This window comes from Patiria miniata, unplaced genomic scaffold (genome assembly GCF_015706575.1).
Source record: "Patiria miniata isolate m_02_andy unplaced genomic scaffold, ASM1570657v1 HiC_scaffold_15, whole genome shotgun sequence".
Classification (NCBI taxonomy): domain Eukaryota; kingdom Metazoa; phylum Echinodermata; class Asteroidea; order Valvatida; family Asterinidae; genus Patiria; species Patiria miniata.
In genome coordinates this window covers 181,105-235,652 of record NW_024037053.1, presented here as the reverse complement: position 1 = coordinate 235,652, position 54,548 = coordinate 181,105, and the positions used below count along the sequence as shown (strand labels likewise).

At 41.1% G+C, this 54,548-nt stretch overlaps 5 protein-coding genes and 1 pseudogene across 5 annotated transcripts; all 6 read right to left on the bottom strand.

Annotated features, from left to right (window-relative positions):
* Nucleotides 1-1,745: 1,745 nt before the first annotated feature.
* Nucleotides 1,746-10,401, bottom strand: LOC119722297 (dehydrogenase/reductase SDR family member on chromosome X-like). The gene is made up of 9 exons (XM_038192339.1): nucleotides 8,862-10,401; nucleotides 7,778-7,879; nucleotides 7,204-7,289; nucleotides 6,289-6,348; nucleotides 5,267-5,435; nucleotides 4,924-5,147; nucleotides 3,499-3,649; nucleotides 3,117-3,243; nucleotides 1,746-2,716 (listed from the first exon to the last, which is right to left on the bottom strand). The coding sequence occupies exons 2-9, from the start codon at nucleotides 7,851-7,853 to the stop codon at nucleotides 2,170-2,172; spliced, it is 1,440 nt and encodes a 479-aa protein (XP_038048267.1). The 5' UTR covers nucleotides 7,854-7,879; nucleotides 8,862-10,401; the 3' UTR covers nucleotides 1,746-2,169.
* Nucleotides 10,402-10,420: 19 nt separating this feature from the next.
* On the bottom strand, nucleotides 10,421-20,322 carry LOC119722296 (dehydrogenase/reductase SDR family member on chromosome X-like). The gene is made up of 10 exons (XM_038192338.1): nucleotides 19,682-20,322; nucleotides 18,598-18,699; nucleotides 18,033-18,108; nucleotides 16,547-16,556; nucleotides 15,635-15,694; nucleotides 14,613-14,781; nucleotides 14,270-14,493; nucleotides 12,845-12,995; nucleotides 12,463-12,589; nucleotides 10,421-12,062 (listed from the first exon to the last, which is right to left on the bottom strand). The coding sequence occupies exons 2-10, from the start codon at nucleotides 18,671-18,673 to the stop codon at nucleotides 11,516-11,518; spliced, it is 1,440 nt and encodes a 479-aa protein (XP_038048266.1). The 5' UTR covers nucleotides 18,674-18,699; nucleotides 19,682-20,322; the 3' UTR covers nucleotides 10,421-11,515.
* A 1,455-nt stretch (nucleotides 20,323-21,777) lies between these two features.
* LOC119722293 (dehydrogenase/reductase SDR family member on chromosome X-like) lies at nucleotides 21,778-27,907 on the bottom strand. Its single transcript, XM_038192336.1, has 9 exons — nucleotides 27,810-27,907; nucleotides 27,032-27,133; nucleotides 26,653-26,738; nucleotides 26,149-26,208; nucleotides 25,094-25,283; nucleotides 24,751-24,974; nucleotides 23,735-23,885; nucleotides 23,353-23,479; nucleotides 21,778-22,952 (listed from the first exon to the last, which is right to left on the bottom strand). Exons 2-9 carry the CDS (start codon nucleotides 27,105-27,107, stop codon nucleotides 22,406-22,408), a joined length of 1,461 nt encoding a protein of 486 aa, XP_038048264.1. The 5' UTR covers nucleotides 27,108-27,133; nucleotides 27,810-27,907; the 3' UTR covers nucleotides 21,778-22,405.
* Nucleotides 27,908-29,908: 2,001 nt separating this feature from the next.
* LOC119722294 (dehydrogenase/reductase SDR family member on chromosome X-like) lies at nucleotides 29,909-37,122 on the bottom strand. The gene is made up of 9 exons (XM_038192337.1): nucleotides 36,929-37,122; nucleotides 36,175-36,276; nucleotides 35,795-35,880; nucleotides 34,660-34,719; nucleotides 33,648-33,831; nucleotides 33,307-33,530; nucleotides 32,732-32,882; nucleotides 32,432-32,558; nucleotides 29,909-32,009 (listed from the first exon to the last, which is right to left on the bottom strand). Exons 2-9 carry the CDS (start codon nucleotides 36,248-36,250, stop codon nucleotides 31,604-31,606), a joined length of 1,314 nt encoding a protein of 437 aa, XP_038048265.1. The 5' UTR covers nucleotides 36,251-36,276; nucleotides 36,929-37,122; the 3' UTR covers nucleotides 29,909-31,603.
* Nucleotides 37,123-40,075: 2,953 nt separating this feature from the next.
* On the bottom strand, nucleotides 40,076-45,740 carry LOC119722292 (dehydrogenase/reductase SDR family member on chromosome X-like). The gene is made up of 8 exons (XM_038192335.1): nucleotides 45,644-45,740; nucleotides 45,263-45,348; nucleotides 44,136-44,195; nucleotides 43,119-43,308; nucleotides 42,778-43,001; nucleotides 42,201-42,351; nucleotides 41,901-42,027; nucleotides 40,076-41,478 (listed from the first exon to the last, which is right to left on the bottom strand). The coding sequence occupies exons 1-8, from the start codon at nucleotides 45,717-45,719 to the stop codon at nucleotides 40,932-40,934; spliced, it is 1,461 nt and encodes a 486-aa protein (XP_038048263.1). The 5' UTR covers nucleotides 45,720-45,740; the 3' UTR covers nucleotides 40,076-40,931.
* A 3,880-nt stretch (nucleotides 45,741-49,620) lies between these two features.
* LOC119722291 overlaps nucleotides 49,621-54,548 on the bottom strand; it is an 8,068-nt pseudogene continuing 3,140 nt past the window's right edge.

Sequence of the window (54,548 nt, the reverse complement as noted above, 5' to 3'; positions counted from 1 at the left end):
CGCATGAACTGCAATATATACGTAGTGTGCAAGTTATAACCACTTGTCTAAAGCCAGCACTTGAACGTCTGGAAGACTGTCCAAGAGTAAGACAAAGATTGTCTGGCAGAACCACTCTCTCCACCTCTCTGTAAAGATCGGCGGGGCGGGTCTAAGCTCACGTACGTCCCCAGGCTGCTTAAATAGAAAAATCATGCTGAAAAAAGTAGCACATGCATACTTCCCACCATCACTGGTGGGCGACCTCTCAAAGTGCCGGCTCCGAGGCTTCGCACGCGCCATGTCAAGAGTTGGTTTTAGACCATGCCGCCGCTACAAAAAGTTCGTTTATTTTGAAATTGTATTTTTGAAATGTTGCGTTTTTAAACCAGCCGCTGAAAACTTTTAATGTAATGTTGCATTTTCACCTTAAAAAAAAAAATTAACATCGGCAGATTTTGCATGTCATGTGGAATAAACTAGCTTTTGCCTTGCTACGAATGAACAATTTGGTCCATTTTTAAAAAATAATATGCAACACCTGAAAAATGCGACATGCCTAGGACATATAGGATGGATACGTCTGTTCCGTGTTCTTTTTATGGCGTAACTGCATCTTAGGAATACTGAAAAGATGAAATAATTTTCATCAAATGCAATGCTTTAGAAAATTCAAATCCAACAAAGTCAATTACAAAAGAAACAATAATTACCAAAGAATTTTAAGCAACTAAATCTAGATATAAGTACATGCCTGTAGTTTGTAACGGTTTACAATGTCATATATTTACTTACTTATAGTGTCCTTATAGTGAGCTGTCCAACTATATGTACATGTAATTGCCTTTTTTAAGGATAACGTATTTCGAATTGAATTGAATAAAATTGAACTGAACTAATATAGGAATACATGTATCCAACATGCCCAAAACCCAAATACAAAAATATACTTTTCGAGTTGATTAAATGGTCAATATGAAATTACAAGGCATGTATGAAAACCATCATCAATGAATCAACTACTTTACAATAATTAGATTAAGTAAACAACACCCAAATTTCATCAAAATCTTACAAAAGAAACCAGTAAGGCAAGGCTAATTAATAAGTAAGGGACTTTAACACAATATCAATGATTCCAGTCGTCCGAAGTAAATACAATGTATCTTGAGAATTGTGAACTAACAAGTATGGGCGTCGCCAGGATTTTTTTCTAGAGACATCATCTCCAGATATCATCCAGTAGTCTTGCCAAACCTCAACACCGATGAGCTTCAAATTCACCAAGTTGCTTACTGGCACAGTTCCCCTACTAAAACTTTATTGAAAATCATGTGAACAATGATAACATTGTGATATTTAGCCCAGCAAACAAAAAACAGGGAAAACAAGGTGTCCGTAAATTCGGGGCTGAAAAGAAGGTGATGGGATGCCTAACGGTGGGACTTGAACAAGTTCAAGGAAATTCCCAAAATTATTGGTAAGAAAGCATTCTGACATTGACACAATTATTGGAAGCAACACTTATCTTTTTTTTGTGAATTTTGAGTTATTGAAGTAAGGATGTGTAAGTACAATCACTAAAATAAACTTTAAAAAAAATATATATATATACCCAAATATGGGAACAAATATATTACAGGAGAGGTATTAACGATTTATGCAAATTAGGCATATTTCCACCACTTCGATTTTTAAGACTGTTACTACACCATTCTAGGGACCTTACATAAGTGCAATGTGATGAAAAAAAAAATCTGTTGCAATTTGTGTGAGGTTCACTTCAAAAATAAAGTATTTTGCCTGGACTATCTACAAGTCTAGATCTCATCACGTACTATGACCAAATAGTCTCTCTGGCAGTTTCTGCCAAGGTTTAATCTTTCTTCGATACCTTGTGGTCTTTAATATACACCTAAACCTTGTGAATTTGAATATTATTTAGATTTCACCAAATTTTCAGTTCATCACAAATCTCTTTAATGGAGTCCACTTTGATAATTTTTGGCCAAGTTTGGTCGGTACACCTTCTTGAACTTCTGCACCTCATCTCCTGCAGATTTCCCCATTATCTGCCTTCGGTTCTCCTGATGTCTGGTCAATTACAGAAGCTGGCTGAGCTGAAGGTTCCCTCTCTGGTTGTTCTACACCTGCTTATTATCTGAAGATGCTGCAGTTCTCAGCTGCTAATTACTTATTTTCTGCATTATCTGTCACGCCCCTTTCCTCTGAAACCTGCCCACTGGGTTTTTCCTCTGCCTTAACCCTTTCAGTGGGTAATTCTGCAGCTGCAGATGGTAATTCTCTTTTCGGCTGCTCTTCTGTCTGCTCCTGTTTGGAGGATGCCTTGGGTTCGTTGTCTTCATCTTTGAGTGTGTCTTCAGGTATCTTTTCTTCTAAATTAGCCCCATATGGTTCCTGCGATGCCTTGACTTTTTCAGAGGGTACCTCTGTAGCTCCAGATGAAGACTCTATCTCTGGTTGCTCCTCATCCTGCTTCCTCTCCAAAGATGCCTCTCCTCCTTTGGATTTGTTTCCCATCTCTTTGTCATCTGAACTCCCTTCTTTCTTCCCTGAATCATCAGCAATCTTCTCTTCGACTGTCCTTGTGTCCTTGGGAATGGTCAGCAGATCTGGCCTCGCTGATGGGAAGGCTTCTTTGAGCACACCATCAGAGATGAACTGGTTGAGACATCCAAGACTGTAACCCCAAAGGTCCTCCTGTTTTTTGCCATCCCTAAAGTAGAAAATTAAACCCAAGGACCCTTGAGTCTAAAATCAAAGGACCCTTATTAAAATATGATTCATTAGCTGGAAATCAAAGGTCTCTTCAGTAAAAGTCAAAACCTCACCATAGGACCCGGTCAGAGGGCTGGCCCTTCAGAAATTAAAAGATCATTGAATCAATGGACATAATAAAAATCAAGTTCGATAAAAAACAAATAAAGGGAGCCTCGAGTCAGAATCATCACAGGACCCCAGCGTCCAAATTCACATGCAGCAAATTTAGAACTACTTAAGAATCGAACTTGATATTTTCACATTTCTTCTGAAATTTTTTTCTAAAAAACATCTAAGTTTTTCCAATTTTCTAAATGTGTGTGATCAGTTAAGTGTGCATTTTCTCAAAGCCTTACCAACAGAAGGTTGCAGGGTTAGCAGGTCGACAATTCTTCATGAACACTGCAGTTTTCCCACGAAGGCTTGGATCAACACAGGCCACGACACTTGTAGCAGCCCCCTGTTTCGGAGTACGCATCATACCTTTGGGCAAACACAAAGCATTCAATCACTTCAATCTTCAGAAAGTTTGAAATGCAACTTACAAAGTTAAATTTTAGTCTTTGCACCCTTGTTATAATTATGAAAGTCTCTACTAATTGGACCTGAAATTGAAACAGTACAGTATGAAGATCAGTGGATGATTGCCAAATACATGTCAAATGACCTACAAAAAGTTTATGCACGGCCAGGCAATGATAATATTAAATGTTCAAATGCACCAAGAAGTGTACTCACCAAATTTTTTATAAGCTCCAACGAAAAAGCTCATCAGTTTCAAATCACTGAAGTTATTCATAATATTCGTGTCCACAAGTCCAGGATCAATAGAGAAAGTGCTCACTTCGGTCCCTTCCAGTCTCCGAGCAAGAAAGTGTGCTGCCATGACCTTTTCAGGATATAACAAATCCAGAAATAAAATTCTCTGCCGACCTTGGATGAGGAACGAGCAGCCCAATACAGACTTAATGCATGATCAAGAGATTGCATTTTGTGACCATTTTTTTCTGAGCCCCATGGGACACACTGAATGTGTGTACTGCATCACGCGCATAAAACTGCCAAAAATCTCCCTCAACTATCCAAATAGCGCTAACTTGTCAAGGACACGTGCCTGCAACCTGCAGAGTTGTAATGAGTCACTGATTTTTGTGACTCGAGTCGAATCAAGTCGTTTTAAAGAAGTGACTTGAGTCGAGTCGAGTCATTAGGTCAAAAGGTCGAGTCGAGTCAAATATTTAGCTCGAGTCAATTCGAGTCACAATTATTTAAACACTATATATACCAAATTTATAAAAGGAGGCTATAAGTTTAGCCAGCGTTCGAATCCAAGAGCTTTATAAGAAATCACCCAAAACCAATGATGAAACAGCGAATTAGAAAATGTGTTTAAAAATCTGGTTCCTGGATAGTATTTTGTGCGTCCTAGAACCATGAGGTGGGAGTCTGTGACACGTTGTATATTTGTACATGACTGCTATTCGCAAAGTAAAGTGAGCACAAATTTTGCACCGTAAGTCACTGCAAATACTTTTCGCAAAGTTGCGCCTTTATTTTTGGGACTCGAGTCTTATTAGCCTTCGCTTGAGTCGAGTCGAGCCTTCTAATGAGGGACTCGAGTCGAGTCGAGTCATTTGCTCGCAGTGACTCGAGTCGAGTCGAGTCATTTACCCTTAGGGACTCGAATCGACTCGAGTCAACAAAAATTGTGACTCGAGTCGGACTCGAGTCGAGTCATTGACTGGAGTCATTACAACTCTGGCAACCTGGCTGAAAAAATTATACATAGCATTTATCTGAACCAACAAGTTAATCACGGACGACTCATACACGCTCAGACTCTTACTAGGGGTAGACCGAAGGTGGCACGGAAGGGGGATGAACAGTGTTATACATGTATTTGACAGACAGTGTCCTGTTCCATCTGCTTTGAATAGCGCCCCCTGTGGTAAGATGGTAAATAGCCTCCGGCCCCCTCCCACTCTCTCCCATTGCTTTTTAGAGTATAGGTGGCTGCGGGTGACCATCCGGCTACCTTCCAGCACGAGAGTCAGTCGGCAATGTCGTTGTCACATCCCCCATTTCAATATGGTCTGGCGACGTCATGTGTTGACTGGACTAGATCACCGACTTCATTCAATTCCTGAATTAAAAGAATCTCACCATGTAGGCCTTGGATGAGGCGTAGGCTGTAAGCCGACTGAAGGATTTGGGGCCCTGCATGTTGTCCAGGTCTAGTTTCCCACTTTTATGCGCGTCTGATGACAGGAGAACAATGCGGGAGTCGGGGGCACCAGCCCGCAGCAGCGGCATGAGATGCAGCACAATGAGGAGCTGTGACAGGTAGTTGACTTGGAATTGCGACTCGTATTTATCCTCTGTGTATTCTATGAAAGAAATCCAACGAAAGAACCCTTTTGAACACGACAACTAGTGGAGCAAATTGAGACTTTCGATAGCAGTCCTTTCAAGCGCCATGTATAGGTCATGATGCCGGAGTCCTTACCTTGTTTGACAAAGGCAATGCCAGCATTGCAGACCAAGATATTAAGGTACTGCATCCTCTCCTTGGTCTTCTGAATGAAGTCCATGGTGGATTGCAACGAGGCGAGATCCACTATGATGTACTCCACATTCAGTGGCTTGATCTCTTCACTGGTGGATGGAGATGACGCCTGGCCAGCAGCATTCATGGAAAATTGTAATAAGAAAAACATTTGATTTAGGAAAATCAATAGGATTTAATCAGCCACAAATATTTGTAGGCCTACTGGCCCTTCCAAACTTTCCAACATCAACAGATCATCAGAAACTACAACCTCCGCTTCCACAAAAAGCCACTAACAAGTGAAGTCAGTCTCGTGTTAATTAACACATGGCTCATTTGGCCCATTTTTGTCTCTGGTTCCTTGGTATGAAAAAGATTGATATAAAAAACTTCATTCTGCAACATAATTATGAAATATCAGAAACAACTTAATAGTCCAGATAAGCAGCAAGATTCTTCACAGCCTATAGAAAAAGGAAGGTCTCATGGACATTAAATCGAGGCTCGGATGATCTTCCATTTAGGAAGTGACTGACAGCACACTAGCCTCATCACATTCTCAAGGATTATTCAGCCATCAACAAGGATGACCAGTACAAACCCAAACTACCTCGACCAGAGCTCCCTGGGTCACAACAGACAACAGTCCTTCTAACCCTGAAGCAACTCACGTGAGGAACACATTATCCCACTCGATCATTTTTGCAATATCTACATGCAGTTTCCTCTCCATGAATGGTCAGATAAACCCCTTGATGCTAAACGTACCACCCCTTAACAAGCCTACTCATACAAGGAAGTTTGTTGAGAGGTTCACAGAGCGCTTCAACTAGGCAACGCTTCCCTACTGACAGGCACCCCCATGTCGTGACAAAAAACACTTGAAAAAGCCTCCCCACTAAGACTTTTACTTCATATCAGGTAAAACCATTTTGGCCATATCAGACAAATTGTCACCATTCAAAAAAGGTTTAGTTTACCTGCCCATGACTTCTCTGCTGCATTTCATCTCGATGTTCTGTCTGCATTCGCTCGATTGCCTAAATGACCAAAAACCTGAGTCATTAATGCGTCAAAGAAAATCACTTAGAATATACATTGTATACCTAAATGCGGCGTGATCTTCGAGCTCCTAAAAATAATGTGTAACATTTTTTTTAATTGTTTGTGACATAATCTCAGCTGTTTTTCGCTAAGTAATTTATCTTTTAATTACTGTGCTAAGGGGGATTTATGTCGGGGGCTTATTCCACGGAGCTGTAAGCTTGGTAAAGTTGAGGGATTAACCACAGCTCTGAAAAAAATGTGGCCAAAATATTACTAAATATCTACCACCTTACCCAAGGCCGCGTGAATCCTGGCAGGGGATGGGAAGATATCCCCCTTTTTGACTAGGGGGGGGGGGGGGATGGGTCACTGGATCTCCCCCCCCCTCCCCGCCCCAATTTTTGTGGTGAGAACTTGAAAAGCAATGCCGATTTTAATGTCATCTCGTAACTTTCAGATAGTCAAAATGTATTACATCAAGTTCAGAAAATCGGAGAACAAACAGTACAAAAGTTAGGGAATGGAAGATTTTGCGGTGAGGTTAAGGGACGTACGTAAGCTAGCGCACAAGTTTGCATAAGATGTACATTTGTGTAATGAACAGCTCCCCCCCCCCCCCGCCCCCAACCCACTTTTTGAATTTCCCAGCTGGACATTTTAGGACCCATCCAATCCACTCGTCGAAAAGGAGTTACTTCACTGACCTTATACCACGAGGATTCTAGTCAAAAGTGAGTTCCTATATGCCCTATACAGCGTGCCTATACTTGAAAACAGCTATACAAGAATAGCTTCGTGTTGAAGTGGACCACACAGTTTACTGATTTACTCCCCGAAACCACACTCACAGCTTTAGCTTTGTCCTCTGAGCGACTTGTAATGCACACTCTTGCTCCCATCTTCGCAATGGACTTTGCCGTTTCATATCCAATCCCTGCATCAAAGGAATTAATAACTGAGGTATTAAAGAGAAAAGGATAGTCCAAGGACGAACAATATGAAGAAAACATAGTTATATATTACGGTACTCTGAAGGAAGAAACTTATGAAACCAATCCAAAGACTTGAACTCGAGTAAGAAAACAAGATCTTGTATAACATGAATAAGTATCAAAATTTAAGATGACATTTGAGATGAATTATTGAATTAAATAATGATTTGTCATGATTAGTCTCCGAGTAGACCTTTAAAACCCACCATGAAGTTTGGAGGCCTGCTGTATTTTGAATTAAGTCTTTCTCAACTTGAACCATTTTCACGGAGCGTGAGGAATTAAAATTATGTAGGATCCTGGTGGATCATATTGTGTAAGATTCATTTGGTTCGTGCAGGAATTCTGAAAGTTCAGTCGGATTCTGGAAGATATACCCCCTCAAAAAAGTTAAACTTTTGCAAGAATGCTAAAACAGGTTTTTTTTTACCAGTGTTTCCACCTGTGACCATCACCAGCTTCTCCGGGGGAAGCTCCACCGACGGATGTTCTAATTTGTTCCCCATTTTCAACCTTTCAGTCGAACCTAAACCTGTCAGGCCAAAAAGAATGCAAACAATATAATCTGTTCTCGATCGAAAAGTATGTACTGAACTTGGTATTACCAGCTACAGCATGCTTATATTTCAACTTGACTTGTATATATTGCCTGGGGGACGGGAGTGTCTCCTCTGCGTCCTTGGATCGCCCAAGCGTATGCTCCTAATTTGTAACGTCCCTTTTCTCATCAAGATTGATAATGCTAGTAATAAGCTTTAAAAAAATAAGCATTAAGTTTTATGAAGATACGTTAACACAATTATTATCTGTAGGCCTATGGTAGAATATTATGTCAGTCGCATCACCAAGTCCAGCAGAATGTTGTGGACAGTTGCGACACCACGGAGTTGTTTGCACCAAGTCACAGACGATATCTGACGCGTGGCAAAACTATACTTCATGGTGCACCCAACTAATAAATTGGGCACAGGCAATTTATCCCACACAAATTCCAGTGGTGTAATGCTATAGAATATGGCGGAAAGGGGCCTCCGCCCCCACCCCGAACTTTGCAAAAAGGCGCAAAATATTGTTTTGTATTGTGACAAAGTGCCTCGACCCCCTGCACTACATGTACAAATCCCCAAACAATGTCAATTTTCAACACAATATACACATTGCAAAGACATACCTGGACATTAACTGTGCACAAACCCTATATGAGGCTGGTCTGAAAATGTCTAAGTGTTTTTTTCAGTAAATGCTTCAACATTTTCCCTGGATGCATACATGTATTATCACTTTCTGATGGCTGATAGGTCACTGCGGGGAAAATTTAGTGATGGCCATGCAGGAATGGAAATCTATCCTACACATTTCTAATGTAAAAAATCCAGTTAGAAGTTCAAGCGCGCAATCAAACTTTAAGCATATGGCAACCCACATCGAAGCAGTATCCAATTATTGCCCTACCCCTGTCTCGACGACTAATTATTCCTGTCCAATTTAAGGCATGACAATAAACTCACACTCACCATGAACTTCTCAATCCAGATGGGCGTGGTTGAGGCTGGGAATTATTTCTGGCCGGGCTCAGTTGGCCATGTATAATAGTCAATGAATGATAGACGTAGGCCTACGTGTACTAAACTGTCTACACCCACTGCAATCAGTGTACCATCAGTATCTGGCAATGATGATTTATATTGCGATGTCGACTGATCAAAGTTCACTTGAAGTGTTGCCAAAAATGTTGCCTTGTGTTTTATAGCTCCATGCCAGAACGAACTATGTTCATCAACAGTAGATATGGAGCTTCGCGCGCGGTGCAGGGGAGATCTCTAGATCTAGAGAGAGACACATAGCGTGCGGAGTCCATGCAAAGAGAGGAGCCAACATCAAGAACCAAATTTTCGGGTGGGGGAATAAGCGTACTTGTAAAAAAATAATGTAGAATTACATTGAGATTTTAACTACATCGTATTCCTGATTTCAAGTGGCAACATCCACCTACAATAAGACTCGCATGAACTGCAATATATACGTAGTGTGCAAGTTATAACCACTTGTCTAAAGCCAGCACTTGAACGTCTGGAAGACTGTCCAAGAGTAAGACAAAGATTGTCTGGCAGAACCACTCTCTCCACCTCTCTGTAAAGATCGGCGGGGCGGGTCTAAGCTCACGTACGTCCCCAGGCTGCTTAAATAGAAAAATCATGCTGAAAAAAGTAGCACATGCATACTTCCCACCATCACTGGTGGGCGACCTCTCAAAGTGCCGGCTCCGAGGCTTCGCACGCGCCATGTCAAGAGTTGGTTTTAGACCATGCCGCCGCTACAAAAAGTTCGTTTATTTTGAAATTGTATTTTTGAAATGTTGCGTTTTTAAACCAGCCGCTGAAAACTTTTAATGTTATGTTGCATTTTCACCTTTTAAAAAAAAATTAACATCGGCAGATTTTGCATGTCATGTGGAATAAACTAGCTTTTGCCTTGCTACGAATGAACAATTTGGTCCATTTTTAAAAAATAATATGCAACACCTGAAAAATGCGACATACCTAGGATATATAGGATGGATACGTCTGTTCCGTGTTCTTTTTATGGCGTAACTGCATCTTAGGAATACTGAAAAGATGAAATAATTTTCATCAAATGCAATGCTTTAGAAAATTCCAACCCAACAAAGTCAATTACAAAAGAAACAATAATTACCAAAGAATTTTAAGCAACTTAATCTAGATATGAGTACATGTAGTTTGTAATTGTTTACAATTTCATATATTTACTTACTTATAGTGTCCTTATAGTGAGCTGTCCAACTATATGTACATGTAATTGCCTTTTTAAGGATAACGTATTTCGAATTGAATTGAATGAAATTGAACTGAACTAATATAGGAATACATGTATCCAACATGCCCCAAACCCAAATACCAAAATATACTTTTCGAGTTGATTAAATGGTCAATATGAAATTACAAGGCATGTATGAAAACCATCATCAACGAATCAACTACTTTACAATAATTAGATTAAGTAAACAACACTCAAATTTCATCAAAATCTTACAAAAGAAACAAGTAAGGCAAGGTTAATTAATAAGTAAGGGACTTTAAGAAAATATCAATGATTCCAGTCGTCCGAAGTAAATACAATGTATCTTGAGAATTGTAAACTAACAAGTATGGGCGTCTCCAGGATTTTTTTCTAGAGACATCATCTCCAGATATCATCAAGTAGTCTTGCCAAACCTCAACACCGATGAGCTTCAAATTCACCAAGTTGCTTACTGGCACAGTTCCCCTACTAAAACTTTATTGAAAATCATGTGAACAATGATAACATTGTGATATTTAGCCCAGCAAACAAAAAACAGGGAAAACAAGGTGTCCGTAAACTCGGGGCTGAAAAGAAGGTGATGGGATGCCTAACGGTGGGACTTGAACAAGTTCAAGGAAATTCCCAAAATTATTGGTAAAAAAACATTCTGACATTGACACAATTATTGTACGCAACACTAATCTTTTTTGTTGTGAATTTTGTGTTATTGAAGTAAGGATGTGTAAGTACAATCACTAAAATAAACTTTAAAAAAAAATATATATATATACCCAAATATGGGATGAAATATATTACCGGAGAGGTATTAACGATTTATGCAAATTAGGCATATTTCCACCACTTGGATTTTTAAGACTGTTACTACACCATTCTAGGGACCTTACATAAGTGCAATGTGATGAACAAAAAAATCTGTTGCAATTTGTGTGAGGTTCACTTCAAAAATAAAGTATTTTGCCTGGACTATCTACAAGTCTGGATCTCATCACGTACTATGACCAAATAGTCTCTCTGGCAGTTTCTGCCAAGGTTTAATCTTTCTTCGATACCTTGTGGTCTTTAATATACACCTAAACCTTGTGAATTTGAATATTATTTAGATTTCACCAAATTTTCAGTTCATCACAAATCTCTTTAATGGAGTCCACTTTGATAATTTTTGGCCAAGTTTGGTCGGTACACCTTCTTGAACTTCTGCACCTCATCTCCTGCAGATTTCCCCATTATCTGCCTTCGGTTCTCCTGATGTCTGGTCAATTACAGAAGCTGGCTGAGCTGAAGGTTCCCTCTCTGGTTGTTCTACACCTGCTTATTATCTGAAGATGCTGCAGTTCTCAGCTGCTAATTACTTATTTTCTGCATTATCTGTCACGCCCCTTTCCTCTGAAACCTGCCCACTGGGTTTTTCCTCTGCCTTAACCCTTTCAGTGGGTAATTCTGCAGCTGCAGATGGTAATTCTCTTTTCGGCTGCTCTTCTGTCTGCTCCTGTTTGGAGGATGCCTTGGGTTCGTTGTCTTCATCTTTGAGTGTGTCTTCAGGTATCTTTTCTTCTAAATTAGCCCCATATGGTTCCTGCGATGCCTTGACTTTTTCAGAGGGTACCTCTGTAGCTCCAGATGAAGACTCTATCTCTGGTTGCTCCTCATCCTGCTTCCTCTCCAAAGATGCCTCTCCTCCTTTGGATTTGTTTCCCATCTCTTTGTCATCTGAACTCCCTTCTTTCTTCCCTGAATCATCAGCAATCTTCTCTTCGACTGTCCTTGTGTCCTTGGGAATGGTCAGCAGATCTGGCCTCGCTGATGGGAAGGCTTCTTTGAGCACACCATCAGAGATGAACTGGTTGAGACATCCAAGACTGTAACCCCAAAGGTCCTCCTGTTTTTTGCCATCCCTAAAGTAGAAAATTAAACCCAAGGACCCTTGAGTCTAAAATCAAAGGACCCTTATTAAAATATGATTCATTAGCTGGAAATCAAAGGTCTCTTCAGTAAAAGTCAAAACCTCACCATAGGACCCGGTCAGAGGGCTGGCCCTTCAGAAATTAAAAGATCATTGAATCAATGGACATAATAAAAATCAAGTTCGATAAAAAACAAATAAAGGGAGCCTCGAGTCAGAATCATCACAGGACCCCAGCGTCCAAATTCACATGCAGCAAATTTAGAACTACTTAAGAATCGAACTTGATATTTTCACATTTCTTCTGAAATTTTTTTCTAAAAAACATCTAAGTTTTTCCAATTTTCTAAATGTGTGTGATCAGTTAAGTGTGCATTTTCTCAAAGCCTTACCAACAGAAGGTTGCAGGGTTAGCAGGTCGACAATTCTTCATGAACACTGCAGTTTTCCCACGAAGGCTTGGATCAACACAGGCCACGACACTTGTAGCAGCCCCCTGTTTCGGAGTACGCATCATACCTTTGGGCAAACACAAAGCATTCAATCACTTCAATCTTCAGAAAGTTTGAAATGCAACTTACAAAGTTAAATTTTAGTCTTTGCACCCTTGTTATAATTATGAAAGTCTCTACTAATTGGACCTGAAATTGAAACAGTACAGTATGAAGATCAGTGGATGATTGCCAAATACATGTCAAATGACCTACAAAAAGTTTATGCACGGCCAGGCAATGATAATATTAAATGTTCAAATGCACCAAGAAGTGTACTCACCAAATTTTTTATAAGCTCCAACGAAAAAGCTCATCAGTTTCAAATCACTGAAGTTATTCATAATATTCGTGTCCACAAGTCCAGGATCAATAGAGAAAGTGCTCACTTCGGTCCCTTCCAGTCTCCGAGCAAGAAAGTGTGCTGCCATGACCTTTTCAGGATATAACAAATCCAGAAATAAAATTCTCTGCCGACCTTGGATGAGGAACGAGCAGCCCAATACAGACTTAATGCATGATCAAGAGATTGCATTTTGTGACCATTTTTTTCTGAGCCCCATGGGACACACTGAATGTGTGTACTGCATCACGCGCATAAAACTGCCAAAAATCTCCCTCAACTATCCAAATAGCGCTAACTTGTCAAGGACACGTGCCTGCAACCTGCAGAGTTGTAATGAGTCACTGATTTTTGTGACTCGAGTCGAATCAAGTCGTTTTAAAGAAGTGACTTGAGTCGAGTCGAGTCATTAGGTCAAAAGGTCGAGTCGAGTCAAATATTTAGCTCGAGTCAATTCGAGTCACAATTATTTGAACACTATATATACCAAATTTATAAAAGGAGGCTATAAGTTTAGCCAGCGTTCGAATCCAAGAGCTTTATAAGAAATCACCCAAAACCAATGATGAAACAGCGAATTAGAAAATGTGTTTAAAAATCTGGTTCCTGGATAGTATTTTGTGCGTCCTAGAACCATGAGGTGGGAGTCTGTGACACGTTGTATATTTGTACATGACTGCTATTCGCAAAGTAAAGTGAGCACAAATTTTGCACCGTAAGTCACTGCAAATACTTTTCGCAAAGTTGCGCCTTTATTTTTGGGACTCGAGTCTTATTAGCCTTCGCTTGAGTCGAGTCGAGCCTTCTAATGAGGGACTCGAGTCGAGTCGAGTCATTTGCTCGCAGTGACTCGAGTCGAGTCGAGTCATTTACCCTTAGGGACTCGAATCGACTCGAGTCAACAAAAATTGTGACTCGAGTCGGACTCGAGTCGAGTCATTGACTGGAGTCATTACAACTCTGGCAACCTGGCTGAAAAAATTATACATAGCATTTATCTGAACCAACAAGTTAATCACGGACGACTCATACACGCTCAGACTCTTACTAGGGGTAGACCGAAGGTGGCACGGAAGGGGGATGAACAGTGTTATACATGTATTTGACAGACAGTGTCCTGTTCCATCTGCTTTGAATAGCGCCCCCTGTGGTAAGATGGTAAATAGCCTCCGGCCCCCTCCCACTCTCTCCCATTGCTTTTTAGAGTATAGGTGGCTGCGGGTGACCATCCGGCTACCTTCCAGCACGAGAGTCAGTCGGCAATGTCGTTGTCACATCCCCCATTTCAATATGGTCTGGCGACGTCATGTGTTGACTGGACTAGATCACCGACTTCATTCAATTCCTGAATTAAAAGAATCTCACCATGTAGGCCTTGGATGAGGCGTAGGCTGTAAGCCGACTGAAGGATTTGGGGCCCTGCATGTTGTCCAGGTCTAGTTTCCCACTTTTATGCGCGTCTGATGACAGGAGAACAATGCGGGAGTCGGGGGCACCAGCCCGCAGCAGCGGCATGAGATGCAGCACAATGAGGAGCTGTGACAGGTAGTTGACTTGGAATTGCGACTCGTATTTATCCTCTGTGTATTCTATGAAAGAAATCCAACGAAAGAACCCTTTTGAACACGACAACTAGTGGAGCAAATTGAGACTTTCGATAGCAGTCCTTTCAAGCGCCATGTATAGGTCATGATGCCGGAGTCCTTACCTTGTTTGACAAAGGCAATGCCAGCATTGCAGACCAAGATATTAAGGTACTGCATCCTCTCCTTGGTCTTCTGAATGAAGTCCATGGTGGATTGCAACGAGGCGAGATCCACTATGATGTACTCCACATTCAGTGGCTTGATCTCTTCACTGGTGGATGGAGATGACGCCTGGCCAGCAGCATTCATGGAAAATTGTAATAAGAAAAACATTTGATTTAGGAAAATCAATAGGATTTAATCAGCCACAAATATTTGTAGGCCTACTGGCCCTTCCAAACTTTCCAACATCAACAGATCATCAGAAACTACAACCTCCGCTTCCACAAAAAGCCACTAACAAGTGAAGTCAGTCTCGTGTTAATTAACACATGGCTCATTTGGCCCATTTTTGTCTCTGGTTCCTTGGTATGAAAAAGATTGATATAAAAAACTTCATTCTGCAACATAATTATGAAATATCAGAAACAACTTAATAGTCCAGATAAGCAGCAAGATTCTTCACAGCCTATAGAAAAAGGAAGGTCTCATGGACATTAAATCGAGGCTCGGATGATCTTCCATTTAGGAAGTGACTGACAGCACACTAGCCTCATCACATTCTCAAGGATTATTCAGCCATCAACAAGGATGACCAGTACAAACCCAAACTACCTCGACCAGAGCTCCCTGGGTCACAACAGACAACAGTCCTTCTAACCCTGAAGCAACTCACGTGAGGAACACATTATCCCACTCGATCATTTTTGCAATATCTACATGCAGTTTCCTCTCCATGAATGGTCAGATAAACCCCTTGATGCTAAACGTACCACCCCTTAACAAGCCTACTCATACAAGGAAGTTTGTTGAGAGGTTCACAGAGCGCTTCAACTAGGCAACGCTTCCCTACTGACAGGCACCCCCATGTCGTGACAAAAAACACTTGAAAAAGCCTCCCCACTAAGACTTTTACTTCATATCAGGTAAAACCATTTTGGCCATATCAGACAAATTGTCACCATTCAAAAAAGGTTTAGTTTACCTGCCCATGACTTCTCTGCTGCATTTCATCTCGATGTTCTGTCTGCATTCGCTCGATTGCCTAAATGACCAAAAACCTGAGTCATTAATGCGTCAAAGAAAATCACTTAGAATATACATTGTATACCTAAATGCGGCGTGATCTTCGAGCTCCTAAAAATAATGTGTAACATTTTTTTTAATTGTTTGTGACATAATCTCAGCTGTTTTTCGCTAAGTAATTTATCTTTTAATTACTGTGCTAAGGGGGATTTATGTCGGGGGCTTATTCCACGGAGCTGTAAGCTTGGTAAAGTTGAGGGATTAACCACAGCTCTGAAAAAAATGTGGCCAAAATATTACTAAATATCTACCACCTTACCCAAGGCCGCGTGAATCCTGGCAGGGGATGGGAAGATATCCCCCTTTTTGACTAGGGGGGGGGATGGGTCACTGGATCTCCCCCCCCCCCTCCCCGCCCCAATTTTTGTGGTGAGAACTTGAAAAGCAATGCCGATTTTAATGTCATCTCGTAACTTTCAGATAGTCAAAATGTATTACATCAAGTTCAGAAAATCGGAGAACAAACAGTACAAAAGTTAGGGAATGGAAGATTTTGCGGTGAGGTTAAGGGACGTACGTAAGCTAGCGCACAAGTTTGCATAAGATGTACATTTGTGTAATGAACAGCTCCCCCCCCCCCCCGCCCCCAACCCACTTTTTGAATTTCCCAGCTGGACATTTTAGGACCCATCCAATCCACTCGTCGAAAAGGAGTTACTTCACTGACCTTATACCACGAGGATTCTAGTCAAAAGTGAGTTCCTATATGCCCTATACAGCGTGCCTATACTTGAAAACAGCTATACAAGAATAGTTTCGTGTTGAAGTGGACCACACAGTTTACTGATTTACTCCCCGAAACCACACTCACAGCTTTAGCTTTTAGTTCAGTCGGAAAAGGGGGGTATCGTGCACCCTCGGAAATCAATTTCTAATCAACGTTTCTAGGTTAGAAAAAATGCGTAGAAAACGATTTGCTATGTTAAAAAATTCAAAAAATGTCCCACGTATTGTTTTTATGCAAATTAGTGCCGCCATTACCGAAAAATCTATTTGTAACTATATCTCAGCCAATATTGCAGATAACTGAACGAACTAGGTGTCTAAACCCATGTTTTCAAGGTCGGAGATCACAATAAAACTATTCTGGAAGTGACCACATGTGTCTGTGGCATAGGAATATGCAAATTAGTGCCGCAAATACCGGAAAGTCATGTTTTTGGCATATTTCGCCAATATAGCACATAACTACACCAGTAAGGTGTCTAAACCCATGTTTTGAGGGTCAAGTATCATTAGAAGACCATTCACGAAGTACCTATGTGTGTCTTTGGCATGAAAATATGTAAATAATAAAGTGTCGGTTTATCCGCTATTTGATTTTTAGCCAATATCTCGGCCAATATTGCACTTAACTACACAAGTAAGGTGTCTAAACCCATGTTTTGATGGTCAGGTATCATTAGAAACCATTCACGAAGTAACTATGTGTGTCTCTGGCAGGTAAATATGTAAATTCTAAAGTGTCGATTTATCAGAAATTTGATTTTTAGCCAATATCTCGGCCAATATTGCAGCTAATGTTGACAGAAGGGTTTTTGATAAGCAATAATGATCAAAGTTTATTTTAAGCCATCATATTCAAAATCAACTGTAATATTGGCTGAAATTGAATATAATTTGGCGGAAAATCATTTTTTTGATAAACCGGCAATTTAGAATTTACATATTTTCATACCAAAGACACACATAGTTACTTCGTGAATGGTCTTCTAATGATACCTGACCCTCAAAACATGGGTTTAGACACCTTACTTGTGTAGTTAAGTGCAATATTGGCCGAGATATTGGCTAAAAATCAAAGAGCGGATAAACCGACACTTTATTATTTACATATTTTCATGCCAAAGACACACATAGTTACTTCATGAATAGTCTTCTAATGATACTTGACCCTCAAAACATGGATTTAGACACCTTACTGGTGTAGTTATGTGCTATATTGGCCGAGATATGCCAAAAACATGACTTTCCGGTATTAGCGGCACTAATTTGCATATTCCTATGCCACAGACACATGTGGTCACTTCCAGAATAGTTTTATTGTGATCTCTGACCTTGAAAACATGGGTTTAGACACCTAGTTCGTTCAGTTATCTGCAATATTGGCTGAGATATAATTAAAAATAGATTTTTCGGTAATGGCGGCACTAATTTGCATAAAAACAATACGTGGGACATTTTTTGAATTTTTTAACATAGCAAATCGTTTTCTACGCATTTTTTCTTACCTAGAAACGTTGATTAGAAATTGATTTCCGAGGGTGCACGATACCCCCCTTTTCCGACTAAACTATTTGTCCTCTGAGCGACTTGTAATGCACACTCTTGCTCCCATCTTCGCAATGGACTTTGCCGTTTCATATCCAATCCCTGCATCAAAGGAATTAATAACTGAGGTATTAAAGAGAAAAGGATAGTCCAAGGACGAACAATATGAAGAAAACATAGTTATATATTACGGTACTCTGAAGGAAGAAACTTATGAAACCAATCCAAAGACTTGAACTCGAGTAAGAAAACAAGATCTTGTATAACATGAATAAGTATCAAAATTTAAGATGACATTTGAGATGAATTATTGAATTAAATAATGATTTGTCATGATTAGTCTCCGAGTAGACCTTTAAAACCCACCATGAAGTTTTGGAGGCCTGCTGTATTTTGAATTAAGTCTTTCTCAACTTGAACCATTTTCACGGAGCGTGAGGAATTAAAATTATGTAGGATCCTGGTGGATCATATTGTGTAAGATTCATTTGGTTCGTGCAGGAATTCTGAAAGTTCAGTCGGATTCTGGAAGATATACCCCCTCAAAAAAGTTAAACTTTTGCAAGAATGCTAAAACAGGTTTTTTTTTACCAGTGTTTCCACCTGTGACCATCACCAGCTTCTCCGGGGGAAGCTCCACCGACGGATGTTCTAATTTGTTCCCCATTTTCAACCTTTCAGTCGAACCTAAACCTGTCAGGCCAAAAAGAATGCAAACAATATAATCTGTTCTCGATCGAAAAGTATGTACTGAACTTGGTATTACCAGCTACAGCATGCTTATATTTCAACTTGACTTGTATATATTGCCTGGGGGACGGGAGTGTCTCCTCTGCGTCCTTGGATCGCCCAAGCGTATGCTCCTAATTTGTAACGTCCCTTTTCTCATCAAGATTGATAATGCTAGTAATAAGCTTTAAAAAAATAAGCATTAAGTTTTATGAAGATACGTTAACACAATTATTATCTGTAGGCCTATGGTAGAATATTATGTCAGTCGCATCACCAAGTCCAGCAGAATGTTGTGGACAGTTGCGACACCACGGAGTTGTTTGCACCAAGTCACAGACGATATCTGACGCGTGGCAAAACTATACTTCATGGTGCACCCAACTAATAAATTGGGCACAGGCAATTTATCCCACACAAATTCCAGTGGTGTAATGCTATAGAATATGGCGGAAAGGGGCCTCCGCCCCCACCCCGAACTTTGCAAAAAGGCGCAAAATATTGTTTTGTATTGTGACAAAGTGCCTCGACCCCCTGCACTACATGTACAAATCCCCAAACAATGTCAATTTTCAACACAATATACACATTGCAAAGACATACCTGGACATTAACTGTGCACAAACCCTATATGAGGCTGGTCTGAAAATGTCTAAGTGTTTTTTTCAGTAAATGCTTCAACATTTTCCCTGGATGCATACATGTATTATCACTTTCTGATGGCTGATAGGTCACTGCGGGGAAAATTTAGTGATGGCCATGCAGGAATGGAAATCTATCCTACACATTTCTAATGTAAAAAATCCAGTTAGAAGTTCAAGCGCGCAATCAAACTTTAAGCATATGGCAACCCACATGGAAGCAGTATCCAATTATTGCCCTACCCCTGTCTCGACGACTAATTATTCCTGTCCAATTTAAGGCATGACAATAAACTCACACTCACCATGAACTTCTCAATCCAGATGGGCGTGGTTGAGGCTGGGAATTATTTCTGGCCGGGCTCAGTTGGCCATGTATAATAGTCAATGAATGATAGACGTAGGCCTACGTGTACTAAACTGTCTACACCCACTGCAATCAGTGTACCATCAGTATCTGGCAATGATGATTTATATTGCGATGTCGACTGATCAAAGTTCACTTGAAGTGTTGCCAAAAATGTTGCCTTGTGTTTTATAGCTCCATGCCAGAACGAACTATGTTCATCAACAGTAGATATGGAGCTTCGCGCGCGGGTGCAGGGGAGATCTCTAGATCTAGAGAGAGACACATAGCGTGCGGAGTCCATGCAAAGAGAGGAGCCAACATCAAGAACCAAATTTTTGGGTGGGGGAATAAGCGTACTTGTAAAAAAATAATGTAGAATTACATTGAGATTTTAACTACATCGTATTCCTGATTTCAAGTGGCAACATCCACCTACAATAAGACTCGCATGAACTGTAATATATACGTAGTGTGCAAGTTATAACCACTTGTCTAAAGCCAGCACTTGAACGTCTGGAAGACTGTCCAAGAGTAAGACAAAGATTGTCTGGCAGAACCACTCTCTCCACCTCTCTGTAAAGATCGGCGGGGACGGGTCTAAGCTCACGTCCCCAGGCTGCTAAAATAGAAAAAATAATGCAGAAAAAAGTAGCACATGCATACCCCAACCATCACTGGGGGGCGACCACTCAAAGTGCCGGCTCTGAGGCTTCGCACGCGCCATGTCCGGAGTTGGTTTTAGACCATGCCGCCGCTACAAAAAAAACTTCGTTAATTTTGAAATTGCATTTTTGAAATGTCGCGTTTTTAAACCAACCACTGAAAACGTTTAATGTTATGTCGCATTTTCACCTTTAAAAAAAATAATAACATCGGCAGATTTTGCTCATGTGGAATAAACCAGCTCTTGCCTTGCTACGAATGAACAATTTGGTCCATTTTTTTAATAATATGTAACACCCGAAAAATGCGACATACCTAGGACATATTGGATGGATAGGTCTGTTCCGTGTTCTTTTTATGGCGTAACTGCATCTTAGGAATACAATTCTGAAAAGATGAAATAATTTCCATCAAATGCAATGCTTTAGAAAATTCCAATCCAACAAAGTCAATTACAAAAGAAACAATAATTACCAAAGAATTTTAAGCAACTAAATCTAGATATAAGTACATGTAGTTTGTAATTGTTTACAATTTCATATATTTACTTACTTATAGTGTCCTTATAGTGAGCTGTCCAACTATATGTACATGTAATTGCCTTTTTAAGGATAACGTATTTCGAATTGAATTGAATAAAATTGAACTGAACTAATATAGGAATACATGTATCCAACATGCCCAAAACCCAAATACAAAAATATACTTTTCGAGTTGATTAAATGGTCAATATGAAATTACAAGGCATGTATGAAAACCATCATCAACGAATCAACTACTTTACAATAATTAGATTAAGTAAACAACACTCAAATTTCATCAAAATCTTACAAAAGAAACCAGTAAGGCAAGGTTAATTAATAAGTAAGGGACTTTAAGAAAATATCAATGATTCCAGTCGTCCGAAGTAAATACAATGTATCTTGAGAATTGTGAACTAACAAGTATGGGCGTCGCCAGGATTTTTTTCTAGAGACATCATCTCCAGATATCATCAAGTAGTCTTGCCAAACCTCAACACCGATGAGCTTCAAATTCACCAAGTTGCTTACTGGCACAGTTCCCCTACTAAAACTTTATTGAAAATCATGTGAACAATGATAACATTGTGATATTTAGCCCAGCAAACAAAAAAAACCAGGGAAAACAAGGTGTCCGTAAATTCGGGGCTGAAAAGAAGGCGATGGGATGCCTAACGTTGGGACTTGAACAAGTTCAAGGAAATTCCCAAAATTATTGGTAAAAAAACATTCTGACATTGACACAATTATTGTACGCAACACTAATCTTTTGTTGTTGTGAATTTTGTGTTATTGAAGTAAGGATGTGTAAGTACAATCACTAAAATAAACTTAAAAAAAAATATATATTTATATACCCAAATATGGGAACAAATATATTACCGGAGAGGTATTAACGATTTATGCAAATTAGGCATATTTCCACCACTTGGATTTTTAAGACTGTTACTACACCATTCTAGGGACCTTACATAAGTGCAATGTGATGAAAAATAAAATCTGTTGCAATTTGTGTGAGGTTCACTTCAAAATTAAGTATTTTGCCTGGACTATCTACAAGTCTAGATATCATCACGTACTATGACCAAATAGTCTCTCTGGCAGTTTCTGCCAAGGTTTAATCTTTCTTCGATACCTTGTGGTCTTTAATATACACCTAAACCTTGTGAATTTGAATATTATTTAGATTTCACCAAATTTTCAGTTCATCACAAATCTCTTTAATGGAGTCCACTTTGATAATTTTTGGCCAAGTTTGGCCTCTTGTAAATGTTTTTATTAGCTTCAATGATCTGAGCACCTGTCAGCTAGGAGCCAACTGTGATCGGTACACCTTCTTGAACTTCTGCACCTCATCTCCTGCAGATTTCCCCATTATCTGCCTTATGTTCTCCTGATGTCTGGTCAATTTCAGGAGCTGCCTGAGCTGAAGGTTCCCTCTCTGGTTGTTCTACACCTGCTTATTATCTGAAGATGCTGCAGTTCTCAGCTGCTAATTACTTATTTTCTGCATTATCTGTCACGCCCCTTTCCTCTGAAACCTGCCCACTGGGTTTTTCCTCTGCCTTAACCCTTTCAGTGGGTAATTCTGCAGCTGCAGATGGTAATTCTCTTTTCGGCTGCTCTTCTGTCTGCTCCTGTTTGGAGGATGCCTTGGGTTCGTTGTCTTCATCTTTGAGTGTGTCTTCAGGTATCTTTTCTTCTAAATTAGCCCCATATGGTTCCTGCGATGCCTTGACTTTTTTAGAGGGTACCTCTGTAGCTCCAGATGAAGACTCTATCTCTGGTTGCTCCTCATCCTGCTTTCTCTCTAAAGATGCCTTTCCTCCTTTGGATTTGTCTCCCATCTCTTTGTCACCTGAACTCCCTTCTTTCTTCCCTGAATCATCAGCAATCTTCTCTTCGACTGTCCTCGTGTCCTTGGGAATGGTCAGCAGATCAGGCCTCGCTGATGGGAAGGCTTCTTTGAGCACACCATCAGAGATGAACTGGTTGAGACATCCAAGACTGTAATCCCAAAGGTCCTCCTGTTTTTTGCCATCCCTAAAGTAGAAAATTAAACCCAAGGACCCTTGAGTCTAAAATCAAAGGACCCTTATTAAAATATGATTCATTAGCTGGAAATCAAAGGTCTCTTCAGTAAAAGTCAAAACCTCACCATAGGACCCGGTCAGAGGGCTGGCCCTTCAGAAATTTAAAGATCATTGAATCAATGGACATAATAAAAATCAAGTTCGATAAAAAACAAATAAAGGGAGCCTCGAGTCAGAATCATCACAGGACCCCAGCGTCTAAATTCACATGCAGCAAATTTAGAACTACTTAAGAATCGAACTTGATATTTTCACATTTCTTCTGAATTTTTTTTCTAAAAAACATCTAAGTTTTTCCAATTTTCTAAATGTGTGTGATCAGTTAAGTGTGCATTTTCTCAAAGCCTTACCAACAGAAGGTTGCAGGGTTAGCAGGTCGACAATTCTTCATGAACACTGCAGTTTTCCCACGAAGGCTTGGATCAACACAGGCCACGACACTTGTAGCAGCCCCCTGTTTCGGAGTACGCATCATACCTTTGGGCAAACACAAAGCATTCAATCACTTCAATCTTCAGAAAGTTTGAAATGCAACTTACAAAGTTAAATTTTAGTCTTTGCACCCTTGTTATAATTATGAAAGTCTCTACTAATTGGACCTGAAATTGAAACAGTACAGTATGAAGATCAGTGGATAATTGCCAAATACATGTCAAATGACCTATAAAAAGTTTATGCACGGCCAGGCAATGATACTATTAAATGTTCAAATGCACCAAGAAGTGTACTCACCAAATTTGTTATAAGCTCCAACGAAAAAGCTCATCAGTTTCAAATCACTGAAGTTATTCATAATATTCGTGTCCACAAGTCCAGGATCAATAGAGAAAGTGCTCACTTCGGTCCCTTCCAGTCTCCGAGCAAGAAAGTGTGCTGCCATGACCTTTTCAGGATATAACAAATCCAGAAATAAAATTCTCTGCCGACTTTGGATGAGGAACGAGCAGCCCAATACAGACTTAATGCATGATCAAGAGATTGCATTTTGTGACCATTTTTTGTGAGCCCCATGGGACACACTGAATGTGTGTACTGCATCACGCGCATAAATCTGCCAAAAATCTCCCTCAACTCTCCAAATAGCGCTAACTTGTCAAGGACACTTGCCTGCAACCTGCAGAGTTGTAACGAGTCACTGATTTTTGTGACTCAAGTCGAATCAAGTCATTTTAAAGAAGTGACTCGAGTCGAGTCGAGTCATTAGGTCAAAAGGTCGAGTCGAGTCAAATATTTAGCTCGAGTCAATTCGAGTCACAATTATTTGAACACTATATATACCAAATTTATAAAAGGAGGCTATAAGTTTAGCCAGCGTTCGAATCCAAGAGCTTTATAAGAAATCACCCAAAACCAATGATGAAACAGCGAATTAGAAAATGTGTTTAAAAATGTGGTTCCTGGATAGTATTTTGTGCGTCCTAGAACCATGAGGTGGGAGTCTGTGACACGTTGTATACTTGTACATGACTGCTATTCGCAAAGTAAAGTGAGCACAAATTTTGCACCGTAAGTCACTGCAAATACTTTTCGCAAAGTTGCGCCTTTATTTTTGGGACTCGAGTCTTATTAGCCTTCGCTTGAGTCGAGTCGAGCCTTCTAATGAGGGACTCGAGTCGAGTCGAGTCATTTGCTCGCAGTGACTCGAGTCGAGTCGAGTCATTAACCCTTATATAGGGACTCGGCGACGTCATGTGTTGACTGGACTAGATCACCGACTTCATTCAATTCCTGAATTAAAAGAATCTCACCATGTAGGCCTTGGATGAGGCGTAGGCTGTAAGCCGACTGAAGGATTTGCGGCCCTGCATGTTGTCCAGGTCCAGTTTCCCACCTTTATGCGCCTCTGATGACAGGAGAACAATGCGGGAGTCGGGGGCACCAGCCCGCAGCAGCGGCATGAGATGCAGCACAATGAGGAGCTGTGACAGGTAGTTGACTTGGAATTGAGACTCGTATTTATCCTCTGTGTATTCTATGAAAGAAATCCAACGAAAGAACCCTTTTGAACACGACAACTAGTGGAGCAAATTGAGACTTTCGATAGCAGTCCTTTCAAGCGCCATGTATAGGTCATGATGCCGGAGTCCTTACCTTGTTTGACAAAGGCAATGCCAGCATTGCAGACCAAGATATTAAGGTACTGCATCCTCTCCTTGGTCTTCTGAATGAAGTCCATGGTGGATTGCAACGAGGCGAGATCCACTTTGATGTACTCCACATTCAGTGGCTTGATTTCAATTTCTTCACTAGTGGGTTGGGATGACGCCTGGGCAGCAGCATTCTTGGAAAATTTTTGATAAGAAAAAAAAATATTTTAACTGGAAAATTCAATCTGGTTTATTCCATCCATTGTACTGACCCTTCCAAACTTTTCAACATCAACAGATCAAAACTACCAGCTGCTTCCCATAAAAAGTCATGCATTAAACTAGTCTGTCTTGAGCCTAAATGAACATAGTTCATCTGGCCCAATTTTTTCCCTGGCTTTGGTATGAAAACACCAATAATATACTTTACTCATGGTTCAAGAGGGGAAAAGGGAAGAAGTGGCTGTCCTAATAGATACAACATATGAAAAATCAGGGACAACTCAGTTTTTCCAGAGACATGTAGGCAGCAAGTCATAAGAAGCTTGGATGGTCCTCCATTGCCGAAATGAGACAGCAAACTTGCCACATTACATTGCTTCAGTGACTCAAGGACTAATGAGCCATCAACAAGGATCACTGGTACAAACCCAAACCACCTAGAGCTAGACGGGGTCACAACAGACAACAGTCCCTGATCTTCCCCTGAATCGCTTGACATGTGGGGCAAATTATCCCACATGATCATTTGTGTAACATCCAAATCCAGTTGCCAATCCAACAATCAGGTAAACAAGTCCCTTTAGACAGCATACCACTCCCTTCAAGCCTCCAGCAGCTCCAAAAACGGGACGCTTTTAGGAAGTTAAGGTGCAAGCTAGTGTCACAGGGCCCTGGCCAATAGGCAATGCTTCCCCTACACAAATCTGTCAAAAAAAGGCACCTAAGTTTTGTGACCAAAAATTCACTTCGAAAAAGCCCCCACTAGGACTTCCAGTGAAGCAGTTTTGATCATCCAAGTGAGACAAGTTGTTGCAATTCAAGAAAGGTTCCATTTACCTCTGCAGGACTTCTCTTCTGCATTTCGTTCTTATGTTCTTCCTGCATCCGTTCTATAGCCTAAAACATGTAAAAGACCAACAAAATCCCAAACTTGTCATGCGATTTTTTTTTTATTGTTGATATATGATCTGAGCTGCTTGTTGCTGAGTAAGTAGATAAGCTTAGCTTAGTGAGCCTTATTCGTTTTTTGTGTCCCTGAGCCAGATACCTTGCTTCAATCACTTCTGTCTGTATATGAAGGAATACAACCTGGCATACTTTGTGAGGCAGAGCTTTTGGAGGATTTTACAATGCTAACGTATTTGTTAAGCACATAAAGTATTTGCTAACTGAAACATGTCATAAGTTTTTGCTAAGCTCTATGAGATTCAGTCTAAACTTTACCAAAAAGTAACCATCTTTACCATATTCAATTTCAAAAGTGAGCTCCTAACAGTTCCATTTTTGGTTATTGGACCACAAATTCACCGAGTCGGATTCACTCCCTAAAACAACACTCACCGCTTTAGCTTTGTCCTCTGAGCGACACGCGATGCAAACTCTTGCTCCCATCTCAGCTATGGACTTTGCTGTTTCATATCCAATCCCTGCATCAAAAGAAATCAAACTTTCTTCATTACAAAAGAATTCAGGTAGTTTAGAAAGAAAATTGTGCAAGGACAAACAATCTGATTGTTTCTTCCTTCAGAGTACAATAACAACTACAGTATCAGTTTGAAACCAACTGGTGCATTTCACGGAGCTTGAGGAAATAAAGGTCTGTAGGATTCTGGTGAATTGTGTAAGATTCCGGTGGATTATGCAGGATTCTGGAAGTTAAACCCCAAAAGAAAGAGTCGAATTTGCAAGGGATTTAGTGAGAAGACCAACATTTTGTTACCAGTGTTTCCACCTGTGACCATCACCAGCTTCTCCGGGGGAAGCTCCACAGACGGATGTTCTATTGTATTCCCCATCTTCAACCTTTCAGTGCAACCTAAACCTGTCAGGCCAAAAAGGAAGCAAAGAATGTAATCTGTTCTAGATCAAAAATTAGGTACTTACCCCTGTCATAGCTCGACAATCTGTCACTTAAGTGGGACAAAACTATCATATTCATCACCGGCTTCGTGGTGCACTGTACTCAAATAATAAGTTGGGCCCTGGCAGTTTATCCCACACAATTTCGGTGGTGCAACTATGTGGATGATGAGCAAGGGCCCCCCCCCCCAAAAAAAAGGCAACCTTCCCCCCCCCCCACTTAAAAAAAGGCAATAAACAATAGGGCCTAGCTTTATATTGTTTGTAACAATTCACATTGTTGTTCCTTCCATGCAGTAACCCCCCCCCCCCCCTTAATTGTCCTCACATCATGGACCCAAGTCAATTTAAATGTGCCATACACGGGGTCTACCGGCGTTCCCCAATACCTGTTCCCCAATACCTACTACACCATGTATTTGATACACAATTACCAATAACAAGGAGGTCCAATGTAAAAATCAACGTGGAGTGCACTATCTCTGTGGTAGTCTATATACATGTACATGTACATGTACAGAAAACTGCAACCCACATTGAAAACAATTTACATTCATGAATTTTCCAACCCGTCTCGAAATCTTTATCTAAATTCCTGACCAATTTAAGGCATGACACCGACAGCTAAACTCACTCACCATGAACACAAACACCATCCAGATGGGCATGGTTGTGGACTAGAGGCTGGGAATTATGATCAAACTCACGCACGTCACTTGGCCAGGTAGAAAATGGACGTGCACCAAATGCACTAGCTAGTTTAGCAATTTCGGCGCGGCGCTCTATTTCCAGACTCGCGTTGCACTTGCAAAGTTCACTTGAACCGGCGTAGCCAACAATTTTGCATTGTGTTTTACATTCACTATAGAATAAACTCTATTCCTACCTGACCTCCATGATCCGGCTTCGTGTACGATGATTGTCTGGAAATAAGGAAATTGGCTAGTTTTTGATAATCCTCAAGGATATCGTTTGAGGCCTTACACAACCAAAAATGCGTGAAGTGTTGTATGACCTCTACAGGGTGAGTAAAAAAAAAAGCGAAACCCAAATGTCGGGACTATTGTTTTAGTGAAGTTCTGCATGTGTAAGCACTTTCTAAATCTAGGATATGAAAAGCCCAATTCATAAGTTTTCTTTCAATACAAGAATCATTCAATCACTCATAGTCATGGACTTTTCAAGTTATGGAATTTTAAAGGGTGTGCGTTCTTTCAGCAACTACGAAAACAATGTGAATTGCTTTCGTTTTGATGAAAGAACACTTAACCTACGGAAGACACACGCACCAAAAAATATTTATTCACACTAATTGAGTGGCACTATCCGTCTTCCGTACTTACCTTCTTCTTGTGATCCGTGGACAGGACTTTAAAACGGTGGTTGATTCCGTAATAATAACTTGAAAAGTACTTAAAGTGATTTGAATGATTCTTGTACTAAAAGAAAACTTAATATTAATTGGGCTTTCATATCTTAGAAATTGAAAGTGCTAAACATGCAAGACTTCACTAAAACAATAGTCCTGACATTTGGGTTTCGTTTTTTTTTTTACTCACCCCTGTAGTGTTACACAGCCTGGGCCAGGGGTTCGTCATGGGCCGTCAATTTTCGTCCGTCGCGGGCGCCAATCGTCAGTTCCGAATGTCAGCTAGGAGCAGAACCGTGTCGTTGTACAAATTTGGTCGTGTACTTGATCAAGTCCAGTCGCTTTAAAAAAAAAAAAAACCGCTAAAACACAAAACGTGCTGCGAGGATTATACGACAGTAGCACATTATGCCTATTTCAGTATACCCCCGTCCCCGACAGCTAAAACCCCCTTCCCTTTAAATTTGAGCCAAAGCTTGATCGACCCCTAGCTAAAGCCCTGCACAGGTGTAGCGAGGTGTTGGTTTCAATGCTGTCTGCGGTATGCTTAGGCAGAGAGCCAGGTCCGCCGCGAGAATATAGGCCTACTTGAGGCTTTTGAAAAGGCCACCGATGCTGCCTTTAAGACTTCATAATTTGCATCAAGAGGCAGTGCCGTCTCAAAAATTAGTTAGTACCAGCAAGAGTCCATTCTGCTACAACTTAATGCACTTGGCCGGCCATTTAGCACGGATGGAGGACACAATCTCTTCATATTTCAGTGAGCTGCTAGTTGGGAACCGGGACCGTGGCGGTCCTCGGTCTGAACGGTGCTTCACAGACCAGCTGAGGAAACAGCTTTTATCAGGCAGCGCAGGAATCGATTATCGGCCATCTCAAGAAGAGGCAACGGACAGAGACAACTGTTGTTACCATGGAAGTATGAAACAATCAGAAAGGCTATCACAATATTTGAGACTATACAAAGCGATACCGCAAAGGAAAAGCGTAAAGGGCGGAATTATAAGGATTGGGCGACCTCTCAAGATCCCGGCTCCTAGGATTCGCATGCCCAATGTCCATCTAGAGTGAATGCGTATCTGATGGTTTTAGTAGACCATGCGGCCGCTAAAAAAGTTTCTTTTATTCTTAAATTATATTTTTGAAATGTCGCGGGGTTTTTTGGCCCACCGCTAGTATAAAAAGTTTCGTTATTTTAAATGTCGCATGTTTAGCCTTTTTCAACTTTAAAACATAACATTCAACATCTGGTTTTCGGGAGATTTTGAGTGTCATGGAATAATCCTTAGCTAGCTCTTGTCATAGAACGAATGAACACTTTGGGGTATTTTTGTGTTTACTTTAGATAATATGGCAACCACAAAAATGCGACATGACAAGGACATGTTGCTAACATACTGTGCGTAGGCATTGTTGTTCCTTTAATGGCGTTACTGCATCCTAGGAAGAAAATCATGAAGACATAATTAAGATAATAATTCCCACATAAAAATCCAATAGAAAATTCCAATCCACCAAAGTACATAAAAAAAAAATATTATCAAAATGAAGCAATTCAGGATAGGATCAGGACTGCATGTATCCAAAACATAATTGCCAAAATATACATTGAACTAGTGATGAAAGTCCAATCTGAAAATACAAGACATATATGACTAGACTAAAATCATCAATGAATCAAACTGTTTAATGGTCGGAGTTAAGTTAACTAATAGATAAAAATGTCATTGATCAAAATCATATGAGTTAAGGCATTAGGCTAAATAACAAGAACCTAAAGGGGCTTAAGAATACGGACAATTATTTAGACAATATCAATAACGTCTTACCTGTCAAGTCGTCTAAAGTAATCTTGAGACTTGTGAACTAACAAGTATGCGTACACACATGCACTAAATATACTGCGCGTGGAATTATAATTGTTACAAACGGTCTCCATAAGGCTGGTATACAACTTGTGTAGTGTGTCTGTAGTTGACAAAATATGAAAACGCATAAATGACCATTTTTGTCCCACACACTATTCGTATACTGCGTGTGGAATTATGATTGTTACAAACGGTCCCCATAAGGCAGGTTATATACAAAGTGTGTGTGTTCCCCCAATGTCATTGACAATGTACAGCATGCGAAGTGTGTGTATTCGACATATGAAAACGCATAAATGACCATTTTTGTCCCGCACACTATTCAAATACTGCGTGTGGTATTAGGATTGCTACAAACGGTCCCCATAAGGCTGGTTATATACAAAGTGTGTATATTCCGCCAATTGTAAAGAAATGTACAGCATGCGAAGTGTGTGTATTCGACATACGAAAACGCATAAATGACCATTTTTGTCCCGCACACTATTCACATACTGCGTGTGGAATTATGTTCGTTTACAAACGGTCCCCGTAAGGCTGGTTATATACAAAGTATGTTTGTCGCACCAATCCCATAGACAATGTACAGCATGCGAAGTGTGTGTAGTCGACATATGAAAACGCGTAAATGAGCATTTTTGTCCCGCATACTATCTATATACTTCGTGTGGAATTACATGTATGAGTGTTAAATAAGGCTGGTTATTATATACAAAGTCTGTGTGTTTCGTCTATGAATCTCATAGAAAATGTGTGCACTCGACGTGTGTGTGTGTTCGACATATGAAAACGCATTAATGAGCATTTTTGTCTCGCACAATATCCATATACTGCGTGGAATCATCATTGTTGTGTTTCGCCAATTTCATTTTTCATATAAAGTGTTCATTTTTGTCCGGCACACTATCCGCATACTGGCGTTCTGCACCTCTCCCCTGATATTTGATTCTCCTAATGTCTGGTCAATTTCAGAAGCTACCTGAGCTAAAGGTTCCCTCTCTGGTTGTTTTACTCCTGCTTATTATCTGAAGATGCTGCAGTTCTCAGCTGCTAATTACTTATTTTCTGCATCATCTGTCACGCCCCTTTCCTCTGAAACCTGCCCGCTGGGCTTTTCCTCTGCCTTAACCCTTTCAGTGGGTAATTCTGCAGCGGAAGATGGTAATTCTCTTTTCGGCTGCTCTTCTGTCTGCTCCTATTTGGAGGATGCCTTGGGTTCGTTGTCTTCATCTTTGAGTGTGTCTTCAGGTATCTTTTCTTCTAAATTAGCCCCATATGGTTCCTGCGATGCCTTGACTTTTTCAGAGGGTACCTCTGTAGCTCCAGATGAAGACTCTATCTCTGGTTGCTCCTCATCCTGCTTCCTCTCCAAAGATGCCTCTCCTCCTTTGGATTTGTCTCCCATCTCTTTGTCACCTGAACTCCCTTCTTTTTTCCCTGAATCATCAGCAATCTTCTCTTCGACTGTCCTTGTGTCCTTGGGAATGGTCAGCAGTTCAGGCCTCGCTGATGGGAAGGCTTCTTTGAGCACATCATCAGAGATGAACTGGTTGAGACATCCAAGACTGTAACCCCAAAGGTCCTCCTGTTTTTTGCCATCCCTAAAGTAGAAAATTAAACCCAAGGACCCTTGAGTCTGAAATCAAAGGACCCTTGAAAAAGAAACCAAAACCCTCGAGTCTCCATTCATAAAAACCATGGGTTCAAAGCAAGGAACCATGAGTTATAATCTAAGAGCCATTTGTTTAGAATGGAAAAGGTCACTGTAGTAATTTCAGTTCTTAATTCGGCATGGTCTGTAATCCTAGAGTTTGAGTAAGAATCAAGTTTAATTGGGACTCGGAACCCTTAAGTAAAAGCCTCCACTAAAAAGTTGGAATCATCATCAGAGGATCCTTGTTTCAAAACTCACTTATAGCTAATTGAGGACTCCTTAAAACCTTGACTGGAAATAAAGTATCAGTTTTCTATATAATGTGATCACCTTTACTTGACTCTAAAGCAAGGTTTCCCAAAGCCTTACCGACAGAAGTTAGCAGGGTTAGCAGGTCGACAACTCTTCATGAACACTGCAGTTTTCCCACGGAGGCTTGGATCAACACAGGCCACAACACTTGTTGCAGCCCCCTTTTTCGGAGTACGCATCATACCTAAACACATAAAGCATTCCATCATTTCAATAAGAAAGTTTGAAAAAACTTAAGAGGAACACTTTGCTTGATCCATTTACACACTACCACTGCTCAATCTATTCACAAACTAACATGAAACTTGGGTCAGTGACTAAAATTGAGTTCTCAAATACACCAACAAATGAACTCACCCATTTTTTTCGAAGCCCCTCCAAAAAAGCTCAACAGTTTCCAGTCACTGTAGTTATTCACAATATCCGTGTCCACAATTCCAGGGTCGACAGAGAAAGTGCTCACTCCAGTCTCCTCCAGTCTTCGAGACAGAAAGTGTGCTGCCATGATCTTTGAACAACAAATGGAGAAATAAAATTCTCTGAAACTGACTAGGATGAGGAATGTATAGGGCGATATAGTGAGACACAGCTGTAGTTGGCAGTACTTGTAGAGGACACTTGCAAGAAACCTTATCAGGTGCACCCCCTCCCACCAAAAACAATTACCATAACATTTAACAGCGCTATCGGTGAAGTGGGTGATGTCATATTTGTGAGACAGTGTCCAGTTCCAAATGCTTTAAATAACACCCCTTGGTTGAATGGGATTAACCTCACCCTAGCCCACACCCTACCCCCTCTCCACATTGTTTGCTGAGTGACTGGTCCAAATGTAAGCATTTTTGTAACATGTAAAATGGTCTGACAACGCCCGCGTAGCCTGGACTAGCTTTTTACTTCAGCATTCACTTTCTGAAACAAACTAATTTCACCATGTAGGCCTTGGAGGATCCGTAGGCTCCTATCCGACTGTAGGACTTGCGGCCCTGCATGTTGTCCAGGTCCAGTTTCCCACCTTTATGCGCCGCTGATGACAGGAGAACGATGCGGGAGTCGGGAGCACCAGTCTGCAGCAGCGGCATGAGATGCAGCACAATGAGGAGATGTGACAGGTAGTTGACTTGGAAGTGAGACTCGTAATTATCCTCTGTATATGCTATTCAAGAAAACCAACGAAAGGACCCTTTGGAACAGGTCAAGTAGTGGAGCAAATTGGAACTTTCGATAGTTTTCCTTTTAAGCACCATCTACAGGTCATGCCTGGAGTCCTTACCTTGTTTGGCAAAGCCAATTCCAGCATTGCAGACCAAGACATTAAGGTACTGCATCCTCTCCTTGGTCTCCTGAATGAAGTCCATGGTGGATTGCAACGAGGCGAGATCCACTTTGATGTACTCCACATTCAGTGGCTTGATCTCTTCACTGGTGGGTTGAGATGACGCCTGGGCAGCAGCATTCTTGGAAAATTTTAATAAGAAAAAAACATTTTAACTTGAAAAGTCAATCTTGTTTATTCCATCCATTGTACTGACCCTTCCAAACTTTTCAACGTCAACAGATCAAAACTACCAGCTGCTTCCCATAAAAAGCCATGCATAAGTAAAGTCTGTCTTGAGCCTAAATGAACAAAGTTCATCTGGCCCATTTTTTTCCCTAGCTTGGGTATGAAAACACAAATGGTACTTTACTCATGGTTCAAGAGGGGAGTAGGGAAGATAGAAGTGGCTGTCCTTAAAGACACAACGTATGACAAATCAGGAACAACTTTTTCCAGAGACATGTAGGCAGCAAGTCATAAGAAGCTTGGATGGTCCTCCATTGCCGAAATGAGACAGCAAACTTGCCACATTACATTGCTTCAGTGACTCAAGGACTAATGAGCCATCAACAAGGATCACTGGTACAAACCCAAACCACAGTCCTTGATCTTCCCCTGAATCAATTGACATGTGGGGCAAATTATCCCACATGATCATTTGTGTAACATCCACATCCAGTTGCCAATCCAACAATCAGGTAAACTAGTCCCTTTAGAGAGCATACCACTCCCATCAAACCTCCAGCAGCTCCAAGAAGGACGCTTTTGGGAAGTTAAGGTGCAAGCTAGTGTCACAGGGCCCTGGCCAATAGGCAATGCTTCCTATACACAAATCTGTCAAAAAAAGGCACCTAAGTTTCGTGACCCAAAATTCACTTCGAAAAAGCCCCCACTAGGACTTCAAGTGAAGCAGTTTTGATCATCCAAGTCAGACACGTTGTTGCAATTCAAGAAAGGTTCCATTTACCTCTGCATGACTTCTCTTCTGCATTTGGTTCTTATGTTCTTCCTGCATCCGTTCTATAGCCTAAAACATGTAAAAGACCAACATAATCCTATTTTGGTGTCAAATAAAACCAATACCTGGGGCCACATTAAAGGAAAATACAACATCTGCAAACATCGAAAAATAAAACTACCGAATTGTTACGAAATACCTTACTAGGATGTTGGTAAATGACAGTCTAAAGCATCCTGTAAAATTATGGCACCTGGTGTGAAGTCATTTTCAAGAATAATGGTACTTTTGTATACATTTCCAACGGTGGTCGGCCGACCACCGTTGTAAAAACGTAACTTTCTTTCAAACTACTGCTCCATATTTACCTCTGTTTTTTTTTCAGTCCAAATTTTGTTTGCTATTGGTTCTATGTTCATGAATGGATGCAGGCCAGCTAGACTGGTTCCCTTACCTGAACATTTTCCGGCATTTTTGATCCATTTCATCTTTAGTGGAGTCGGGGAACTAGACTACTTGAACATTTTTGTTTTTCTTGGTTTTTCCAGCATTTTCGAACGCAAAACTTCAAACATGTCAGTGTAACAATATTTGATCTATTATACTAACCCCCAAAATAGTTCGGTTCTGAAAATTACAGCAAAAGCCAATGATGTACATTTCCTTTAATGCGCATAAGACATTTTGCATGCAAAAGTAAGTTTTATTTTTCAAGCAAAGTTGTCATGCGAATTTTTTTTTATTGTGGATATATGATCTGAGCTGCTTGTTGCTGAGTAATAAGTTAAGCTAAGCTTTGTGAGCCTTATTCGTTTTTTTGTGTCCCTGAGCCAGATACCTTGCTTCAATCACTTCTGTCTGTATATGAAAGGATACAACCTGGCATACTGTGTGAGGCAAAGCTTTTCAGAGCATTTTTACACAGCTAACATATTTGTTAAGCACAGAAAGGATTTGCTAAATGAAACAGGTCATAAGTTGATTTTTGCTAAGCTCTATATGAGATTCGGTCTAAATTTTACCAAAAAGTAACCACCTTTACCATATTAAATTTCAAAAGTGAGCTCCTAACAGTTCCATTTTTGGTTATTGGACCACAAATTCACTGAGTCAGATTTACTCCCTGAAACAACCGTGCACTCACCGCTTTAGCTTTGTCCTCTGAGCGACACGTGATGCACACTCTTGCTCCCATCTCAGCTATGGACTTTGCTGTTTCATATCCAATCCCTGCATCAAAGGAGATCAAACTTCCTTCATTACAAAAGAATTGAGGTATTTTTGAAAGAAAATAGTGCAAAAAGGACAAACAATCTGATTGTTTCTTCCTTCAGACTACAAAAACAACTCAGTATCAGTTTGAAACCAACTGGTGCATTTCACGGAGCCTGATGAAATAGAGGTCTGTAGGAATCTGGTGAATTGTGTAAGATTCTGGTGCATTATGCAGGATTCTGGACGTTAAACCCCAAAAGAAAGAGTCAAATTTGCAAGGGATTTAGTGAAAAGACCAACATTTTTTACCAGTGTTTCCACCTGTGACCATCACCAGCTTCTCCGGGGGAAGCTCCACAGACGGATGTTCTATTTTATTCCCCATCTTCAACCTTTCAGTGCAACCTAAACCTGTCAAGCCAACAAGGAAGCAAAGAAAATAATATGCTCTAGACCAAAAAAAAGGTACTGACCCGTCATAGCTCGACAATCTGTCACTTGAGTGGGACAAAACTATCATATTCATCACTTCGTGGTGCACTGTACTCAACTAATAAGTTAGGCACTGGCAGTTTATCCCACAAAATTGTCTGTGGTGCAACTATATATGGACATAAGCAGGGCACCCCCCCCCCTTAAAAAAGGCAATAAATAATATAGGGCCTAGCTTTATATTGTTTGACACAATTCACATTGTTGTGTTCCTTCCATGCAGTAACCCCCCCCCCCCCCCTTAACTGCCCTCACACCATAGACCCAATTAGTCAATTTAAATGTGCCATACACGGGGTCTACCCGCGTTCCCCAATACCTCAGTGTTCCCCAATACCTACACCATGTATTTGATATACAATTACCATTGAGCTGCATAATAAAGAACAGCTCTGTGACAATTACCAATAACAAGGTCCGATGTAAATATCCACGCGGAGTGCACTATATCTGTGAGGCTCTACAGAAAACTGCAACCTCATTGAAAGCAATTACATCCATGAATTTTCCAACCCCTGTCTCGACATCTATATCTTATAATTCCTAACCAATGACAGGTAAACCCACTCACCATGAACACCATCCAGATATGGGCGTGGTTGAGGACTTGAGGCTGGGAATTATGACTGCACTCACGCAGGTCACTTGGCCCGAGGAAGTCACTAAAAAATGGACGTGCACAGGTGCACTAGCAATTGCGGCGTGGCGCTCTATTTCCAGACTCGCTGCATGCAATACAAAGTTCACCTGAACCGTAGCCAACAATTTTACATTGTGTGTTTTACATTCACTATAGAATTAACTCTATTCATATCAACAGTAAATGCTATATGGAGCTTCGTGTAGATTATGCAGTGTCGGGAAATTGGCTAGTTTTTGATGATCCTCAAGGATATCGTGTGAGGCCCTACACAACCAAAATGGGTGAAGTTTGGTGTGACCTGTGCAAGGCCACTTCAGTGTTTCAACAATTGTAGTGTTACACAGCCTGGGCGGCCAGGGGTCCGTCATATGGGCCGTCAAATTACGTCCGTCGCGGGCGCCAATGTCAGTTCTGAATGTCAGCCCGGTCGCTTAAAAAGAAAAGCTAACACACAATTCGTGCTGCGAGGATTATCAGTAGCACATTATTCCTATTTACCCCCGTCCACGTCCCCCGACAGCTAAAACCTCCTCCCTTTAAATTTGAGTCAAATCTTGATCGACCCCTAGCTAGGCCCTGCACTGGTGTAGCGAGGTGTTGGTTTCAATGCTCTCTGCTGCATGTATGCTTGCGCTTAGGGGGAGAGCCTAGTCCGAGATTATAGGCCTAGTTGGGGCTTTTGAAAAAGTCCACCAATGCTGCCTAAGGCCAAAAAAAAAAGTCTCCGGTTTCTGGTATGCGCGCGCGTCGCCGTAGCCATGCGCGTCGGCAAAATGAAAAAGGTTTTTTTTCAATAAAAGATGATGTCTCAAAACCGCCAAACTCACTGGTTCGACTGGAATTCTGCTGCTGCACAATTTTAACGTGTTTTTAGATGGGGTTATGATCGAGAATAAGCTTTATGTGGCCTCTCTGGACTCCCATATATTTGCACTAAGTTTAGTCGGGCACCATTTGCAGTCATCAGCCGACATTTGAAGCCCAAAAAACCAAAAAACACAGGTAAAAAAAAAAAAAAAGCCGCGTCGCCGAACCACTTTTGGGGCAAGCTCCATACCAGAAACCGGAGACTTTTTTTTTTGGCCTAAGCTAAAGACTTCATAATTTGCATCAAGAGCTGCATGCAGGGCCGTCTCAAAATGAGTCTGTATGCTGCCCAGCAAAGAGTCCATTCTGCTCCAACCAATGCTTGGCTGCGAGGATGGAGGACACGTTCTCTTCATAATTGACCAATTGCTGTAGAATCGCGTTAGAATCGCGTCAACGCAGCTTATGAATATTGTCCAATTACATGATATACAAATGGACGCGGAACGCGCAAAATCTGAGACAAACAAAAAGTTGTGTAATCCATAGGGGTAAGGGGCGTAGCTAACTCGCAAACTGCGATAGGTCAATGGACCGATCCAGTAAGCCCCTCCCACTGCGCACGTGGGCAAATTAACACGCGCTCCTCATAATGCCACGCTGCATTTTCCTGCCGCGCGCATCATACGCGCGTGCACGCATGTCGGACTTTTGTGCACGCATGTCGGACATAAATCACGGCTGTGATTGTTCAGAATATCATGGGGCCGGGCGGTGCTTGCTGGATCGGTCCATTCAGTGAGCTGCTAGTTGGGAACCGGTGTAGCGTGAATATCCGACTCCATGAAATGTGGACTCATTGTAGTATTGCGCACGCGTGAGTACGATACTATGCTATTTTTAAGATCGTTTCGGGCGAGTGACTGTCACGTGCGAGGGATCAACCAATAATAGGGAAATAGGGGTCCGATTTGCATAGGAGTCGGATTTTCATGTGACACCGAAACCGTGGTGGTCCTCGGTCTCGGTGCTAAAGACCAGCTGAAGAAACAGCTTTTATCAGGCAGCGCAGGAATCGATCATCGGCCATCCGTCAGAATTCAACAGACGTACAGAGACAACTAGTGTTACCATGGAAGTAGTAAGTACAGTCAGAAAGGCTCATCACAATATTTGAGACTATATACTGACAAAGCGATACCGCAAAGGAAAAGCGTAAAAGGCACATGGGCAGAACTAGAATTATAAGGATTGCGCGACCTCTCAAGATGCCGGCTCCGATGATCCGCATGGCCCATGTCCAGCTGGAGTGAGTGCGCATCTGCTGTTTTAGTAGACCATGCGGCCGCTAAAAAAAGGGTTATTTTATGCTTAAATTAAAATGTCGCGTTTTAAGCCAACTGCTAGTATAACAAGTTTTGTTATTTTAAATGTCGCAGTTTCAGCCGTTTTCACCTTTAAAACAAAAAAATCAACATCTAGTTTTCGGCAGATTTTGAATGTCACGTCATGGAATAATCCGTAGCTGGCTCTTGCCGTAAAACGAATGCACACTTTGGGGTTTTTTGTGTTTACTTTAGAAAATATGGCAACCAAAAAAATGCGACATGACAAGGACATGTTGCTAAATATTTACTGTGCGTAGGCCTTATTTTTCTTTTAATGGCGTTAATTCCAAATAGAAATACAATAGAAGATTCCAATCCACCAAAATACATTAAAAAAAACCCAAATAATTCTCTAAATGAAGCAATTCAGGATAGGACTACATAATATCCAAAACATAATTACAAAAATATACATTTAACTAGAGTTGATGAAAAGTCCAATCTGAAAAAAAACAAGACATGTATGAATAAAATCAACAATGAATCAAACTATTTAACGGTCAGAGTTAAGTTATAGTAATAAATACTGATGTCATTGATCCAAATCATATATAAGGCATTAGGCAAAATAACAAAAACCTAAAGGGGCTTAAGAATATGGACAATTAGTTAGTTAATATCAATAACTTCTTACCTGTCAAGTCGTCCAAAGTAATCTTGAGACTTGTGAACTAACAGGTATGCGTACACATGCACTAATTCATATACTGCGCGTGGAATTAAGATTGTTACAAACAGTCCACATAAGGCTGGTATACAACTTCTGTAGTGTGTGTGTGTGTGTGTGTGTGTAGTCGACATGAAACGCATAAATGAGCATTTTTGTCCCGCACACTATTTGTATACTGCGTGTGGTATTATGATGGCTACAAATGGTCCCCATAAGGCAGGTTATATACAAAGTGTGTGTGTTCCCCCAATGTCATTGACAATGTACAGCATGCGAAGTGTGTGTATTCGACATATGAAAACGCATAAATGACCATTTTTGTCCCGCACACTATTCAAATACTGCGTGTGGTATTAGGATTGCTACAAACGGTCCCCATAAGGCTGGTTATATACAAAGTGTGTATATTCCGCCAATTGTAAAGAAATGTACAGCATGCGAAGTGTGTGTATTCGACATATGAAAACGCATAAATGACCATTTTTGTCCCGCACACTATTCACATACTGCGTGTGGAATTATGTTCGTTTACAAACGGTCCCCGTAAGGCTGGTTATATACAAAGTATGTTTGTCGCACCAATCCCATAGACAATGTACAGCATGCGAAGTGTGTGTAGTCGACATATGAAAACGCGTAAATGAGCATTTTTGTCCCGCATACTATCTATATACTTCGTGTGGAATTACATGTATGAGTGTTAAATAAGGCTGGTTATTATATACAAAGTCTGTGTGTTTCGTCTATGAATCTCATAGAAAATGTGTGCACTCGACGTGTGTGTGTGTTCGACATATGAAAACGCATTAATGAGCATTTTTGTCTCGCACAATATCCATATACTGCGTGGAATCATCATTGTTGTGTTTCGCCAATTTCATTTTTCATATAAAGTGTTCATTTTTGTCCGGCACACTATCCGCATACTGGCGTTCTGCACCTCTCCCCTGATATTTGATTCTCCTAATGTCTGGTCAATTTCAGAAGCTACCTGAGCTAAAGGTTCCCTCTCTGGTTGTTCTACACCTGCTTATTATCTGAAGATGCTGCAGTTCTCAGCTGCTAATTACTTATTTTCTGCATCATCTGTCACGCCCCTTTCCTCTGAAACCTGCCCGCTGGGTTTTTCCTCTGCCTTAACCCTTTCAGTGGGTAATTCTGCAGCTGCAGATTGTAATTCTCTTTTCGGCTGCTCTTCTGTCTGCTCCTGTTTGGAGGATGCCTTGGGTTCGTTGTCTTCGTCTTTGAGTGTGTCTTCAGGTATCTTTTCTTCTAAATTAGTCCCATATGGTTCCTGCGATGCCTTGACTTTTTCAGAGGGTACCTCTGTAGCTCCAGATGAAGACTCTATCTCTGGTTGCTCCTCATCCTGCTTCCTCTCCAAAGATGCCTCTCCTCCTTTGGATTTGTCTCCCATCTCTTTGTCACCTGAACTCCCTTCTTTCTTCCCTGAATCATCAGCAATCTTCTCTTCGACTGTCCTTGTGTCCTTGGGAATGGTCAGCAGATCAGGCCTCGCTGATGGGAAGGCTTCTTTGAGCACATCATCAGAGATGAACTGGTTGAGACATCCAAGACTGTAACCCCAAAGGTCCTCCTGTTTTTTGCCATCCCTAAAGTAGAAAATTAAACCCAAGGACCATTGAGTCTGAAATCAAAGGACCCTTGAAAAAGAAACCAAAACCCTCGAGTCTCCATTCATAAAAACCATGGGTTCAAAGCAAGGAACCATGAGTTATAATCTAAGAGCCATTTGTTTAGAATGGAAAAGGTCACTTTAGTAATTTCAGTTCATAATTCGGCATGGTCTGTAATCCTAGAGTTTGAGTAAGAATCAAGTTTAATTGGGACTCGGGACCCTTAAGTAAAAGCCTCCACTAAAAAGTTGGAATCATCATCAGAGGATCCTTGTTTCAAAACTCACTTATAGCTAATTGAGGACTCCTTAAAACCTTGACTGGAAATAAAGTATCAGTTTTCTATATAATGTGATCACCTTTACTTGACTCTAAAGCAAGGTTTCCCAAAGCCTTACCGACAGAAGTTAGCAGGGTTAGCAGGTCGACAACTCTTCATGAACACTGCAGTTTTCCCACGGAGGCTTGGATCAACACAGGCCACAACACTTGTTGCAGCCCCCTTTTTCGGAGTACGCATCATGCCTTAACACATAAAGCATTCCATCATTTCAATAAGAAAGTTTGAAAAAACTTCAGAGGAACACTTTGCTTGATCCATTTACACACTACCACTGCTCAATCTATTCACAAACTAACATGAAACTTGGGTCAGTGACTAAAATTGAGTTCTCAAATACACCAACAAATGAACTCACCCATTTTTTTCGAAGCCCCTCCAAAAAAGCTCAACAGTTTCCAGTCACTGTAGTTATTCACAATATCCGTGTCCACAATTCCAGGGTCGACAGAGAAAGTGCTCACTCCAGTCTCCTCCAGTCTTCGAGACAGAAAGTGTGCTGCCATGATCTTTGAACAACAAATGGAGAAATAAAATTCTCTGAAACTGACTAGGATGAGGAATGTATAGGGCGATATAGTGAGACACAGCTGTAGTTGGCAGTACTTGTAGAGGACACTTGCAAGAAACCTTATCAGGTGCACCCCCTCCCACCAAAAACAATTACCATAACATTTAACAGCGCTATCGGTGAAGTGGGTGATGTCATATTTGTGAGACAGTGTCCAGTTCCCAAATGCTTTAAATAACACCCCTTGGTTGAATGGGATTAACCTCACCCTAGCCCACACCCTACCCCCTCTCCACATTGTTTGCTGAGTGACTGGTCCAAATGTAAGCACTTTTGTAACATGTAAAATGGTCTGACAACGCCCGCGTAGCCTGGACTAGATTTTTTACTTCAGCGTTCACTTTCTGAAACAAACTAATTTCACCATGTAGGCCTTGGAGGATCCGTAGGCTCCTATCCGACTGTAGGACTTGCGGCCCTGCATGTTGTCCAGGTCCAGTTTCCCACCTTTATGCGCCGCTGATGACAGGAGAACGATGCGGGAGTCGGGAGCACCAGCCTGCAGCAGCGGCATGAGATGCAGCACAATGAGGAGATGTGACAGGTAGTTGACTTGGAAATGAGACTCGTAATTATCCTCTGTATATGCTATTAAAGAAAACCAACGAAAGAACCCTTTGGAACAGGTCAAGTAGTGGAGCAAATGGGAACTTTCGATAGTTTTCCTTTTAAGCACCATCTACAGGTCATGCCTGGAGTCCTTACCTTGTTTGGCAAAGCCAATTCCAGCATTGCAGACCAAGATATTAAGGTACTGCATCCTCTCCTTGGTCTCCTGAATGAAGTCCATTGTGGATTGCAACGAGGCGAGATCCACTATGATGTACTCCACATTCAGTGGCTTGATTTCAATTTCTTCACTGGTGGGTTGAGATGACGCCTGGGCAGCAGCATTCTTGGAAAATTTTGATAAGAAAAAAACACTTTAACTTGAAAAGTCAATCTGGTTTATTCCATCCATTCTACTGACCCTTCCAAACTTTTCAACATCAACAGATCAAAACTACCAGCTGCTTCCCATAAAAAGCCATGCATAAGTAAAGTCTGTCTTGAGCCTAAATGAAAATAGTTCATCTGGCCCAATTTTTTTCCTGGCCTTGGTATGAAAACACAGATAGTACTTTACTCATGGTTCAAGAGGGGAGTAGGGAAGATAGAAGTGGCTGTCCTTAAAGACACAACGTATGACAAATCAGGAACAACTTTTTCCAGAGACATGTAGGCAGCAAGTCATAAGAAGCTTGGATGGTCCTCCATTGCCGAAATGAGACAGCAACTTGCCACATTACATTGCTTCAGTGACTCAAGGACTACTGAGCCATCAACAAGGATCACTGGTACAAACCCAAACCACAGTCCTTGACCTTCCCCTGAATCAATTGACATGTGGGGCAAATTATCCCACATGATCATTTGTGTAACATCCACATCCAGTTGCCAATCCAACAATCAGGTAAACTAGTCCCTTTAGAGAGCATACCACTCCCATCAAGCCTCCAGCAGCTCCAAGAAGGACGCTTTTAGGAAGTTAAGGTGCAAGCTAGTGTCACAGGGCCCTGGCCAATAGGCAATGCTTCCTATACACAAATCTGTCAAAAAAAGGCACCTAAGTTTCGTGACCCAAAATTCACTTCGAAAAAGCCCCCACTAGGACTTCAAGTGAAGCAGTTTTGATCATCCAAGTCAGACACGTTGTTGCAATTCAAGAAAGGTTCCATTTACCTCTGCATGACTTCTCTTCTGCATTTCGTTCTTATGTTCTTCCTGCATCCGTTCTATAGCCTAAAACATGTAAAAGACCAACAAAATCCTATTTTGGTGTAAAATAAAACCAATACCTGGGGCCACATTAAAGGAAAATACAACATCTGCAAACATCGAAAAATAAAACTACCGAATTGTTACGAAATACCTTACTAGGATGTTGGTAAATGACAGTCTAAAGCATCCTGTAAAATTATGGCACCTGGTGTGAAGTCATTTTCAAGAATAATGGTACTTTTGTATACATTTCCAACGGTGGTCGGCCGACCACCGTTGTAAAAACGTAACTTTTTTTCAAACTACTGCTCCATATTTACCTCTGTTTTTTTTCAGTCCAAATTTTGTTTGCTATTGGTTCTATGTTCATGAATGGATGCAGGCCAGCTAGACTGGTTCCCTTACCTGAAAATTTTCCGGCATTTTTGATCCATTTCATCTTTAGTGGAGTCGGGGAACTAGACTACTTGAACATTTTTGTTTTTCTTGGTTTTTCCAGCATTTTCGAACGCAAAACTTCAAACATGTCAGTGTAACAATATTTGATCTATTATACTAACCCCCAAAATAGTTCGGTTCTGAAAATTACAGCAAAAGCCAATGATGTACATTTCCTTTAATGCGCATAAGACATTTTGCATGCAAAAGTAAGTTTTATTTTTCAAGCAAAGTTGTCATGCGAATTTTTTTTTATTGTGGATATATGATCTGAGCTGCTTGTTGCTGAGTAATAAGTTAAGCTAAGCTTTGTGAGCCTTATTCGTTTTTTTGTGTCCCTGAGCCAGATACCTTGCTTCAATCACTTCTGTCTGTATATGAAAGGATACAACCTGGCATACTGTGTGAGGCAAAGCTTTTCAGAGCATTTTTACACAGCTAACATATATGTTAAGCACAGAAAGGATTTGCTAACTGAAACAGGTCATAAGTTGATTTTTGCTAAGCTCTATGAGATTCGGTCTAAATTTTACCAAAAAGTAACCACCTTTACCATATTCAATTTCAAAAGTGAGCTCCTAACAGTTCCATTTTTGGTTATTGTACCACAAATTCACTGAGTCGGATGTTCTCCCTAAAACAACACTCACCGCTTTAGCTTTGTCCTCTGAGCGACACGTGATGCACACTCTTGCTCCCATCTCAGCTATGGACTTTGCTGTTTCATATCCAATCCCTGCATCAAAGGAAATCAAACTTTCTTCATTACAAAAGAATTGAGGTATTTTTGAAAGAAAATAGTGCAAAAAGGACAAACAATCTGATTGTTTCTTCCTTCAGAGTACAAAAACAACTCAGTATCAGTTTGAAACCAACTGGTGCATTTCACGGAGCCTGATGAAATAGAGGTCTGTAGGAATCTGGTGAATTGTGTAAGATTCTGGTGCATTATGCAGGATTCTGGATGTTAAACCCCAAAAGAAAGAGTCAAATTTGCAAGGGATTTAGTGAAAAGACCAACATTTTTTTACCAGTGTTTCCACCTGTGACCATCACCAGCTTCTCCGGGGGAAGCTCCACAGACGGATGTTCTATTGTATTCCCCATCTTCAACCTTTCAGTGCAACCTAAACCCGTCAAGCCAAAAAGGAAGCAAAGAAAATAATATGCTCTAGACCAAAAAAAAAGGTACTGACCCATCACAGCTCGACAATTTGTCACTTAAGTGGGACAAAACTATCATATTCATCACTTCGTGGTGCACTTTACTCAACTAATAAGTTTGGCAGTGGCAGTTTATCCCACAAAATTGTCCGTGGTGCAACTATGTGGACATAAGCAGGGCACCCCCCCCCCCCAAAAAAGCCACCCTCTCCCCCCCCCCCCCCAACCTTAAAAAAAGGCAATAAATAATATAGGGCCTAGCTTTATATTGTTTGAAACAATTCACATTGTTGTGTTCCTTCCATGCAGTAACCCCCCCCCCCCCTTAACTGCCCTCACACCATAGACCCAGTTAGTCAATTTAAATGTGCCATACACGGGGTCTACCCGCGTTCCCCAATACCTCAGTGTTCCCCAATACCTACACCATGTATTTGATATACAATTACCATAGAGCTGCATAATAAAGAACAGCTCTGTGACAATTACCAATAACAATTAGGTCCGATGTAAATATCCACGCGGAGTGCACTATATCAGTGAGGCTCTACAGAAAACTGCAACCTCATTGAAAGCAATTACATCCATGAATTTTTCAACCCCTGTCTCGACATCTATATCTTATAATTCCTAACCAATGACAGGTAAACCCACTCACCATGAACACCATCCAGATATGGGCGTGGTTGAGGACTTGAGGCTGGGAATTATGACTGCACTCACGCACGTCACTTGGCCCGAGGTAGTCACTAAAAATGGACGTGCACAGGTGCACTTGCAATTGCGGCATGTGGCGCTCTATTTCCAGACTCGCTGCATGCAATACAAAGTTCACTTGAACCGTAGCCAACAATTTTGCATTGTGTGTTTTACATTCACTATAGAATGAACTCTATTCATATCAACAGTAAATGCTATATGGAGCTTCGTGTACGATAATGCAGTGTCGGGAAATTGGCTAGTTTTTCCTCAAGGATATCGTTTGAGGCCTTACACACAACCAAAATGGGTGAAGTGTGGTATGACCTGTGCAAGGCCACTTCAGTGTTTCAACAATTGTAGTGTTACACAGCCTGGGCCAGGGGTCCGTCATATGGGCCGTCAAATTACGTCCGTCGCGGGCGCCAATGTCAGTTCTGAATGTCAGCCCGGTCGCTTAAAAAAAAGAAGCTAACACACAATTCGTGCTGCGAGGATTATCAGTAGCACATTATTCCTATTTACCCCCGTCCCCCGACAGCTAAAACCTCCTCCCTTTAAATTTGAGTCAAATCTTGATCGACCCCTAGCTAGGCCCTGCACTGGTGTAGCGAGGTGTTGGTTTCAATGCTCTCTGCTGCATGTATGTAAGCTTGCGCTTAGGGGGAGAGCCTAGTCCGAGATTATAGGCCTAGTTGAGGCTTTTGAAAAAGTCCACCAATGCTGCCTAAGCTAAAGACTTCATAATTTGCATCAAGAGCTGCATGCAGGGCCGTCTCAAAATGAGTCTGTATGCTGCCCAGCAAAGAGTCCATTCTGCTCCAACCAATGCACTTGGCCGCGAGGACGGGGAGGACACGTTCTCTTCATAATTGACCAATCGCTGTAGAATCGCGTTAGAATCGCGTCAACGCAGCTTATGAAATATTGTCCAATTACATGATATACAAATGGACGCGGAACGCGCAAAATCTGAGACAAACAAAAAGTTGTGTACCATAAAATCCATAGGGTAAGGGGCGTAGCTAACTCGCAAACTGCGATAGGTCAATTCAGTGAGCTGCTAGTTGGGAACCGGGACCGTGGTGGTCCTCGGTCTCGGTGCTACAAAGACCAGCTGAAGAAACAGCTTTTATCAGGCAGCGCAGGAATCGATCATCGGCCATCCGTCAGAATTCAACAGACGTACAGAGACAACTAGTGTTACCATGGAAGTAGTAAGTGCAGTCAGAAAGGCTCATCACAATATTTGAGACTATATACTGACAAAGCGATACCGCAAAGGAAAAGCGTAAAAGGCAGAACTAGAATTATAAGGATTGCGCGACCTTTCAAGATGCCTGCTCCGATGATTCGCATGCCCCATGTCCAGCTGGAGTGAGTGCGCATCTGCTGTTTTAGTAGAGCATGCGGCCGCTAAAAAAAGGTTATTTTATGCTTAAATTAAAATGTCGCGTTTTAAGCCAACTGCTAGTATAATAAGTTTTGTTATTTTAAATGTCGCATTTTCAGCCGTTTTCACCTTTAAAACACACAAAAAAATCAACATCTAGTTTTCGGCAGATTTTGAATGTCACGTCATGGAATAATCCTTAGCTAGCTCTTGCCGTAAAACAGATGCACACTTTGGGGTTTTTTTGTGTTTACTTTAAATAATATGGCAACCAAAAAAATGCGACATGACAAGGACATGTTGCTAAACATTTACTGTGCGTAGGCCTTATTTTTCTTTCAATGGCGTTAATTCCACATAAAAATACAATAGAAGATTCCAATCCACCAAAATACATTAAAACAAAAACCAAATAATTCTCAAAATGAAGCAATTCAGGATTGGACTACATAATATCCAAAACATAATTACAAAAATAAACATTTAACTAGAGTTGATGAAAAGTCCAATCTGAAAAAAAGACATGTATGAATAAAATCAACAATGAATCAAACTATTTAATGGTCAGAGTTAAGTTAAAGTAATAAATACTGATGTCATTGATCCAAATCATATATAAGGCATTAGGCTAAATAACAAGAACCTAAAGGGGCTTAAGAATATGGACAATTATTTAGTTAATATCAATAACTTCTTACCTGTCAAGTCGTCCAAAGTAATCTTGAGACTTGTGAACTAACAAGTATGCGTACACATGCACTAATTCATATACTGCGCGTGGAATTAAGATTGTTACAAACAGTCCACATAAGGCTGGTTTACAACTTGTGTGTGTGTGTGTGTGTGTGTAGTCGACATGAAACGCATAAATGAGCATTTTTGTCCCGCACACTATTTGTATACTGTGTGTGGTATTATGATTGCTACCAATGGTCCCCATAAGGCTGGTTATGTACAAAGTGTGTGTATTGCGCCAATCGTATAGAAATGTACAGCATGCGAAGTGTGTGTGCTCGACATACGAAAACGCATAAACGACCATTTTTTTCCCGCACACTGTTTATATACTGAGTGTGGTATTATGATTGCTACAAACAGTCCCCATAAGGCTGGTTATATACAAAGTATGTATATTCCGCCAATCGTATAGAAATGTACAGCATGCGAAGTGTGTGTAGTGAACATATGAAAACGCATAAATGGGTATTTTTGTCCTACACACTATTCAAATACTGCCTGTGGAATTTAATTGTTACGAACGGTCCCCATAAGGCTGGTTATATACAAAGTGTGTATGTTCCGCCAATGTCATAGACAATGTACAGCATGCGAAGTGTGTGTATTCGACATATGAAAACGCATAAATGGGTATTTTTGTCCCATACACTATTCATATACTGCGTGTGGTATTATGATTGCTACAAACGGTCCCCATAAGGCTGGTTATATACAAAGTGTGTATATTCCGCCAATTGTATAGAAATGTACAGCATGCGAAGTGTGTAGTCGACATATGAAAACGCATAAATGACCAATTTTTGTCACGCACACTATTCATATACTGCGTGTGGAATTCGGAGTGTTGCAAACGGTCCCCATAAGGCTGGTTATATACAAAGTGAGTGTGTTTTTGTCCGGCACACTATCCGCATACTGGCGTTCATCCCCTGATATTTGATTCTCCTAATGTCTGGTCAATTTCAGAAGCTGCCTGAGTTGAAGGTTCCCTTTCTGGTTGTTCTTCACCTGCTTATTATCTAAAGATACTGCAGTTCTCAGCTGCTAATTACTTATTTTCAGCATCATCTGTCACGCCCCTTTTCTCTGATACCTGCCCACTGGGTTTTTCCTCTGCCTTAATTGACCCTTTCGATGGATAATGCTGCAACTGCAGATGGTAATTCTCTTTTCGGCTGCTCTTCTGTCTGCTCCTGTTTGGAAGATGCCTTGGTTCATTGTCTTCATCTTTGAGTGTGTCTTCAGGTATCTGTTCTTCTAAATTAGCCCCATGGTTCTTGCGATGCCTTGACATTTTCAGAGGGTACCTCTGTAGCTGCAGAAGAAGACTCTATCTCTGGTTGCTCCTCATCCTGCTTCCTCTCCAAAGATGCCTCTCCTCCTTTGGATTTGTCTCCCATCTCTTTGTCATCTGAACTCCCTTCTTTCTTCCCGAATCATCAGCAATCTTCTCTTCGACTGTCCTTGTGTCCTTGGGAATGGTCAGCAGATCTGGCCTCGCTGATGGGAAGGCTTCTTTGAGCATATCATCAGAGATGAACTGGTTGAGACATCCAAGACTGTAACTCCAAAGTGTCTCCTGGTTGTTCACATTCCTGCAGAAGATAGGCTTAATTAAATTAACCCAAGGACCCTTGAGTCAGAAATCAAACGACCCTTGAATAAGAAACCAAAAACTCTCCATTAATTAAAAACCATGAGTAAAAAGCAAGGAATAATGAGTCATAATTTAGGAGCTATCTGTTATGTTTAGAATGAAAAGGTCACTTCAGTAATTCCAGCTCTTCATTTGGTACTCGTCTGTAATCCTAGGACCCATGAGTTAAAAGGCTTGGTCTTTGAGTCAGAAATCAAAAGATCCTTGAGTCAAAGGATGTTCAAGTTGGGTCAGCAATCACAGAACCCCCAAGTCAAAAATGAAAAAAATGGACTTAATATCATCACAGGATCCTTGTTTCAAATTCACTGATAGCTTATTGAAGACTTCTTAAAAACTTGAAATTTTCACATTTCCTCAGAATTTTATTGACTCGAAATTAAGCGTCCAGTTTTCGACATTGTGATCACCATTGCACCATCACCATTTTTATCAACGCATTACCGACAGCAATAAGCCGCAGGGAAAGATGGTGGACAATTTTATGTACAGGGCAATTTACCCAAGGAGGCGTGGATCGACACAGGCCACGACACTTGTTGCCCCCCTCCCCCCCCCCCTCCCCGTTTCGGATTACGGGTTATACCTTTGAACAAACATTTCCCCAAAGCCTTACCGACAGAAGTTAGCAGGGTTAGCAGGTCGACAATTCTTCATGAACACTGCAGTTTTCCCACGGAGGCTTGGATCGACACAGGCCACAACACTTGTTGCCGCCCCCTTTTTCGGAGTACGCATTATACCTTAACACATAAAGCATTCAATCATTTCAATAAAGTTTGAATAACTTCAGGGGAACAGTTTGCTTGATCCATTTACACACTGGCGAGAAACCTGGCTCCATCTATTCACATACTGACAATGAAATTTTGGGCAACAACAAATTAAGTTCTGAAATGCACAAACAAAATTGAACTTACCCATTTTTTTGGAAGCCTCCATAAAGAAGCTCATCAGTTTCAAGTCGCTGTAGTTATTCACGATGTCCGTGTCCACAATTCCAGGGTCGACGGAGAAAGTGCTCACTCCAGTCTCCTCCAGTCTTCGAGACAGAAAGTGTGCTGCCATGATCTTTAAACAACAAATCTAGAAATAAAATTCTCTGCAACTGACTAGGATGAGGAATGTATAGGGCGATATAGTGAGACACAGCTGTAGTTGGCAGAACTTGTAGAGGACACTTTAAGTTGCAAGAAACCTTATGAGGTGCAACCATTCCCACCAAAACAATTACCGTAACATTTAGTAGCGCTATGGGTGAAGTAGTTGATGTCATATTTGTGTAACAGTGGCCAGTTCCAATCGCTTTAAATAGCATCCCTTGGTTAGATGGCATAAACCTTACCCCCTATAGCATCCCTTGGTTAGATGGCATAAACCTTACCCCCCCCCCCCCCCCACACACACACACACACACCCACACACACACACCCCTACCCCCTCCCCACAGCACAATCCCAGTGGTTGCTGAATGACTGGTGCAAATGTAAGCATTTTTGTAACATTTAAAATGGTCTGGCAACGCCCATGTAGCCTGGACTAGATCTTTGACTTCATCATACACTTTCTGAAACAAAATAATTTCACCATGTAGGCCTTGGAGGACGAGTAGGCTGTTAACCGACCGTAGGACTTGCGGCCCTGCATGTTGTCCAGGTCTAGTGTCCTGGCACTATACATATGCGCCTCTGACGACAGGAGAATGATGCGGGAGTCGGGAGCACCAGCCCGCAGCAGCGGCATGAGATGCAGCACAATGAGGAGATGTGACAGGTAGTTGACTTGGAATTGAGACTCGTAATTATCATCTGTGTATTCTATTTAAAAAAACAACAACAACGAAAGAACCCTTTTGAACATGACTTGTGGAGCAAATGGGAACTTTCGATAGCGCCAATCGCAGGGCATGTAGCGAGTCCTTACCTTGTTTGACAAAGGCAATTCCAGCATTGCAGACCAAGACATTAAGGTACTGCATCCTCTCCTTGGTCTCCTGAATGAAGTCCATGGTAGATTGCAACGAGGCGAGATCCACTTTGATGTACTCCACATTCAGCGGCTTGATCTCAACTTCTTCACTAGTGGATGGAGATGACGCCTGGCCAGTGGCATTCATGAAAAATTGTTAATAGGAAAAAGTATAATCGTGTCACAGCCCCCCCCCCCCTCATATCGTGACCAACAAAAAAGTTTGGAAAAGGCCTACTTTACGCTTCCATATTGAATAAAGGAACATGTCAGTTACCTGCGCATGGCGTCTCTTCTGTACTTCATCCCGATGTTCTTTCTGCATTCGCTCGATTGCCTATAGAGATGCCAAACTTCAAATTTATGAAAATGACATTAACATTCAGTTATAATACCTTGGTCCACACGTGGAGCTGCTATTACTAGCAAGAACTTGCTATTCAGCTGAGATTATCTTGCTCAACAATTTACTAGGACAGTTATATTACTAGAAAATATATGTCATTGATTTGTACTGCTTTCGACTTGTTCTCAGCTGAAGCTTGTCAGGTAACTGAATTTGTGACACAGAATTGATGTCCCTAAGCAAGACACCTTACTGCAATCATACCAGCAGGCATTAACGAGGACAGAAGTACTATGTGCAGTCCAAAAGCGAGAGAATTATTAAATGGAGCGGATAAGCTCAAATATTTGCTTGGCACAGAAAGAATAACCTGAGTCCGAAGTACCATTTGTCCGAAGTCTCATTGGTTCGAAGTCCCATTGGTCCAAAGTCCCATTGGTCCGAAGTCCCATTGGTCCGAGTCCCATTCGTCCGAAGTCCTATTGGTCTGAAACATAATACTGTGTAGTTCCACTTGTTAAGGTTGACTGACCCTAACCCTAACCCTAAAAAAACATATAAACCCTAACCCTATTAATCCTATGGGACGTCGCACCAGAGGGACGTTTATACCAATGGAACGTATTGAGCAATGGGCCGTCGAACCAATGGGACGTCGGACCAATGGGACTTCGGACCAATGGGAATTCGGACCAATGGTTCTTCGGACTATAGAGACGTCCCCAAGTGAAACAGCCGGGTTGTCAGCAAGGATGTCTTAAATTTTTTCCTGAGATTACATCTATATAGGCTGATTTTTTCCTATAAAGATAAATGAAATTGGAAGACTTGTATTCGAGTCACCAAACATCAATTCCGAGATTTGTGGTAATTTGGGTCGATTCCCAAGTCACGCAGGTCGAGTTCGAGTTCAAGTCCGAGTCCGCAGGGTCGAGTCCGAGTCCGAGTCCAAGTCATTTGTGATCGTGATTCGATTCTCCAGGTCATGCAAACTAGAACTCGAGTCCAGGTCCGAGTCGAGTCACACAACTGGAATTTGGTTCCAGACTTAATCATATAAAACAATACCATCACACCAGATTCTTCTTCAAAAGTGCTTATAGAGAATAATTATAGTTCCATGTTTTGCGAAGTGTTCCATGTTTTGTGAAGTCAATGATATTAAATGTCAGGTATTTACTCCCTGAAACCATAAAACTCACTGCTTTGGCTTTGTCCTCTGATCGACATGCGATACAAACTCTTGCTCCCATCTCAGCTATGGACTTTGCCGTTTCATATCCAATCCCTGCATCAAAGAAAAATCAACAATTTTTGTCATGAAAACAAAACACTTTATAGGGATCACCACTAAACAGAACAATTAGCTGCGATTGAACACTGAAGGAAGCTAAATATTGAAAGCAATTCAAAGAATTGAAGGCAGAGTAGAAATAAGTGTTGGGAGAACGTACAAAATGAATTATTAAATCTAAAAATTAATGTGGCCTGACGTTGCGAACTTAGCAAGTTCTTCTTCAGAGGCTAAAACAGAAATGACAGAGGTACATACATTAACATGGGGGTGCACACAAACATGCAGGGATGAAAGAAGAAACACAAAAGGAGGATTAGGTGGGAAAGGTGTGGAAAGATGCAGGGGAGGGTGGATGAGAGAACAAAGAAACAAAGGGAGATGGCAAACCACAAGGGGTCTGGTATGAACAGGGGAGGGACCAGAAAGGGGAAGGATCAAAGGTCACAGGGAGTGGGAACGGACAAAAGAGTGTGGGAGTGAGGGGGGATTATGCGGGGGGGGGGGGACAGTATGGAGGTGGAAAGGGATGAAAGATGGGGAAAGATGGGGAAACACAAACAATGAAGACCAGGTGGATTATCTGCAACAGAAGACAATGGAGGAAGAAAAATATTAATCATTTCCAAGTTGGATGTTGAGACCATGTGGTTGAATAGTTCGAAGACGATTCATCC

Bases quoted from the DNA above. Each gene is read 5' to 3' on its own strand.
- LOC119722297 (XM_038192339.1), bottom strand. From the start codon at position 7,853: ATGGGGAACAAATTAGAACATCCGTCGGTGGAGCTTCCCCCGGAGAAG. The intron at 7,290-7,777 runs GTAAAAAAAAAC...CCTTTGATGCAG, and splicing joins GGTCACAGGTGGAAACACTG to GGATTGGATATGAAACGGCA. The intron at 3,244-3,498 runs GTGAGTACACTT...GTTTGCCCAAAG, and splicing joins TGGAGCTTATAAAAAATTTG to GTATGATGCGTACTCCGAAA.
- LOC119722296 (XM_038192338.1), bottom strand. From the start codon at position 18,673: ATGGGGAACAAATTAGAACATCCGTCGGTGGAGCTTCCCCCGGAGAAG. The intron at 14,782-15,634 runs GTAAACTAAACC...GCTGCTGGCCAG, and splicing joins AGCAGAGAAGTCATGGGCAG to GCGTCATCTCCATCCACCAG. The intron at 12,063-12,462 runs GTAAGGCTTTGA...TTTCTACTTTAG, and splicing joins AACCCTGCAACCTTCTGTTG to GGATGGCAAAAAACAGGAGG.
- LOC119722293 (XM_038192336.1), bottom strand. From the start codon at position 27,107: ATGGGGAATACAATAGAACATCCGTCTGTGGAGCTTCCCCCGGAGAAG. The intron at 26,739-27,031 runs GTAACAAAATGT...CTTTTGATGCAG, and splicing joins GGTCACAGGTGGAAACACTG to GGATTGGATATGAAACAGCA. The intron at 24,975-25,093 runs GTAAGGACTCCG...TTTCTTTCATAG, and splicing joins CATTGCCTTTGTCAAACAAG to AATACACAGAGGATAAATAC.
- LOC119722294 (XM_038192337.1), bottom strand. From the start codon at position 36,250: ATGGGGAATAAAATAGAACATCCGTCTGTGGAGCTTCCCCCGGAGAAG. The intron at 33,832-34,659 runs GTAAATGGAACC...AAATTTTCCAAG, and splicing joins AGAAGAGAAGTCATGCAGAG to AATGCTGCTGCCCAGGCGTC. The intron at 33,531-33,647 runs GTAAGGACTCCA...TTTCTTGAATAG, and splicing joins AATTGGCTTTGCCAAACAAG to CATATACAGAGGATAATTAC.
- LOC119722292 (XM_038192335.1), bottom strand. From the start codon at position 45,719: ATGGGGAATACAATAGAACATCCGTCTGTGGAGCTTCCCCCGGAGAAG. The intron at 43,002-43,118 runs GTAAGGACTCCA...TTTCTTTAATAG, and splicing joins AATTGGCTTTGCCAAACAAG to CATATACAGAGGATAATTAC. The intron at 42,352-42,777 runs GTGAAATTAGTT...TGTTGTTCAAAG, and splicing joins GATCCTCCAAGGCCTACATG to ATCATGGCAGCACACTTTCT.